This window comes from Anolis sagrei, chromosome X (genome assembly GCF_037176765.1).
Source record: "Anolis sagrei isolate rAnoSag1 chromosome X, rAnoSag1.mat, whole genome shotgun sequence".
Lineage (NCBI taxonomy): Eukaryota > Metazoa > Chordata > Lepidosauria > Squamata > Dactyloidae > Anolis > Anolis sagrei.
This window is the reverse complement of record NC_090034.1, coordinates 36,052,284-36,113,231: the sequence shown is the minus strand read 5'-3', so window position 1 is coordinate 36,113,231 and position 60,948 is coordinate 36,052,284. Positions and strand designations below refer to the sequence as shown.

At 41.6% G+C, this 60,948-nt stretch overlaps 2 protein-coding genes across 10 annotated transcripts in view; both read left to right on the top strand.

Moving 5' to 3' along the window:
• Window positions 1-1,883: 1,883 nt before the first annotated feature.
• On the top strand, window positions 1,884-51,585 carry GOLGA3 (golgin A3). Of its 9 annotated transcripts, none has more exons than XM_067473197.1 (25): window positions 1,884-2,014; window positions 6,950-7,291; window positions 9,680-9,961; window positions 11,791-11,903; window positions 12,149-12,834; window positions 14,570-14,681; window positions 16,075-16,381; window positions 17,523-17,725; window positions 19,306-19,443; window positions 20,310-20,471; window positions 22,901-23,269; window positions 25,417-25,494; window positions 26,327-26,590; window positions 28,687-28,781; window positions 32,220-32,436; window positions 32,910-33,053; window positions 33,428-33,625; window positions 37,547-37,663; window positions 38,824-38,963; window positions 42,120-42,252; window positions 43,431-43,553; window positions 43,784-43,948; window positions 44,209-44,369; window positions 46,516-46,756; window positions 47,187-51,585. In XM_067473197.1, the coding sequence occupies exons 2-24, from the start codon at window positions 7,171-7,173 to the stop codon at window positions 46,721-46,723; spliced, it is 4,536 nt and encodes a 1,511-aa protein (XP_067329298.1). In that variant the 5' UTR covers window positions 1,884-2,014; window positions 6,950-7,170; the 3' UTR covers window positions 46,724-46,756; window positions 47,187-51,585. The 9 variants fall into 9 exon arrangements, with proteins under 9 accessions (XP_067329298.1, XP_067329297.1, XP_067329300.1 ...); XM_067473196.1 differs by having other exon boundaries at window positions 46,516-46,769; XM_067473195.1 differs by lacking the exon at window positions 1,884-2,014 and adding exons at window positions 2,130-2,494; window positions 5,120-5,156 and having other exon boundaries at window positions 46,516-51,585.
• Window positions 51,586-56,256: 4,671 nt separating this feature from the next.
• The window catches only part of ANKLE2 (ankyrin repeat and LEM domain containing 2), a 46,660-nt gene continuing 41,968 nt past the window's right edge, over window positions 56,257-60,948 (top strand). Inside the window, exon 1 of the mRNA XM_060785699.2 lies at window positions 56,257-56,858. Within this exon, the coding sequence (XP_060641682.2) occupies window positions 56,618-56,858 (241 nt within the window). The 5' untranslated portion in view covers window positions 56,257-56,617. The remainder of the gene's footprint in view (window positions 56,859-60,948) is intronic.

The window sequence follows — 60,948 nt, the reverse complement described above, 5'->3', positions numbered from 1 at the left end:
CTCCAGTTAGTACGCCCAAGGCCCAGAGCTTCCCAGTTCTCAGTGTCTATGCCACAGTTTTTAAGGTTGGCTTTAAGCCCATCTTTAAATCTCTTTCCCTGTCCACTAACATTCTGTTTTCCATTCTTGAGTTGGGAGTAGACTAACTGCTTTGGGAGGCGGTGATTGGGCATTCAGACAACGTGACATTCAGTCCTGTGGAGTTGATGGTGTAGGAGCATCCCTTCAGTGCTGGTGGTCTTTGCTTCTTCCAGGATACTGGCATTTCTCTGCCTATTTTCCCAAGAGATTTGCAGAATAATAATTAATAATCTTTAGTTTTATCCTGACTCATCTCCCCGAAAGGACTCGGGGCAGCTCACAACATGAGTAAAACACAATAAACAATATATACAAAATAAATGACAAGTTAATAAAGGAAAACAAAAAGCAAATAAGCAATTGAAACAATAAACAGTAAAAAATTAGTTAAAAGCACATTTAAAACACAGTGGTTCCAACAGATTTAAAACATAGTGGATCCAATTGATTTTTTTGGAGGCAATGATGATGGAGTTGTTCCAGGAGTTGAGTGTGACATTGGTTGACAGTCCACATTTCCAGGCATTGACAGGGTTGGAAAGTCAATGGCTTTATAAACAAGCACCTCAGTATCCCTACAGAGGTTCAGATCCTCACACACTCTGTGCTTCATTTGGTGCACCTGGACTGTGGAGCAGCTGGCTGGGAGACAGCTGCATTAAGATCACTACTGACCGAAAGGTCATGACTTCGAAGCCAGCTCGGGTTGGACTGAGTTTCCGACCAATTTGTGTAGCTTGTTGTCGACCTTTGCAGCCCAAAAGACAGTTGCATCTGTCAAGTAGGAAATTAAGGTATCACTTATGTGGGGTGGCTAATTTAACTAATTTATGAGGCCATAAAAATCTTCAGCAAGCATGCAAAGAATGAGGAAGTACTTCATCAGTGTCACAAATGGACAGTGAAGCGACAGCTCTCCTAGTGGCAGAAAACCCTCATGAAAAAGCTGGATGGTTAAACAGTCTCTGAGTGTCTGTCTATATATGTTGTGTGTCTACGGCATTGAATGTTTGCTATGTATATGTACATTGTAATCCGCCCTGAGTCCCCTGCGGGGTGAGAAGGGCGGAATATAAATACTGTAAATAAAAATGCTGCACTCGCAGAGCTCAGGTGGTGTTGTATTTCAGTGTCAATGTTCACTTTTGTGGAGAAGTGGCTGCCAAGGTAGCAGAAATGGTCAACGTTTTCTAAAGTTACACCATTAAGCTGTATCTCTGGCATTGGAGAGGGGTTGGTTGGTGAGTGCTGGAAGAGCACGTTGGTTTTCTCAATGTTCAGTGAGAGGCCGCGCTTCTCCTATGCTAGGTGTTTAGCGTGGCTTGTAGGTCTTCTTCTCAATGAGCAGAGACTGTAACATAGTAAGACAAGAAGAAATGACGTCTATATCCCACTGTTCCAACCCTTCCCTGAGAGTCAGCCCCATTGAATGCAATGGGGAGGTACTACTTGAGCGGGTGTCTCCACGGGCTCTGTCAAAGCGCCGTATTTGAATGCGGAATGCTACTCTGCTCGCTCCCCTTTGACGTTCAACCATAGTCCGGCCCCATTCTGACGTGGAGGGAAGCCTCCTCGGGCCGCAGGGAGGAGCAACGCAGAAAAAGAGCCCCCAGAAGAGACGCTGGCGTCACCGAGGCTCCACAGAGGCCTCTCCACTCCCAGCAGTCCGGCGGCATAAACCGTCCGCCACGAAAGGAAACGTTCCGCCGCTCCGCCGCCTGCCAGCCAGCGCAGTCGGCCCCGCCCCTGTTTTGTTTTCCCCGGCGGCTGAGGTCCGAGGGGCGCATGCGCGAGAAGGCGGAACCCTCCGGCGCCGGGGAGGCGTTTAGGGCGGGGAAGGAGAAAGGTGGCACACCGCCCCCTCCCTCCCTCGGCCTGAAGCAGCCGCGGCAGCAGCAGCAGGAGCGCCACGTCTCCGAGGGAGCCGGCGTAGGCAAGTCCGGGGCCTGGGGGCGGCTTCTGTTCTGAGGCGGGGGAGCACGGCTGCCTGGGCTGGGAAGGCTCTCTGTGGGCAGGCCTTCGGAGGACGGAGCGCTTCCGAGGTACATTTGGGGCGGGGAATCAAGCCAGGGCTTCCCGAGCGTGAGGGGTTTCTTCGCCGCCGCCTTCTTGTCACTCCTAGCTGTCTGGGGGATTCTGGGAGCGGCAGCCCAGAAGGGAAAAACAAAATAAACAGGCCCTCAATCCAGAAGGACTGCCAAGGAATCTGCGGGGCTGGAGGCTCTTTTTCCAGGAAGGAACTGCACACAGGATCCCTCGCTTCAGCAAAGCCTGGGGGTCCTGTGAAATGCATGAGGGTTGCCCCACGTGAAGGCCCATAGGCACACATCATCATCATCATCATCGTCACCATCACTGACATTTCCATCCTCCTTGTTGAATCAGCTGAGCGCCTGGGAAGAGAGACTCCAAGGTCAGATCTTGTGTGAGCCCTCCAGGTTGTGTTTATATTTTATGTTGATCTGTTTTGGCTGTGTTCTACCCCACCCTAGCCATTAGGAGATGCGAGTAACTAATAATAATTATTATTATTACTTGGACTTAATATGCATGTATGCTGTGTTGTTATATGCATGTAAATTAATAATAATAATAATAATAATAATAATAATGTTGGCTGTCAACTTAGAGCAATTCCATGATCCCCCCCCTCCCCCCAGGGCTTTCGTAAGCAAGGAAGACTAATCAGAGGTGGTTTTCTGGGGGGTTTTTTTGGCCTGCACCTTACTCTGAAAGAGAGCCCTATGGCACCGAGGATTCCTTCGCATTCTCCCATCCGAGGACTGATAAAGGGAATGCTTTTAAATGCCTCATCATCCCCCCTGAAGATTCAGATGTGGTCCCTCCCAGCCTTTAGCCTTGCTAGTTTATGATTGAAGTGGAAAGGATAGGAACCCACTCTCAGTCTGATGCTCTGACCCCAAGCATAAGCAGATGTGGTGGGCCCAAGGGAGGCTTCCCCGCCTCTGGGGTCCTCAGGGTATGCTGCCAAAACAAATGGGCAAACTAGGAATGGCGATGGCCCACTTTTGGATTTGAAAGATTGCTTTCAAAAATTGTTTAATATTTAACAGAAGCTGGAAGGGGCTACATAGCCTTCCAGGAGTGGTTCAGAAAAGAGGTGGCTCATCTCCATTTCTAAGGCAAAGAGCTGGCGTTGTCAGTAGATGACATAGACGGTCACGTGGCCAGCATGACTGCATGGAGCGCTGTTACCTTCCCGCCGAAGCAGTACCTATTGATCTCCTCACATTTGCATCTTTTCAAACTGTTAGGTTGGTAGAAGCTGTGGCTAACAACGGTAGCTCACCCCATCCCACAGATTCGAACCGCCAAACTTCCGGTCAGCATATTCTGTGGTTTAACCCGCTGTGTCACCGTAGTCCCATGAGATATATATATATATATAGAGAGAGAGAGAGAGAGAGAGAGAGAGAGAGATACAGAGACACACACAAACACACAAATATATAAAGCTTTTTTCAGTTGGTGGTTCTGAAAGTAATGTGCATTTTGCAATCAATTGTGTCTTAGAACTGAAGAAATATAGTATATCTTTTTTTCCCCTGGGTGGCATGGAAAAAGGTGGAAAATCATCCCTTTTGCCTTTCCCTCTCTACTGTAGACTGAAGATTTAATTTGGATTGAGGCCTGGCCTACAATACAGATATGAAATCTACAGGACTTTATAGATGAAGGGTTATGAATATTGATTTTAAGCTGTATTTCAGCATTTGCATATAGTTCATAAGCATGGGGGTCCTGGACTTGTATCTTGTGCATGCATTTCTAAGGGTTATTGTGACTTGCTGAGCAGTATTACTGTACTATCCTCTTAACTGTTAATTATTGATTCAGTCAAAATGAATCAATGCATTCCTTCCATTTATATTTTTTCTCATATGGCAGCTGGGGAATGTGTGACCTTCCAAATATTTTTGGACTGCAACCTGCATCAGCCCTAGGCAGCATTGCTGATGGTGAAAGACCATAGGAGTTGCAATTCAACACAACCTGGAAAGATGTCACCTTCCCTTTCATATAAGGAGAGTCTATTGCAGTGTTTTTCAAATATTGTTCTGGGGATCTTGGGATTCCTTGAAAACTTCTCAAATGGTGTTCTCTGAAGCAGCAGATTAATAATTTTGACTGTTTCCTTGAAAAATTGATATTACCATGAAATTTTGCTGTTGCAAGATAATTGAGATGACTTCTAAGACAAACACTTGGAATTCATTGAAGATGAGGGTATGAGCAACAGGCCTGAATACCTTCTTACATACAATAATTGTGTGCTCTAAATAAAAAGGGGCTATTTCCAACCGGTATCCAGACAATTTTGCATACATTCACTCATGACGCTATAGTATTTCATTATGTATTTATTGAGTGCCACAATTAAGCAGTTTCGCTGCAAAAGATGAATATGGCTACCCTCTTTGAAGACACATCCAAATACATTTTAACATAAAATATTTTTACGCAGTTGGGTAATATTTTGACCTCATAGCTGCACCATACAACTCAAGAAAGAGTCAGATGTAATGGTTCTAGAGGTGAACATCAGATTGATTTGTTTCAAAACACTGACTTAATAACGCATTTGAGTATTCCTAACCCTAAAGCACATTCTTGAATAATCTGCAATATGCATGAGTAGAATGTTTTGAAAACTTCTCAAATGTAGGATGCATTTAAGAAGAAGAACAACAACAAAAAACCTATGTGGTTTCAAACTACAAGTTTTCTAGTCTAGCATTCTGTTCCCAGATACTATTGAGTCGCCTGCAATCAGGACATCCCTGCAATAGCACCCTCCTACTCATGTTCCTAACTAACTGGGAACTACCACTGAGGCTTTCTGCCTCTGATACTGAAGGTAATATATAACCAGCATGACTCATAGCCATTCATAGCTTTATTTACTTGTGAAACCTCTACATTGATTGGCATTGCTATTTCCTGTGAAATTTAACTCCATCGTTTAACTATGTTTTTCATATTTTCTTTTATCTTTCTCAAATCTCTTTCCATTCAGATTTGCTGGATGACCAAGGGTTTATATATAAGGAAAGGTAAACCTTTGCTTAACTGGACCTAAGAAAGTTCATCTGTAAAGTCAACCTCTTCCTTTTTTCACTTCTCTTTGAAGCAGGCCAGCATTGACTGGCTGCAGGTTCTCCTTCTCCCAGCCAACTCTGATCCTAATGAGTAATTCATTCATTCACAGTAGAATATATGGTGGTTTCTCAGCCAGATATGTGTCCGCTGTTGTTTTTTTTAAGTGCATAGTCCTATAAATGAAACTGTTGGGCGGATAATAGTTTGGCTCCTTTACAATTGGAATGGTGATAATAAAGGACAACTGGGACTGGTAATGAAGACAGTTCATGCCTTCTCTCAGTAGGAAGCCAGCACATTCAAAATGCTTCCTAATGCAGTATCCTTTCACCCGCTAATTGAGAACTCTTGCTTGGTCATTGGACAGTTTTCTGGGATTTAGGCTTGTACAGACTTGGCAAATAGGACTGTAGTGTGTAGTTCTCTATGCCTAGGACTTATTGTTTGTTTTCATTTGTTATTAATGTTTTTAAAAAGGAACAAGAGGTAGCATGTGCTAGAGCATGTTCTGCCCAAGATACTGGAGAGCAGCTACCAGTCAGATCAAACAGGACAGGGCTAGATGGACAAATGGTCCTCATGTGATGCAAGACATTTCCATATAAATGCTGAATTTTCATGACCTGATAAAAGAGAAGTTGAATTCCAAGAGGCAAAAATATTTGGAAAAAAATCAATTCTAACCATGGCTGTTCTGTGTGAATAAGAGGAAGGAGTATGTTGTGCAGGGTCTCGGGTCAGTTTGAGCCCATTCTGTGTGGAACATACAGTAGAAGGTACTTCTTTGCTCACCACTGTGTCTTATTTTCTCCATATGAATGAAAGACACGGAGCATTGATTGTGAAAGTAAAGCATTGAACACCTCTGCTCTCATGAGGTCACAAACCTGCTGCTGATATAGCAATTTTGTTTAAACTGCCTAGCTTTCAGTATATCTACTCTATAGAATTAATGCAGTTTGACACCACTTTAAGTGCCATGGCTCAATGCAAGAGAATTTTGGAATTTGTAGCTTACTGATACTCCAATACTCTTTGGCAGAGAAGGCTAAATACCTTGTAAAACTAGAACTCCTGTGATTCCAAAACATGGAGCGACATTACTGAAAGTGGCATTGAACTGTATTAATTCTGCAGTGTAGATGCACCCTCTCTGTGTTGGAGAAACAGTAGTGACCAATATCATAATTGATAGCCCTTGATACCTTCCTCTTTGAATAATTTGTTTTAAGATTAGTGGCCACTTTCCTGCTTTGTGGTGATGAATTCCATCTCTGCTTCTTCATTGGCAAATAGGTACAATATGGGTTTTATTAAGGAAGGGTTTCTGTATGTCAATAAGTGGCAATGGAAACATAATAATGAAATGTAGAATGCAGAGATCAAGCTTGTCCTGGCAATTTTAGGGGTAATCTATGCCTTATTTCTCCCTTAGTTTTCAGGTCCTCCTTCCCAGATGCAACAAATGTTCCATGACAACAAAACAGCCCTCATAGGCCTGTTTTGTATATTGACCATGTGTATTTTTGTTTTGCCTAAACTTTGAAATCCCCCAATCCTGCTGCTATCCCTCATGCATGATTGGTGCAGGTTTGATTACATGTAGATCATTGTTTTGGAAAATGATTTTGGCATATGTGATGCATGCATGTGATCTCTTGAACCAGGAGTATGTTTTGAAAAATAAGTAAATCTCTTTTTGTTTCCAGAGAGTAGTGAAATTTGGTAATTGCCTTTTCTTCCTCAGGCTACTTCAGTGATCTCCAATAACTCTGGAATTGCCTGCCGACTTGACTTGGACTGAACTGAGTTGCCTGCTGTAAATCAACAGATGAGAAAGACTTAGTCTTGTGCAATCTCCTTGCTAGGAGGCTTGCTTATGGATACACACAGGACTCCGTAGTTCACTTCGAAGAGGTGTTATCCCGCTAGGGAAAACATTGTCCCTGCATCTTGACTACGCCCGCCATGGACTCTTCAATGGTCCTGCTGGAAAAGCAAGCCAACAACAGTGGCCCATGCACTTCTGAGAGGCATGTGAACCTTGAGGTGAAATTGAATGAGCTAGCAGAAGGAGATAGTTTCAATAGTAAGCAATCCTTTTGATCAGCTTTTGGTTTTTGCTATTTTAAGAAAAAACATATTGTTTTTGGAGTTTGAAAAAATTACCTTTTAGGCCACAACTCCTAGTATCCCCCAGTTGGAATGGCCAGTAGGCATATACAGCTGGGCTTTAATCTAAAGAGCTAACTTTATCAAGCTGAGGCTTTGAGAGACCCACAAGCAAAGCTTTAACACAATACCCCCCCCCCTTGCTTTTACTTCATAGCTGATATTTAGTGGTATATTGCCTCTGCATGTGGAAGTGCTGTTTCATTAGTGCTAGTAGTCACTGATAGGCCTAGCCTTCTTCGTGTATTTATCTAGCCTCACCCCTTTCGAGCCATTTAAGTTAGAAGACACTTGCATTAAAAAAAAAAATACCTTCACAAGCCTATATGTGTATCGTGTAAGGAAGTACTTATTTTCCTGCTCTAAATCTAATGCAAATTAGGCCTTTCCAAAGATATTTAATGACCAAGTCGAAGGACAAAGTGGTACCCTCCCCATTTCACATACAGAAGCTGGTTTGACTGGGAGTCCATTATTGTTCAACACTAGTAAGGTTCATAGACTGGGCAGCTTATGCTGTGCCACTCTGCCCTCTTGCCACCTCACCTCTGTGCCCCACTCTCCAGCATAGTGGTAGGACCAGTGTTCCCATCCATCAATTGCATTGGATATTTATGAGTTCCAGTGTAGTAAAAGGCTGAAGAGGACTTCTTGGGGGTGCCTCTTTGCTCTGGTAGCTGCTTGTTTGGTCCTCCCCACCTTGATGTTCAGTAGTGTCCGGAGACCAGTGGCATCACTAGGATTGGTGTCACCCATTGAGATAACTCATGGTGTTTCACATTTGTCCTTTGTCCAACTTAGTATGCTTTCATTCCCTCCCAGCTCTGGGGTCCCTTCTTTTTTAAAGTTTACATTCTTCCCAAAATATCTTTGTATAGACTGTTTTTTCCAGAGATCAGTCTGTATGAAACTGGTAGGAAGTCTCTAGAAAGTTAATTAGGTCGTAGCTGGGAATGGAGTTAGGCCACACCTGGGGAAGCACACTTAAATGCCTTAGGGGTGGTCTCGAGTTATACATTCCTGGGCTAGGTAAACCTCCCATGTCCTGTGTTTCCCATGATCTGCTCCTAAGCAACAAGTGGTTGGGTTAGATTTGATGGCTCGCTGTCTGCTTTAGGAAATAATTTATTTTGCCTGGGATTCTTTAGGCCAGCGTTGGGCACATTTAGAGGGCCTGGAGGCCAATTTTCCATCCCCTAGAACAGAGGTTTCCAAACTTATTTGGCTTACCATCCCCTTTTCAGAAAAAAAGTACCCAGCACCCTGGAAATCTAAGTAAACACATAGAAAGATGCAGTGATTAATTTACATTATTTTATGTGTCTCTATTTCTACCCACACCTTACAGCATGGTAAAGAAAGATACTAGACGCTTGAAATTACAAAATTATTTATTAAAATCAACCATAATAACATTTGCATTGCACACAGAAAATGTGCAGTGCAACATTAGGAAGAACTTCCTGACTGTGAGAGCCGTTCAGCAGTGGAACTCTCTGCCCCAGAGTGTGGTGGAGGCTCCTTCTTTGGAAGCTTTTAAACAGAGGCTGGATGGCCATCTGTCGGGGGTGCTTTGAATGCAATTTTCCTGCTTCTTGGTAGGATGGCCCATGAGGTCTCTTCCAACTCTATGATTCTATAAAGTAATGGATAATAATATTAAAATAAAATGACAAATAAAATGACAAATAACAAAATAACAAATGACAAATCCTAAAAGAGAAGAATGAACCTGCTGCACTGCTATTAGTGTATTCATGTTCAGCTCTATTTTTGTCAGCAGCATGAATTAAAATTTTTAAATACTTACTGCACTTGCACTATTATTAACTACTTGTCTCACAATTCAGAAACAATCTAAATTAGCTTTCATATATGCTGTCTATTTATAATATCTTATTGTAAACAACTCATTATGCATACATATTCCTGCCAATGCATGCTGAACTTCCTGACAGTGCATAAGATGGTCTCCTGCCAACACTTGCAAGTTAAGATCTGTGGGCAGATTTGACCACTGATTGGTTATAACTTGCATGTTGTATGTTTGTTTGGGAAATAAAGTAATCACAATAGCTTTACCTTTGTGTCACACAACAGATGAAACATGTACAAAAGGTTTTTCAAACATGTCTTCTTTCTTTATGTTGCCACTGCCCCCTTTTCATGTGTGTCACCCCCTGCTTCAAACATAGGATATCTTGTGATAATAGTTAGAAAGTCAAATTGGTGACTTTGCCTTCCATCACAAAGTTTGTAATAAATGCTAATCCAACACAATCCAATATTCTATCCTGTTTTCCAGTTGCTAGTGAAAAGGAGAGCCAAGTTCCACTGAAAGAGGAAAGCCTGGTGCCAAACAGCAGCAAGAGCCCTTGTGCAAACGGACCAGAGTCTCACTATCCCAACCTCCCCTTGCCTTTTGATCCCAATGGCGGTCCACATGAGGAAGAACCAGCTCCAGGTGTGCCTGGTTTCCATGACAACCTAAAGTCGGTCCGGGGAGCTAGTGCTGAGGGCGTAGTTCTTAGGAAGGAAGCGTTGCAGTCCCTCAAACTAAGCCTTCCCATGCAAGAGACTCAATTGTGTAAGCATCTGTTTATGGCAGAGCCCCCCTGCCATTTTCTCTTCCTCTGCAAAAAAGCAGCTGTTTTCCCATTTTTCTCGGGGCTTCTGCAAAATTTCTCTCTTCAAAGATTCTTTAAAAGCTTGAACTGATGTCTTGTGTTCTGCAGCAATTGACGCTTGTGACTCTGTGCTTAACACACTTATTTACTTGACTTAATGTTGCAGGTTTGGATAATTGTGGCTGTTAGGATTGTTCAAAATCAATGGTCCCTTTAGAATTCTAATTATTGATATTTTATAAAAGTATACAACACTTAACATAACTATTGCTTATACTAGGCACAACGTAACTATTTTAGTTGATCAATAGTTAGACTTATATCCCATCTTTCCTCCAGTGATGCTGTCTGTTATTCCCATAATCACCCTGTGAGATATGTGAAACTAAGAGAGAGTGACTGTCTCCCAAATCATGGTCAAAATGAACTTGTAACTATTACACTCCCTCTCTTTATGGCGTTTTAGCAAAGAAACCAAAATACGTGAGGCTAAATTATTTATTTATAGTGTAATACTATGTCCTTCTACTCAGAAGTGTTTCTGCAGCATGTTACAACATATAGACAATGGTAATACTGGTTGGGTATCCCTTATCTAGAATGCTATGGAGCAGAAATGCTTTGGGGTTTTTTAGATATTAAAAGAGTTGTAGATTTTCATATATAAACATAATGAGATCTCTTGGAGATGGGACCCAAGTGTAAACACAGAAGTCATTCATGTTCCATGTACCCTTTATACACATAGTCTGAAAGTAATTTCATTTCCTTTGATTAAAAAAATAGGCAATTAAGGCACTGCCACAGACAACATCCTTAATAGAGAGTAATGCCATTTTGCTGGAAAGAGCTGTGGACCCATCCATTCTAAGTGAAGGAACTGTGCACTCTTAATAGCAATGCTTACACAATGTTGTTGGGACTTTTTGGGTGGGCTGGGCCACTTTTTTCACTGCATGCTTGCAAACAAAGCATGTTTTACTTATGCGCATAAATGTTGCACAGAGAAAGGAGGAGCGGGATCATGAAAATATTATAGGCACTGTCTGTCCCAATCCCTCCTGCACACATTGTACATAAGCGGAAGATCATAGAACTATAGAGCTGGAAGAGACCACAAGGGCCATCCAACCCCATAGGTCTTCTGTTTTGAACATTGTTATGAGAAATTTCTCTTAAGATATGATGCATCCCTTGGTTGAACTAATACCCGAGAAATCATGATTTTGACTTCCACTTGGTATATAGCAAAACAGACAGTCTTGTGTCTGTTCAGTTCTTCATCTGTAAGGTGGAGCTTTGTTTTGTTTGTTTTTTAAAGTATTGATCTGACTTGCACAAGTAGGCTAAAACAGAACATTTTAAATGGCAGTATAAAGTAAGCAGAGCCTTATTATTTAACAAAATTCTACGTAGAGATGGGATTCACTGGGTGATCCAACTAGTGAGCGGAAATTGGGGTTTTTTTGCTGCCTTGAATTGTATTATCTCTGTTACTCATTGCTGTTTACATTCTGTACCTGCTGGATCCCATCTTGAGCAGGGATCTGGTAAACCTATGGCATGAACTACACTCCTTGAACTTTCCCTAAAGCAGCATAGTTTAAGCAACAACAAGGAATGTAGCTTCTAATCCCTTCACTAAAACTGAGATGCTGTCTGTCTTCTCTTCTTATGGTATTTCTGTTTTTTATGGTTTTGATAAAAAATAGTATCTTCCTCTTCGAAGTGAAATATCCACGGGCACGGGACGCATCAAAATTCCTCATACCTTCCCTTCATTCTGTAGGCTCTACAGACTCTTCTCTTCCATTGGAGAAGGAAGAACAGATCAGGCTTCAGGCAAGACATCGCCTTGAAGAGCAGCTCAAGCAGTACCGTGTCAAAAGGCATCAGGAGAGAGTAAGAGCCTACAAGTGGATTCCATAATATTTGTTGTGAATGGATTCACTTCATAATTCACATAACTCTGCTTCTTCTGGGCTTCATGTCAAGGATTTCAGACCCTGCTGTGAGAGGGACTTGGCTTCTAGAGGAGCCAGAATTGCAGCATATGGTCTTTCAGCCTTTTGTTTCCCATGCTAATTTTAATGCTTAGGAGTGTCCATTCCATTTATAGTGTTTAAAATATATGTTTTCTTCCAAAGCAGTATACAGCTAAGAATCGTCCTTGCAGTACCCTGGATCCTGAACTGATGCTAAATCCTGAGATCTTGCCAAGAGCCAGCACTGTAGCAATGACAAAAGAATACTCCTTTCTGCGAACGAGTGTTCCACGGGGACCAAAACTGGGAAGCCTGGGCCTTCCAACACATTCAGGTGAAAGAAAAAGTTCTAAATCTTCCCGGTCGAGTAGAATTCGATCTCTGGCTGATTATAGGACTGAAGATGCAGAGGGAAGCCCCAGGGGAGCTGCTCCAGGGACCGATTCGCCCAGTGGATCACTAAAGCAAAACCGAAGCAGTCTGACATCTGTTATCTCTGAGATCAGGGTAACACCCGATCCCGATGAGCGGTTGGAGAATTCCTCCTTGGCTGGAGACAGCATGTCAGAAATTGATGGAAGTGAAGCCGGAATCAGGCTGGATGGCAATGAAAGTGATAGTTCCAGCTACAGCAGTGTATCAGGAAGGGGAATGTATGGTATGCTGCTCAATGCAGAGAGCAGGCAGAGTGTTTCTTTTCCAGTCAATGGCCAAGAGGTCCCTTTGGATGCAGTTGGACAGTTCCCTTCCATCAGAGAGGTGCTACAGGCAGCTGCAACAGAACATCATGCCCAGGATCCAGAAATCAACGGAGAAGCAAGGAGTCGGAGAGACAGCATTTCCAGCAGGTGAGACCTAAGGGGATCATTTCAAATTTTGATTTATCAGGAAGTCATGTTCTGCATTTGAGTAGCCTGTTTAGGAACTAGTCCATCTATTGTGGAATGTTCTGAAGTGTCTTCAACCCTAAATGAGGTCATATTTGCTTAATGTGGGGGTCCTGAATAATTTGGCAATAGTAAAGGTTTTCTGACCAGTAGCTGTTTTAGACGTTTACACAAAACTGTTGTGCAGGGTTTACAGTGGATTCTGCAGAAGATGCTTCAGATGTACTCCACAAAAAGCAAAACCAGCCTGTTTAGCCAACTTTGCAATGGCAGCTTGTTATCAGTAAATGTTCGGTTTTTATACCTCTTTAACATACCTATATGTCTGGGGTCTGGTAAAAACTTCTCAAGCGGAAAGGGGTCACAGATGGAAAAAGTCTGAGAAGCTATGTTCTAGAGTGTATGAGCCTTGTAAATAAGCCTGTTACGAGCCTGTAAAAAGGTTTCCTTTTAATTATTAGCCTGCCAAGAAATTAGTGAGAGTTTGTTGTTGCTTGTGTTCATTTGGCTTTGACATATGGCAGCCCTATGAATGAGAAACCCCCCTGAGCCCCTATCACTAACTGCGATATTTATATCTTGCAAACCCAGAGCTTTAGCTTCCTTTATGGAGTAAATACATCTGTAATGTGTTCTTTCTTTGCATTCCATTTTGTCAGGTATTACTATCTTTTCCAATGAGTCGTTTGGGGTTTTAGACAGGCAGCTTTACTATCCTTACCTGTGGATGTCAAGATCCTTGAACTTTCATCATTCAGGCTATGTTCTCAGTCACCAAGCTCCAGCAGCTTCATCTTTTATGTCAAAGAGCCTAAAGCAATATGCATGAAGAAAGAGATCTCCTTGGTAGAGTCTCAGTGAAATAAGGCTTTAGCCCAGACACACTTAGCTTAACAGAAGAACTGAATCCAGGACTATAGCCTGAAGGAATATGAGGTGGCTCTTCTGAAACTGAGCAGATCTAGGTCAAAATATGTTCTCAGAATTTGCATGCACTACCTTGAGTCCTACCATGGATATAAATTTGGTGTGCATCTGAATCATAGTTGGAATCATGGTTAGCTGAGTTGACCCTTTTCTGCACTGGGTGATCTGTTGGGTTTCATCCAGCATTTTTCTATGAAGGGTAACCTCACTATGTGTTCACCTCTCTATAAACCTTGTTATCATTCTCATGCGCCATTAAGTATGTAATCCACATGAAGTTGTTTCCAGCTTTGGGCACTTAACAAGATTCATGGGTTTATTCCTTTTAGATGCTCTTATCCACTTTAGTCCTTTAAGAATGGGATTATTTGTAGTTTCTCAGAAGCTTACTCCTCTGTGATACTGTAATGATGTCTTAATGCTGATCTCTTTCAAACCACAGTTAGAATTAGCCAATGGATAATTAGTAAATACCACAGCTCAGTTTTATCTCATTTCCACTTAATCACAAGTTATCTCCACATTTAAATAACTTGAACACTTGCCTTGGTTTGGGAGTCATTTGAATGAACTAACAAATAAACTCTGTTTAGTTTTGCTAGCAAAATGGGCCAAGTTGCTTTCAAGTTTCTGAACCAGTCTTGCCAAGCCTAAGGTATTAGAGTATGTTGGGACTATATCATGAGCTGTCTGTTATTGATTTAGCACAAATGAAAATAGCACTGTTGGCACAGCATTTGTCAAAAGCATCTACTTTTTCTCTCCCCAGTATATCAATGGAGAGTTCTGTCGCAGGCACGCATGATGAAATGTTGCAGGTCCTCAAAGAAAAGATGAGGCTTGAAGGACAGCTAGAAGCACTGTCATTAGAAGCCAATGAGGTATGAATGAAGCTGAACATTTTTGCTGAGTGTCATTGAAATTTCTCAAGGGATCTCCTTGTGTGGCACTTAAAAACAAAGAGACTGGGATTGAAAGAACAACACAGTTACATTTATATGTCTGCACAGGAAGGCATTTGACAGGGTCTTTTTGAACAGTAGGCTCTGAATAAAAAGAAAGCAAAGTGTTGCGCGCGCGCGCGCGCGTATGTCTGTGTGTATATGTAGGTATGTATATATATAATGGTAATGAAACTACAGTGGGTCCTTGGTAACTGCTGGAGTTTGGTTCCAGGAATCCCTGTGGTTAGCAAAATCAATGGATGCTCATTGTATACAGTGGTGTGAGAAAATAGACCCCTTATATAATATGGAAAAATCAAGGTTTCCTTTTGGAAGTTAAAAAAATTCAAGATACAGAATCTTGAAAATATTTTTTTTACAGAGGATCACCTGAACATTTTTTTTCTACAGTTGTGGAACTTCATAAACTGAGTGTGGGATGGTTGTATTCCCACCCCAGGATAGTAGGGCCTAATGAAGTCCAGCTAAGAAACTGCTTCTTAAATGGTGGTTTCCAGCCCCAAATGGAACTCAGTCTTGACATCATGAAGCATTTGGCAAGAGTGAAATGTTAAGGAATGCCACCCATTTACACAAATCTGTTACCAGCAACATGCAGTGGTTACAGTGGACTCTGTAGAAAATGCTTCAGCTGTACTCCACAAAAAGGAAAATTGGTCTGCTTAGCAAGCCTTGCAAATGCTGATTTGTTATCCGTAAATGTTTGATTTTGTATGCCTATTTTATATATCTAAATGCCTAGGGTCCCATAAGGGGCTGCGGTGGCGCAACGGGTTAAACCGCTAAGCTACAGAACTTGCTGATCAGACAGTTGGCAGTTCAAATCCACACAATGGGGTGAGCTCCCATTGTCAGCCCCAGCTTCTGCCAACCTAGCAGTTTGAAAAGATACAAATGTGAGGAGATCAATAGGTACTGTTTTTGTGGGAAGGTAACAGTGCTCCATGCAGTCATGTTGGCCAAATGACCTAGGAGGCGTTTATGGTCAACACCGGCTCTTTGGCTTAGAAATGGAGATGAGTACCACTCCCCTCAGAGGTGGACTCGGCTAAACTTAATGTCAAGGGGAAAACTTTACCTTTACTTTAGGGTCATATAAAAAAATTCGGGCAGAAAGGGCTGCGAGTGGAAAAGATGTAAGAAGCCATGATCTAAGACACTGTGGTCCTTGATGAGAAGGTTGATTGTTGATTGTGTGAAATGCAGATTTCAAGAGGAGCTTGAAAGACCATCATAATCTGTCCGCCTTCTGTGTCGCCTGAATCCCAATGACACATTTTAAAATATTATAAATGTTGGTTTTATTCAGGCTTTCAAAGAAAAGACAGAATTGCAAGCCCAGCTTGCTGCTTTGCACATGAAGCTCAAGACCCAGATGGAGCATAGTGAGAGCAGCCAGCAGAAGCAGGAGTCTCTGAATGTGGAGGTGGCCACCTTAAAACAGTCTTGCTGGGACCTGGAACGAGCCATGGCAGAGCTGCAGGCAGCGCTGGAGGCCAAGAATGCTGGCTTAGCCGCTTCCAGCAATGACCTGCAGGTGGCAGAAGAGCAATACCAAAGGCTGATGGGGAAAGTCGAAGACCTGCAGAAAAGCGTCCTAACGAAGGATAGCACAGGTAAGGCAATGGACCAGGGTGCCAAACCCATTTTCATGGAGGGCCACATCAGCCTGATGGTTGCCAGCTAAGGCCCATTGAATCCATGGACAGAGAATCTGTGGAGACAGAGAGAGGGCCAGCTATATTTTTTTTACAGAGTAGTCAGTGCACTTTCGTTTTTACCCAGTTTGGGTCCCCAGATGTTATTGAGCAACAGCTCCCATCCCTTTTGCTCATCCACCAGGTGGACTGGGAATAATGGAATTGTAACCCTACAGCACCTGTAGTACTCAGGTTGGGGAAAAGTGAAAGGACATTTTAAAGCAAGACATCACATCCACAGCCTTTGTATCCAGATCCAAACCCTAACATCCTGACTAAAAAGAACAAATGGCAGACTTCCAGATGTCAATGTATCCAAACCCCCATCAGCTCTAATCATGATGCTGTCTAATGGTGAGGAATACAAGAGTCGTGGCCCAGCACCTGGAGGGCTACATAAAATGACAGGGAGGGTCAAATTCAGTTGTGGGCCTTGAGTTAGACACTTGTGTAAGAGATGCACAAGCTTTTGATTTTTATCCATTCACAGTCGATTTTCTGTGAACAATGTATAATATTATTTTAGGAATTTTTCATACACATTGGGCAGTTTATCTTGAATTCCCAAATTGTCAACATGAGTGGCTGTAATAACCACTTTCCATTGGCTCAATGTATACAAACTTTGTTTCATTCACAAAATTATTACATTGTATTGTATAACATTATCCCCAGGTAATGGGTAGAAGATGCATGCGAACCAAATGAATTTTGGGTTTAAATCTGGGTTCCAGCTTCACAATAACAACTTATCATGGATGTATCTGCAAATGCAAGTGTTCCAAAATTAGGACCAAAAACATATCTGGGCCCAAGTCTTTTGAATAAGGAATATTCAGCATGTACCAACAGTTTAGTAATGTATGACTTTTAAATTGGGTTTAGTGGTTTGTTTTTCTTGTTAGCAGGGTTAGAGTTTTGAAACATTCCTGTGGTTGTCTATTTTTATGTTCACAGATGGGATATGAATCTCTGAAAAATGAAGATGTGATTTCCACGCTGTTGTTATTGGTAGAGTTGCTAAACCTTACTACTTTTATTTCTCTTTGGCTTTTAGTGCATGATCTCCGGCAGCAGCTTTCGTCCTTACAAAGCCAGCTCCAGCAGGTGCAGTTGGAACGCACAACATTGACCAATAAGCTGAAATCATCTCAAGCAGAGATTGCCTCATTGCAAAAAGTACGGCACTGGTACCAGCAGCAGTTGGCTGTGGCCCAGGAAGCAAGGGTTCGGCTGCAGAGCGAGATGGCAAACATCCAGGTGAATATGACTTTCCTCCTATTCCTGTAGTATTTTGGTCCTATAGTATTTTTGTTGTGGAATGTTACCATGGTACAGTTTCTCATTAAGACATTTGACCATGACTAACTGATGAGTTCATGGCTGAACCAGGATTTGCCCTAGGTCTCTCTGTCAATAATAGCACAGTTAGCAATAGTACAGTTGGCTCTCCACATTGGCAGGTTTAAATTTTGCAAATTTGACAATTCATGGATTTGATAATATGTTCTTTCTAGGCCATTTCTGTCAAACTCAAAGCCCACAGGATGAATGCGGCTCACCATGTCATTTTATATGGCCCTCCAGATGCTGGGCTACAACTGTATTTCCTCATCATTAGACATGATCATGACTAGAGATGATGGGAGTTGGGGTACAGGAACATCTGGGAGACTGCAGTATGTTCTGTTTAGGCAGGAGAGTGGAGTTTGGATGTAGAAACAAGGCTTGTGGATATGATGTCTGGCTTCAAAATGCCCTTTGACCTTTTCCCAACCTCAGAACTGCAAAGGCTGTTGGGTTGCTATTCCCATTATCCCCAGTCTGCATGGCAGAGAATAAAAAGTATGAGAGGAGTTCAATAACATTTGGGAACCCAAAATGGATAAAAATTAAAGAGCACCAACCACTATGTGAGATAGGTAGAGAGATAGATACACATACATACAAACACATAAAGTTTGGTGCTCTTTATATATGGTTGGCCCTCTGTATCCATGGCTTTTCTGTCCGTGGATTCAACAGCCCACTGAAGGCAACCATCAGGCAGATGTAGCCCTGCATGAAAATGAGTTTGACACCCTTGCCTTAGGTGTACCATAACTCAAAACTTGCTTGAGCGCACTTAACAGTTAATTATATAAATGTTATGTAGCAGAACGGACCCTGCAACAAAATATTGGAGTGTGAAGTACCCCTTTTGAGGGTATCCTATTTTCTTCCCACTTGCTCTTAATTCTTTTCAGTCCACTAGCTATGCTCACTCATGACTGGGCTCTTTTGGTACCTCCCTATCAACTATTCTTGCCATTTTTTGAAATGCTTTTACACTTTATTTTTGAAAACCTTGGTGTTCCATCTAGCCTGGTCGTACACTTGTGTACTCTTGGTGCCATGTTTGCTACATAGGCGACAAAACACAATGCTTAAGCATGAGAAAGAGAATGTGTGGTGATACTTGGGCTGAAGTAGGTCACAGAACTGTCAGGTCATTTGAGGATTACCAGACTATCAAGAAGTCTTAAATTTTAGTACATGCATGATCAGGATGAGGATGATTTATTTCTACCCTGCTCTTCTATTTATGAGTAGCTTACCAAAAAGGGGGGAGGGAAAGAAACAACAATTGGTATGGACTTCATGAAACACTGCACTGTAATAGAACAATGTAATTGTCTTGATGTCCAACATGGAGTACTGATAGTATTAAAAGCAGGCTAAAGTGGCATAAAGTGGCATAGTTGAAAACCACCGAGAAGCATCATGGCTTCAGGAAATGTGTCTTAGTTGAGAGTCCGAGCTCCGAATGATATCTCCTCTCATCCTCTTGTCTTCCCAAGGCTGGCCAGATGACACAGGTGGGCCTATTGGAGCATCTCAAGCTGGAGAATGTAACACTCTCTCATCAGTTAACAGAGACTCAGCACAGATCCATCAAAGAGAAGGAGCGAATAGCTACGCAGTTACAAAATATAGAGGTAAAGCTTCAAGTGTACTTTTCTGTGGATTTGCTGAGGTTTCCTAATGAAGGGTTTTCCCTTTGGAAGTGGATGAACAAAAACTAGTTGTATTCATCTGTATGTGTTTACTGTTGGGCTATAATCCCCAAACTTTGTGATTTGAAAAGAAGAAACTCAAATGCCCATTTTCTTTGTGCTGTGCATGTTTAGATATACATGTGACAGTTTGTATTCAGATCCATAGGTCACTACTCTAGTTTTTAAATTGGGTTGTTCCAAATCATAGGAAATGTATACACAATGTGTTCATTTGGCTGCAATAGTAATTCCCAGTAAAGTTTACCAAATGTATTAGTGTATATGTCTATCTCATGTAAAAGTAGAAGGCATGTTTTGGGACCAAATTTGTGGACTTGGATATGGCTTGTGGATAGGTTGGTGTTTCTACCAGAATAGTGTGCTTTCCGCCACTCTGCTCAGAGAGGGTCAATGTTCTGACTATAATTTCTAGAATTATATATGAGTATATACAGTAACTGGAGGTACTTTTCCTGATGGCCATGGTGAAAAGGAGAATGGGAAAATGCAAGCCCCACGCTTGGTATGGATGTATTGTGATCTCCATGATATTTGGGAAAGTGTGGATTAGCTTGCTTTGATAATATGAACCAAAGAACATTTCCTTCCCTAATGTGAATTGAGTTAAATGCTGTCCTAAAGAGGAATGTCTTCAGAACTGAACAATCTGGATAAAGGATGGGGAAAAGGGTATTAAGGTAGTGTACAGGGCTAAATTGTTTGCTTTTCAGTGTTCCTGTATGGTAACGCTGTTTTGGCTGCTTTTTCTCTTTAACTTGTCAACATTGTCTGTTACTTTCAAACAGGCTGACATGTTAGATCAAGAAGCAGCTTTTCTGCAGATCCAAGAAGCGAAGACAATGGTGGAAGACGATTTACAGAGAAAACTGACAGAGTTTGAGGATGAGAAGGAGCAACTCCAGAAAATGGCTGATTCTGCAACAATGTTGGAGCAGGAGCTAGAAAAGGTAAGTTGATAGTTAGAATTCAGGGCTTTTTATAGAAAGTCTAACATAACATTTGCTCCAGGAGTTTACATTTCATATGAGCAGAGGGCAAAAGCTAGTTGAGAAAAAATGAAACTCCCATAAAAACTGTTGTAAACTAGTAAGACATACAAGCTGGGTAGAGTGACAAGCTGGGTAGATGCAGGGAACGCTGTGGATGTAGTATATCTGGATTTCAGAAAGGTCTTCCTTCGACAAGGTCCCCCATGACTTTCTGGCAACAAACTAGTCAAATGTGGCCTAGGCAAAACTATGGTTAGCTGGATCTGCAATTGGTTAAGCAGAGGAACTCAACGAGTGATTCTCACCAATAATAATAATAATAATAATAATAATAATAATAACAACAACAACAACTTTATTCTTATATCCCGCCTCCATTTCCCCGAAGGGACTCGGGGCAGCTTACATGGGGACCAAGCCCAATATAAACAAAGGTTACAAATAACACAATTAAAAACATATAACAGTAAAAGATTTTAAAACAGTAAAACCAATGAAATGTAAAACACCATAAAACATAAACCAGACATCAAACAATCAGTAGCTGAAAGTGGGCATGTGCAGGTTTGAGACTAATAGGGCAGTGCAAGGGCTTTGCAAATACAAAACTGTAGGGCCAGGCTGGGAATAAAGTTCTGGTGATCCAACCAAAGGATTAGGGCTAGGCAGACTTAATCAGTAGCTAAACCATTATTCAAAGGCACATTGGAAGAGCCAAGTTTTCGGGAAGGCGGACAGGGTGGGGGCTAATTTAATCGCCGCGGGCCACTGCAGAGAAGGCCCTCTTCCTTGTTCCCACCAACCATGCTTGTGATGGAGGTGAGAGCAAAAGAAGGGCCTCCCTGGCAGATCTAAGCTTTTCATAGAGGGAGATACGGTCGCGAAGATAATCAGGAGTCAAACCATTTAGGGCAGGGGTCCTCAAACTATTTAAACAGAGGACCAGGTCACAGTCCCTCAACTTGTTGGAGGGCCGGATTATAATTTTAAAAAAGCAGGAATGATTTCCTATGCACACTGCACATATCTTATTTGTAGTGCAGAAAAAAACCCACCTAAAAACAATACAATAATTAAAATGAAGAACAATTTTAACAAATATAAACTTACTAGTATTTCAATGGAAACTGTGGGCCTGCTTTTGGCTGATGAGATAGGGTTGTTGTTATTGTTGTTGTTGTGTGCTTTAAAGTCATTTCAAACTTAGGTTGACCCTGAGCGAGGGCCAGATAAATGACCTTGGAGGGCCGTATCCGGCCCTCGGGCCTTAGTTTGAGGACCCCTGATTTAGGGCTTTGTAGGTAATAACCTGCACTTTGAATTGGGCCCAGAAACTTATTGGGCCCAGTGGAGCTGCTTCAGTAGAGCCGTCATCCACTCTCTGTAACTCGCTCCAGTTAACAACCTGGCTGCCAACCTTTGCACAAGTTGCAGTTTCTGAGCCATCTTCAAAGGCAGCCTCATGTAGAGTGCATTGCAATAATCCAATCTAGATGTAACTAAGGCGTGGACCACTGAGGCCATGTCAAGCTTCTCAAGATACGGTTGCAGTTGGCGCACAAATTTTAACTCTATTTTGCCTTGGTCAGACTACACCTGGAATCACACTGTGTCCAATTCTGGGCACCGCAATTCAAGGGAGAGATTGACAAGCTGGAATGTGTCCAGAAATGGGTAACTCAAATGAGGGTCTGGAGAACAAGCCCTATGAGGAGCGACTTAAAGAGCTGGTCATGTTTAGCCTGCAAAAGAGAAGGCTGAGAGGAGACATGATGGTCGTGCATAAAAATGTGAGTGAGGGAAGTCATAGGGAGGAGGAAGCAAGCTTGTTTTCTGCTGCCCTGGAGACTAGGAGGCAGAACAATGGCTTCAAACTACAAGAAAGGAGATTCTACCTGAACATTAGGAAGAACTTCCTAGCTGTGAGAGCTGTTCATCAGTGGAACTCTCTGCCCTGGAGTGTGGTGGAGGCTCCTCCTTTGGAGGCTTTTAAACAACGGCTGGATGGCCATCTGTCGGGGGTGCTTTGAATGTGATTTTCCTGCTTCTTGGCAAACGGTTAGACTGGATGGTCCATGGGGTCTCTTCCAACTCTATGATTCTATGACTACTAAAGACCCATTTCTGAGGATAAGTTGGCTTGAAATGGAATCTGTTCGCAAGAAGAAAAATTCACATTTTGATTCAAAATCAATTTCTGAGGACCACTATTGCCATTCTTATCCTTTGTACTCTCATTGTAAATGTCCCCAAACTGCAATTTGGGGGTAGCCGATATTGATGAGTGTACATTGCTTATAAATCATAATTGCGGCAAGGATAAAGATGCATATGTTCGCACAGGGAGAGCATCTGAGTGTGAATGTATTTCTTTGCTCTTTATTCAGGTTAAATTGACATTGCATCAACGAGATCTTCAGGTTGAGGCTTTACAGCAGGAACAACTAGATCTCATGAAGCAGTTGAGCTCCACCCAGGAGACATTGCAGACCCGCGAGGAGTCCCTGGCTGACCTGCAGAGACGTTACGATGAGTTGGAGGCCAGGCTGACGGAGCTGCAGGGGGAAGCCACCTCAAAGGATGACTCAATCCGATACTTGCAGAATGAGAAGATCGTCCTGGAAGTAGCACTACAGGTTGCAAAAGCAGGCAAAGAAGGGCTTGATGAAGGAGTTCAGCATTTAGGAGAGAGTACAGAGGCAGCCTCAGATGTTTTACAGCAATTGAGGCAAGAAATAGCCATCAAATCAAGTCAGGTAATCTGCACCTCTGTACCCCATAGACTATACTTTCATTTTTACATTTATCAGCAGTGTGTTATATTGACAAGATTCCCCTAAAGCAGGGATGTCAAACTCATTTTCATGGAGGGCCACGCCATCCTCATGGTTGCCTTCAAAGGGCCATTGAATCCGTAGTCAGAGAATCCTTGGAGAGAGCAAACTCATTCATATATATATATATATATATATACACACACACAAACACACACACACCAGCCGTCCCCTGCCATGCGTTGCTGTGGCCCAGTCTGTGTATATGTGTTTTGTGTGTGTATATATGTGTGCGTATATTTGTTTATATGTGTATTTGCTTATATATATATAGTTTTGCGCATGCGTTGTAATTTTTTTTTTTTTGACTTTTTTAGTCTCTTCTGCTGTGTTTTTCAATGTTTTTATGAGTGATGGTCATTCGTTGGCCTCATATGTGTATTGTGTCCAAATTTGGTTTCAATTTGTTCAGTGGTTTTTGAGTTAAGTTAATCCCACAAATGAACATTACATTTTTATTTATATAGACTAGCTGTCCCCTGCCACGCATTGAAGTGGCCCAGTCTGTGTATATGTGTTTTGTGTGTGTATATGTGTGTTTGCACAATATGGTTTTGCGCATGCGTTGTAATGTATTTTTTGGTTTTTGCCTTTTTAAGTCTCTTCTGCTGTGTTTTTCAGTGTTTTTATGAGTGATGGTCACTTGTTGGCCTGATATGTGTATTGTGTCCAAATTTGGTGTCAATTTGTCCTGTGGCTTTTGAGTTATGTTAATCCTACAAATGAACATTATATTTTTATTTATATAGATGGGTAATTTTTTACTTGGTGGATGGTGCTCTTTAGTTATTTCTCAGTTTGGGTCTCCAGATGTTATTGAAGACAACTCTCATCCCTTTTGATCATCTGCCATGTGGACTGAGCATGATGGGAATTGAAACCCAACAGTCCTTGTGGCTCAGAGGTTTGGGAAAGATTAGAGGACATTTTAAAGCCAGGCAGCCTATCTGCAAGCTTTGTATCTAAACAGAACAAACTGCAGCCTTCCAGATGTTATTGTATCCCAGCTCCCATCTGCCGTAGTCATGGTGTCTAATGATAAAGAATAGAAGAGTTGTAGTCCAGCATAAAATGACATGGTGGGCTGGATTTGGCATATGTGTCCTAAAGTGAAAATATTCCATGATGTTTTATGTTACCCCATCACCTTAGCTAGAGTTTTGACTTTGGAATCAACTATATCTGTAGCAAATCTAACATGTAACCTTTTGGGAAGTGAGCATATTTGGATTCTCTAGCTTCTGATAAGAAGCGGTAATAATCATTTGTTTGGCAAAACCTACCATAGCTGCATGTCTTGTGAATAATGCTACAGTCAAATCAAGATTGTATGCAGCATATTCAAATTCATTTGCTTGAAATGCGGAAAAGTCAGCTTGTACCTTGGAATTTGAGTACTGTTTGCTAGAATTTTGTTCAGAAGTTGTGTTGTCGAAGGCTTTCATGGCCAAAATCACTGGGTTGCTGTGAGTTTTCTGGGCTGTATAGCCATCTTCCAGAAGCATTCTCTATGGCAGGCATCCTCAGAGGTTGTGAGGTCTGTTGGAAACTAAACTCTAAAATCAGGACAGAAAATACAGAACAACATTCAGAAAACGGGAATTCTAGACAAGAAAAATCAGGGCTAGCTAACACCTCCCAACAAATGATTCCCCCAGTCAGGAAGCAGCCAGGCTTTGAAGCTGCAAGGCCATTTAATGCTAATCAAGGTCATCAATTGCCTCAAACAGACAATAGTTCTTTCTCCCACCCTGGACATTCCACAGATATATAAACTCCACTTGCCTAGTTTCCAACAGTTTCCAACAGGACTCATAGCCTCTAAGGATGCCTGACATACATGTGGGTGAAACATAATAGAATCATCAGGAGAGAATGCTTCTGAAACATGGGCATACAGCCCGGAAAACTCACAGCAACCCCCTTTTCAGAAGTTGTCATTAAACTCTGTTCATCACATTGTGGTAAACTTTATTTTATTGGAGATGTTGCATCATCATGAAGATGCTTGGACTGAAGGCTAAAGCTACCCAGTGCGCAAGTAATGCTGAGGTTGGTTTTTCTAATAGGTGGAGAATCTGCAACAAGAAAGCATGGCCTTCAAGAAACAGACACAAAAGATAAAGGAACAATTACTTCAACAAAAGGTGTGTGTGTGTGTGTGTCCTCTTCCAAATGTGTATATTTTAAAGTAAACTGCTAATCAGAATTGTGTTTTTCTCCTAATTGGTCCATGTTACATTTTGTAACATTTTACATTTTTTGTAATTTTTATTTCAAAATATATAAAACATAATACAATTGTATTGTTACATCATCTGTTCTCAAATCTATATCCCCCATTTTCTAATTGTTCATCCACGATCTTTCTTGGACATTTGGTGGTTTAAATTTGCATTTTTTAATACCTGAAGCTAATAAATTGTATTATCAGTAAGATCTTCTTTCAGTTCTCCTTTTGCTAATCTTAATTTATAGCTTAATATTTCTGATAGTGCTATAACCCACATCCTATTTAACCAATTCTTTATTGATACATTCTCTAGCTTTTTCCAGATTTTGACTATTTTGGATCTTGTGGCATATAACATGAACAATACAAGACAACAATTATCACATCTTACTTTTGAGTACAGAGATCTATAATAAAGCTCCCCTGAAACATGTTATTTCCCTCGCTATTTGTTTTATTTGTGATATAACTTCATCCCAGAATCTCTGTGAAAAGCGAACTGCGAAGTAGTGAGGAAACACTGTATATTTCTACTTACTGATTGTCGTGATTCTTCATCATCATCATCATAAGGAAAGAGAGAGAGATTTGATTCTGTTTAGGAGAGGCATTCTCAGTTCAAGCCTGTTTATCGCTTCCTTTGGTATATCAATAGAATATATACATGTTCAAACTGTAGTTCTTGTATGCTATAATAACTGTAAAAAACCCTCAGTTAGCATCAGTGTTTTTTTCTTGATATCTAGGTAATGGTGGAAGCTTACCGTAGAGATGCAAGTTCCAAGGACCAACTGATCAGTGAACTGAAGGCTACCAAAAAGAGGTTGGACTCCGAAATGAAGGAGTTAAGACGAGAACTTCTCCACCTTCAGGATGAGAAGAAATTGGTGGACATTGAAAATGCAAAGCTGGCAAAGGAAGTGTCTCGTGTCCAGCAGCAATTGGAAGAGCTGGAAAGTCAGCTGCAAGTGGCCCAGAGAGAGCGGGATGGCATGGAGGCAGAGTTGCAGGTACATAGGACACCGAGCCTGCCCTTTTTGACCTTTCATAATGCGGGTGGCCCATCATATCCACACATTCTGCATCCACAGCTTCAACTAACCATAGCTCAACTTTTTTAAAAAAACGTAAAAGCAAACCTTGATTTTGCTACACTCTGAGTGCTACGCTGATGCGTAGTTACACCTCATTGTAGCCTCCAGCACTCCTTTGAATTGTTTGGCATTTCCTATAAGAGATGCCATTTCACTACTATATTATGGAACTTGAGCATCCACAGATTTTGGTATCCATACATACCAAGAACTTGTAGTAGTAGTAGTAGTTATTGTTATAGTAATTGTAATGTTTGAGTACCGAGGGATCATTGTAATGCTCCAATGTCTGTTGGAAAGTTGCTTTCCACTTTGGTTGGGAACAAATGTCATGAGCTGCAAGGAGAGGTGGATAATAAATGTATTATTATTATTATTATTATTATTATTATTATCTTCCTTTCCTCCACATCCTTGCAGTTCTCATTATTATCCTCATCTCCTCTTTCAGATTGGTCAAATGGAACAGATTGGATGTTTTTGCTTGTATTTCCAACAACAACCTTTAACAAATAATAATAATAATAAACTTTATTGATACCCCTCCACTATCTCCCTGCAGGAACTCAGGGCAGCTCACAAAAGCACTCTCTCTGTCTGTTTGTATCCCGCCTTTCTCTATCCCAAAGGGGACTCAAGGCGGCTTTACATATGGCAGCTATTCAATGCCTTTGAACAACAAACAATAAAATACATTAAATTAATTTTTTTTAAAAAATTAAAATTAAATGCACATAAAAGCATATATAACATTGCAATCAATATTAAAATCACGCCAACCACTATCACAATCCGTAGCTGTTCCAAAGGTCATTGTACATAATTCTGTAGCTATTACTGCACTATAGTTAGTCTCCAAAAATTTGACCCCAGAGCCAGGTTTTCAACTTCCTTCTGAAGACCAGGAGGGAGGGAGCTGCTCTAATATCACTGGGGAGAAAGTTCCACAGCCGAGGGGCCACCACTGAGAAGGCCCTGTCTCGTTCCCACCAACTGCACCTGCGAAAGAGGTGGGACGGATAACAGGGCCTCCCTAGACAATATTAATCTCTGATATGTTGCACTCCAAAGTGCTGCATATAAAATATACAATACATAAGCATAATAACAATAACAGCATAAATTATAGCGACACCCACAATGAAACCCAAATAACTTCACATAGTAAAAAATTGTTAAAATTTATAAAATGCAGCAATACCTGTGGATAGAAGCGGCTGCCATCAATTAACAAACTAAAGTGCTAAAGTCCTCATATGCACCCATTTCAGTCTACTCCAACTAGAAGGCCTATTTAAAAAGCCATGTTTTTAGGCTAGATCAAAAGGTTTAGGGAGTGGGGGCTAACCTAATCTCTCTAGGGAGGGCATCCCAGAACTGGGGTGCCACCACCGAGAAGATTCTATCTTTTGTCCCCACCAATCGTACTTGAGACAGTGATGGGACTGAGAGAAGGGCCTTCCTAGCAAATCTCAAAGCCTGTGGCGGTTCATAGGAGATGTGGTCTCAAAGACAGAATCATAGAGTTGGAAGAGACCTCATGGGCCATCCAGTCCAACCCCCTGCCAAGAAGCAGGAAAATTACTGCGGGCCTGTGTCCTCAGGGGAAGTGTAACCCCGTTGAGCACAGGTCGCCACCCTACACCCTGAGCTTGTTGGCCCTCATCCAGTCCATCACAACTGCCAGGCACCGGTCCAGGATCAAGGGAGCTTCCTTGGAATGAGCCTTATGCAGTTTGATTTAAAACCATGATTTATTTATTTTTTTAAAAAAGCCATAATTAGCATTAAAGTTTGTTGGGGTAGACTTTGGAATATTCTGGGATGTCTCGTGAAGAATATGGTCGCTATCAAGTCCCGAGCCCATTAGGTAGGCTATAAACACATTTGAATTTATTCACTTTTGCATAGCCCTGTCATCAAATATATAAATTATGAGTCTTTTATTGAATATGTAGCTTATAGCCATCTTTTCCACTTTATTCTTTCTGTGCTTCCTCCATGCTTTTCAGTCCGTGCAGTTTGACAGAGAGCAGATGTCTGTTCTTGCTGAGACGAATGAAACATTAAAACGGCAAATTGATGAAATGCAACAAGAAACAAAATCGTGAGTATGAGTTTTCTGCTTTCCAGAATTCTGCTGTCTCTTTTTGTCCTTTTTTTCTCACTTTCCCAGCCTAGATTCCATAAAAGCAAATAATTCAAAGTTTCAAGTAAAACATTTAAAAAATCCTAAGATACCATTCATGCATGTATAAAGGTACTGGGATTCATCTCCCTCCAGTTTTCTCCCAAGATGGACCTCAAGGCAGTTGATAATAAAGTTGAATTTAATAACCCATACAATTAAAATAAAGAAGAACCGATTATACTCAAATTAAGTCAAGTGTAGGTTTTGGGCCCAAAATTACAAAATTTGCTATGGCTTGTGGATAAGCCAAGAGTAAATTTGAGGGGCATATAACAGAGATTCTCTTTTGAAAAAAGACATAGAGGAAACATACTTAGGAAATGCAAAGGAGAAAGAGAGGATCTGTTTATTTGAGGGGTTAAATGGCGGGGGATGGGGGGGCTGTAAATTGCCCTGCTCATTGAGTCAGTGTCTTCATTACCTGTTTACAGCATTGACTGAGGTTTTTAGACTATCTTTTAAGATCAACATTTCTTGACGTATCAAGTATATATAATAGGTCACATATTAAAATCATCATGGGCGATCCGTCGTGGCCGAGTATGATTGCCTTCCAAGGGTGGAGACCATAGATGACTGGAGACCTATTCACATCTTTCTGGTTCTAGAAAATTATACAAATGTATAAGGTCTTGGTTCTTCTCTGTCAAAGAATGCTGATGCCTCACCAAACTACCAATCACAGGAGTGCGTAGCATTCAGCCCTGGCAATTACATTTGAGGTGGCATCCCTCAATTAAGAGCTCCAGGCACTCCTGAAGCAGCTTCCCCTTTTGCTTTGGATCAGCATGAAGGTTACCATATTACCTGCATCTAATGCGCACTCTCATGTGAGCAAGATAATTTAGCCCAAAAAAAGGTGAGCATTAGATATTTTTTTATCCTGTCCAAAGTGGCACACTACATAAACCAGGAATGAAGAGCACAGTTTAGTGCTGGTTTGCACTGATCTTGCAAATCAGAGGTGTACCAATTTGGTGAGATGTGGGAGGGAGGGATGAAAGCACATTGGTACAAGAGTCTTTCAGACTTGTTGATGTAAAGTAGTACTGAGACATGGCTCGCATTATCTCTGAATCAGAGCTTGGAAATAATTTATTGCAGCAGTTTAGTGCCCCGATGTTTAAAGGATTTCCTTTTCTCCTAATTGTTCATAGGCTTTTTTGCTAATGTTATATAAATAAACTCATTGTTATTCCCATAGATTGCTTCTTTTCAGTCATCTCAGACGCAGATGAGCAGTTAATATAACCTTAATTAGTTTAGAATATACATCTGCTTACCTTGATTCACATTTGTCCGCTAGATTTTTTTAAAAAGCAGCAAGAGTTTCATTCTTACAATATGTCTTTGTCTAACTGCCTGATTTGATTAAATTGTGTCCCTGTGTAATATCATATCCATGTTGATTATCCCATTTTCTAAATGCCAATTAGTACTAAAATGGCATTTCATGGGATAGTTGCCAACTGTCTGCTTGTAATGCTCTTGATAGTGAGGCATATGTCGTGGATATCATATTGATATTGCGGGACAAATTAAATTTGAATTTGATTTTTAATGCTCCTGCTAGCTCAGTTCTAGCCAGGAGTGAAAGTATATTCGACTCTGGGGAATTGCTTATGTTGAAGCAGGATAGGTTTGTGTTTATTAAAGTGACGGACTAGAACACTCATAGATCTGATATAGTGAATGCCAATCCACTAAAAATGTCTCCTACGCAAATGCCACTTAACCTATGTTCTTATGTGTAAGTCTAGAAATTGTTGTCAAAAAATCAGCTCAAAAAACCTGGGTTGACTTATGCATGGGTCAGTTTAAACATAGAATTAATTTATGTTTCATGTATCCCCTTATCGTACATACAGCCTCAGTGTTGATTTTATATCCATTAAAAACATTATGTACATAAAGCAAAGTTTGTGTACACGGAACCATCAGAAAGCAAAGGTTTCACAACCTCAGCCACCCGTGTAGACAATTTTGGAACAGTTTGGATTTTGGAATGCTGAATAAAGGATGCCCATTCTGAAATTCTTTGTTTCAGTGATCTATTGATCATGTCAGGAATGATTCCAGTATAGTCGGACTCATACATGAAATTCTGCAGTTTCTTCAGCTTGAATAGCACTTTTCTTAGCTCTCTGAGAAACTCTGAAGCTACAGATAGACCCATCCAAATTTCTTTAATTTGGGCTTCCAAGACGGAAAACACTCTGAGATGGCGATGTATATTATTAGTTAATACAGAACATTCAGTCTACCCCACCAAACTTATTAGACTTCATAGTTTGTAAAAAGTCTTCTTTAAAAGTCCATCAGCACTGTGGGAGAGTTGTCACTGTTTGTAGCAGTTGCATTCCATTTCCAGATAATAAATCTAAGTTACTCACATTTTCCGACATAGAAATCACTGCCAATGGGCGTAATTTCACAACAGCCAAGGATGAGTCTCACAAGGTTGCTTTCTAAATAAAAGCTATCCTTGCCCAAGTTGCAGTGGGCTCTGGACCTTACTCAGCACAAGCCTGGGATCATACTGCTGAAACGAGTTTTGTGTAAGTCTCTTCTGAGAAGGAATGTACAGAGCTTAGAAGATTACAGTTCAGAGCTCAGAACCTTTATGTTTTACCTTTCAGAATGCTGCCAGTGTAGCCATCAACCAAATTAGAAGAATCAGGACAAAACAAAGGCTTTTCAAAGCAATTTTGACTTTTTGTCATCATGCATACAACACAAATAAGGGATACACCTGGACATTGCACTGCATTCACTAAATATTGTAACACAGGGCACTGTGGTAACCCTGTTTTTGTGTTTACAACATCAACATTGGAGCAGGTATTTCCATGGCAGTCTAAAATGAGCCCCAGATGGGTGTCTATCCTCTGGATATGGGTGACTCCCCAGCCTTTGTATGTTTTTTCCCATTTCAAAAGTTTGGAATCCCACTTTTAAGATATATAATATGCTGACATTTTGGTTCTGTTCAGCATTAGAGGGAATTCAATGAAAATTTGTGTGATGTTAGGCTGGAAACGGTCCAGAAACTACAAGGGTAGAATCTGCATGTTCAGGCAGCACTTGAACTTTGCAGAAGGGCAAAGGGGCTTTTTTTTAAAAAAAACATCCTCCAAATTGCCTAACGTGGACTAAGTATACTCATATGCCTGGTTGTCACTCTGCAGAAGAGTTACTGGAAGCAGCAAATGAAAAAAATGAAGATCATGGTGGTCTGCAATCCCAGAAAAAGAGAATTATAAGATGTGGTTGTACTTTAACGTTTCCTTTTGAGTCCTACTTGTTTATCTTAAGGCACAAAATTGCATTTTGCATTTTTGGTTTAATTTTTAGGGCCATTACAGAACAGAAGCAGAAAATGAAGCGACTGGGATCAGACCTGACCACAGCCCAGAAGGAGATGAAATCCAAGCACAAAGCCTATGAAAATGCTGTTGGGATCCTTAGTCGCCGACTGCAGGAAGCCCTCACTGCAAAGGAGTCCTCTGAAGCAGAGCTGAGCAAGTTAAAGGCGCAAATCTCTGATTGTGGAACTAGCCAGGCTGGTTTAGTAAGCAGAATCCTTAACCTTGGGGAGGGAGGGGATTGATTCCCTTAAACCAGTGGTTCCCAACCTTTATTTGACCAGGGACCACTTTGACCAGGGACCACTCTCCAACATTAGTACCAAAAGGGTTACGAATCAGTTTTTAGTCAACTTTAGATCCAGTTTGATTATTTGGGGTGCTGATTCAGAGAATTGCATTGGATAGACCACATCAGTTCTAATTTCTGATGCAGACATATGCCATCCAGTAGTCACCATCTGTTCACCCACAGAACACCATATTTAATAAGCCTCAGTACAATAAGAGGGTTTTGCGAGACCATTTGCTCTTGTTGCAATGGTGTAGTAACGGTGAGGCCGTGGACCATATTTTAGTTTTTGAGGTCCATGGGCCATAGGTTGGGAACCACTACCTTAAACTATGGCTCGTTTGCCCTTTCTGAGATGCTAACTAAACTAATATCATTTGCCTACAGGAAAAGATTCAAGCTCTAGAGACAGAGCTGCAGGCGCTCAGTCACAGTAAGATGGTATTAGAAAAAGAGCTGCAAGAAGTCATTTCGCTCACCAGCCAGGAGCTTGAGGAGTATAGAGAAAAGGTCCTGGAACTTGAAGATGAGGTACATAATGTGTAGTCTTGTAACATTCATTTGCTTGGCCCAGTATTGCTCTAGCATAGAGTTCAGGAATCTTTGGCCTTCCAGATATTTATATTCTCCTCCCTATTTATTTTATTATTTATTTATTTACTGTATTTGTATACCGCCTTTCTCAGCCAATTGCCGACTCAATACCTCCTCACTATACCTCCTCACTGACCAGTGCTGATGGAAACTGGCATTCAGTAACATGAGAGGTTGGCCCCATTTTTACCCAGTCCTGATGAAACTGGGCCCAGCTGAATTATATCTATTCTTTGGCATTCAATAGCTTTAAGCAATGCTGAATTGCAATAGCCCTCAGGTTATATAAATGTTGGTATTCTGTGGTTCAGCTTCAAGAAGCAAGGGGCTTCCGGAGGAAGATTAAGCGTTTGGAAGAAATGAATAAGAAGCTCACCTTGGAACTAGAACATGAACGGGGAAAACTCACTGGCTTGGGCCAGTCCAATGCTGCTCTCCGAGAACATAATCGGATCCTTGAAGCAGCACTGGCCAAGAGGGAGGCTGATCTGGTGCAACTGAATCTGCAGGTACTCTGAAACATTTTGTTTTTGTTTTGTTTGACAGGCTGGTTCCGATGCCTTTGATTCAACAGAAATCACAATTGTTGAAATAAAAACACACAGTCAGCTACCAAAAGCAGACTAGAATAGAACTCTTTGCAATCTTAAGTAGAATTAAGGAAGTCTGATCACATTTAAACTGTCATGGCTGAATGCTATGGGATCCTAGAGTTGTAGTTTTACAGAGTCTTCAGCCTTCTCTTTCAAAGAATACAGGAAACTGTATTGTCCACTTATATTTATCAGTGCAAGAATTTTACCAGAAATGTCTGATCTGGGCAGAGTGGTTTTGGAAGAGAAGGATGGAAGGAGAGAATATGCATGACTGTACAAGCCTCATCAAATACACTTAGTTAAGGCCATGTGCTTTCAGCCCAAGCTTATCAACTTGTCTGCTTTGTGGACAGGAAAGTGAGGGGAAATAATGCCCAACTGAGATTGAAATTTCCCCACAGGTAAATTTATTATTTACTAGCATAGGTACCCTGCAATGCCTAAGTAAGGTAATTTCTAATGTTTTATTAGTAAAAGTCATTGTTTGGTTTTGGATTTTATAAATGCTCCTATTCAAATCAAATCAAACATTTATTTCGGTCATTGACCAGCACAGGAAACAGTGTCACATTTCCATACAAACCTGGCATGTTTGCCACATTAAAAATATAAATATAAATATAACTACTAAAAACACAATATGGGTGAGGGAGAAGAAGGGGAAACAGGGTAAAAACATACAATGCCCAGATCCATCACCAAATTGTAGCTTCAGGGAAGAAGATTACTGGACACACAGTTGACTTTTGGAACTAGTCATTCCCTGGCGGATTTTGTATGCTGCTGCACAGAACTTTGCGACATTGTAGGTTGTAGCTGAATTAGTATCTGCAAGTAGCATGGAGGTATAAAACTGTCCTGAATGGCCTGGGTGCTTGTCTATCAGAGGTAAGATAAGCCTGGCACGGGTATCCCTGTAGAACGGGCACTGAAGGAGCACATGTTCTATTGTTTCTACATGACCCGAGTCACAGGGGCAGAGTCTCTCTGGGAAAGGGATCTTCCGGTAGCAGCCTTCGAGTACAGCTGATGGGAGAGCGTGGCATCGGGCCAGGGTGAAAGCCCTTCGATGAATAGGAACCTCTAAGTATGTTAAATATGCCATAGGGGAGGCAAGGTATCTGCTGTCTTCCTATTAGAAAATGCATAAGGATGTGGGTAAACTACATTTCCCATCATTCTCTGTCATTGCCCCCAAACCTCATCAGTATTTGGAGCTGGTCATGATGGGTCTGTGTGCCAAGTTTGCTCCAAATTCATCATCAGTGGGGTTTACAGTGCACTCTGAATGTGAGTGGAACTACAGCTCCCAACATTGTGGGTCATTTCCCACAAACCTCTACGTACTAAAGTTGGTCATGTTACGTCTGTGTGCAAAGTTTGATCAAGATCCATCCGTCGCAGGGCTTTCTGGATGTGGGAGCCATCTTGGAAAATACATACAAACATTGATAGATAGATAGATAGATAGATAGATAGACAGACAAACAGATAGATAGTTGAGAAACATATCAACATATTTTCTCTTTTATTATATAGAATTTATTTTTAATAAAATCTTTATTTAGTTTTAAAACAGACGGAGAGTAAATGATTTTGGTAAGATGTCAGATAGAGTATGGATCAATAGACAGATAAATAGATAAAGATAGAGATGTAGATAGAGATGTAAAGTAGAGGAATGTGACGGAAATAGGGGTTGTGATAGGAATAGGCAATTGATGGGGGGACGGGATGACTGTAAGAGATAGCCTGTAGTTTAGAAGATAGTGAGTAAAAAGATATATAAGTAGGATAGAGTTAAAATATGAATAAAACAAGGCGGGGGGAGGGAAGAGTGTAGAGTTCTTGACTTCCCAGTATCTTCTATGAGGTTCTTTCCTTTTCCTTTTTTTACCCTTGTATTTCTTTCTTTTTTTTCTTCTCCCTCTCTTCGTGTTATCCGTCACTATCTTTTCTTTAAATAAATATTTTCATTTTTTTCTTTTACCAAATATGTTGTCACTTGTTTCCAATCTGTCTCTTCTCTTGGCATGACCTTCCAAGGAGGAAGGTTTCCGGTGTCCTAGAGATGTCAGTTTCAAGTATCTTTTGTAGATTTTTTGAATCATCTTCCAATAATTTGTTGCTTTTTTACATGTCCACCATAGATGGTAATATGTTCTTTCAATCTCTCCATACTTCCATCATTTTGAGTTGACGTTTTTGAAGTATTTACCTAATTTGTGTGGGGTCATGTACCATCTATGGGCCGTCTTAAACCAATTTTCTTTTAGTCCCATTGCACAGGTGTATTTTAGTTTCTTATTCCATACCTCCTCCCATTCTTTTTTTTTATAGTTCTCCCTATTTTTCTTTCCATTTTTTCATGTATCCTTTATTGTCCTCTTTCCTTTGCCCATTCTTGAAGTTTTTTTTATAAATTTTAGATGTCAATTTTTTTCTCCGTTTGCACTATTTTATCCCAAAAGTTTTCCTGTTCCTCGAATCCTATTTTTTTTGTCTTTCTTGAAATGCTCTTTTGTCTGCCATGATATCATTTTGTTAATTTTGTTTGATTCTTGCTGTGTTTTCATCTTAATTTCTCATTCCTCTATTTTCAATATGTCTTTATAATTTGGCCATTTGTTCCAGCCTAGAATCCTCCTTTGAGAGGCCTCAAGTGGGGATATCCACGTAGGTGTTTTTTCATAGAGGTTTTTCTTATATTTTCCCCACACTTTCAGAAGAGACGATCGTATTAAATGGTTACCGATTTTTTTTTCCCTTTTGGCCTTCCCGTACCATAGATACAAGTGCCATCCATTTCTTAATTCTACCCCTTCTAAATTTAATATTTTTTCCTTCTCTAATTTTGCCCATTCTTTCACCTAGACTAATGCACAGGATTCGAAGTATATTTTGAGATCTGGTGTTGCAAGCCCTCATCTTTTTTCACCTTTGTCATGTTTTCATGGCTCATTCTTGGTTTCTTTTTCTGCCAGATAAATTTCATTATATCTCTATTCCAATCATTTAGCATTTTTTGATTTCTAATTATTGGGATATTTTGGAATAAAAAGATCATCTTTGGTAGGATGGTAATCTTTACACTAACTATTCTCCCTAATAAAGATAATTTCAAATTTTTCCAATTCTCTAAATCCCTTTTTATTTTTTTCCATTTTTCAATGTAATTGTTTTGTAGTATTTGTAGGTTTTTTGCCGTAAGTACGATCCCCAAGTACTTTATTTTGGATACTATTTGTATATTCCACCTGTCTCTTAAATTGTCTTGTTTTTTTGTTATGTTTTTTGTAATTGCTTTTCCTTTTGTCTATATTAATTTTGAAGCCCGAGACTTCCCCGTAATTTTTTATTGTTCTTAGCCATTTCTCCAGATATATATAGAATTTATTTATTTACAGTATTTATATTTCACCCTTCTCACCCCAAAGGGGACTCAGGGCAGATGACAGAATGCATATACAGCAAAAATTCAATGCTGATTGTACAATGACAAGATAGACAACAGATAGAGGTATATATAATCTCTTTCCATCTTTTGGCATCTTTGGAGGCTATTCTTGGTTCCGGCCACAGGGGGGTGCTGTTGCTCCATCACCTTGCTAAAGAGTTTTCTTTGTTCGTAAACGTCCTCCTTTTTCTGATCACAATGCCATGCCTAAATATCTCCCATGCACACTTGTATCCAGACAACTATATATCTGCATATGTGCCTACAGAAGCCCAAACGTACTCGATGGTGTGTCTGATAAAATAAATGATAATCTCCAAAAGTTCATCCCAAAACAAATCTCTAATGTTCATGCTTTGGGTTGTGTGATGCTCCAGGTCCAGGCTGTTCTGAAGCGTAAAGAAGAGGAAGATCAGCAGATGAGGCAGCTCATTCAGGCCTTGCAGACAGCCTTGGAAAGAGAGAAGACAAAAGTCAAAGACCTCAAAGAACAGGTACAAACCTAGTTGTGGCCTTTTGTTGTGGTGGAGTTTTCCACACATGCTCCCATTGCTGGATTTTTTTAAAAAAAAATGTGTATGCAGTATATATGGAACAAGCTGGCCCTGTGAAAGGCTAATGTATGACAGGGAGTGAGATCTCTGCTGAGTCCACTGCTGCAATCTCAGCAGATACCCTTCTGCTCTATTTCTGCTGCTAGCTCCATCCCTAGTTGGTGTGCAAGATGTTAGGGCCTGCGGCTTCCATCACTCCCACCTTGGATAATCAGTAATATACTGATTAGAGTCATAGCTCACAAATGTGGAAGACACCTAGGATACATCTGCGATAAATTGTAGTATCAAAGCAGTTTGACACCATTTTAACTGCCATGGATCAGTGCAATGGAATGATGAAAGTTCTAAAATTGACAATGTCTTTAGCCTTCTCTTCCAAAGGAGGCTAGTACCTCGCCAAACTACAACTCCCAGGATTCCATAACATTGAGCTGTGGCAGTTAAAGTGGTGTCAAAATGTAGTTGCACCCTTAGTTGTCTACCCTTGCACATGCTATAAATATGTGGTGTTCAACAGATGTAGTGCTATAAGCTGAAATAATCAAGACAATACAGAGAATAACATGGCAGCAATTAGGAACAATCTGATGCAAATGTACATTTGTGCCACATGCAGTATATTTTCCTTATATGTATGTAGTGCCTCTCCTGATTATTATTATTATTATTATTATTATTATTATTATTATTATTTCTTCCAATTCTAAGATGCATTTTTCCCTTGTAAAAATCCCCAAAAAAATCCCAAAAAATGAGGTGCGTCTAGATATATGTTTTTGTTGGTGGTACTGAAATAAGTTGTGTCTTACATTCGATGACATCTTACAATTGAAGAAATAAGGTATTGGATTGATTTAATACCCCGCCTTTCCCTCCATGGGGACTCAAGGCAGTAACAACCACACAATCTATTGACAATTTAAATCAAAGCAACTTCATTTAAAAAAAAATGAATAGTGTGTGGAATTTAAAGTTAATTATTTAAAATATAATAAATACAAAGAGAGGTGGCACACATGATGCAGGATAGAAAGGGTCAAGGAATAGAGAGAGGGGTATACGAGATTATTGCAATAACGATGGAAGTGCTGTTGCAGATTGTGACAGCCAAAGCTGAAGCAGCACATAATCGGCGCCACTACAAAGCTGCTGCGCTTGAACTCAGTGAGGTGAAGCGAGAACTCCAGGCCAAAGATGCGCTCATCCAAGCTCTCCAGGCTGAAGTCAACAAACTGCAGTAAGTATGACAATAATGCCAAAATGCGATATTTCTTAGGAAGAAGTACCAATTTTTAGTTGTCACATGAAACACAATCCTAATTCAAGCCATAGCCATGTGAGTATTCTAGAACAAAGTCACAGTCTGGCTTCCGTCCTGATCGTGGTTTCTTACCTGATTCCACCCCAAGACCACAAGCTGACCAATTGTCTCAGCTGCAGTTTAGAGGCTTTCTGTGATCAGAGTCTCCATAAATATACATGGCTCCGTTTCCAGAACCTTGTCTTATGTGTGGAGGTTGGGGGCAGCATAAAGTTGAGCAGGCATGCAACACTGAGGGCAACGTGAAGATGCATGGTTCTGTTCCTGCCCCACATGGGTAACTAAACAATAATAATATAGTAATAATACGATAACAATAATATGGCTATGAGTGAATAAAATTATAATTATTTGAAACACAACAGGATGAGTCCACAGCAAACAAGATAACTCTGCTGGCTGTTGTGATGTATTGTCGAATGATGCGTTCAGATCCCAGTAAGGTGGCCTTCTGCAGCTGGCAGATGGTCATTTTGTCAGCGCCGATTGTGTTTAAGTGCAGGTCAAGGTCTTTAGTCACTGCACCCAGTGTGCCGATCACCACAAGCCAGTCAAGGTGATCCCAGTGGTGATAACAGTCAAAATCCTTAAAACTGATTAAAATGTATTTAAAGATAATAATAATAATAATAATAATAATAATAATAATAGTAATTTATAAATAATTATATAATTTCTATGAAATAATTTATAAATAATTTATGAATAATAATAATAATAACAACACTAGATCATATCCTCAGCTGCTGCAAGAAGATCGCACAGACACAGTGTTAAAAATGAAGTATGGATCGTTGATGTTGCAATTTGATCTTTAAATCCTCGTATTGTGCCAGCTTTTCTAGTTGTTTCTCTTCAATCCTGCTGTCGCCTGAGATTGCAACATCAACGATCCATACTTCATTTGAATGATGCGTTCAGATCCCAGTAAGGTGGCCTTCTGCAACTTTTTTCAGGCTTGTGATCCCACCAGTTCTTTGTCACAGGCAGATGGTATTTGTGGCACAAGTTCCAATTAATCATCTGAGCAACAGTGTTATGCTCCTGCTTGTAGTCTGTCTGTGCGATCTTCTTGCAGCAGCTGAGGATATGATCTAGTGTTGTTGTTATTATTATTATTCATAAATTATTTATAAATTATTTCATAGAAATTATATTATTATTTATAAATTACTATTATTATTATTATTATTATTATTATTAGCTTTAAATACATTTTAATCAGTTTTAAGGATTTTGACTGTTATTTTTTAATTAATATCTTTGATGTTTAATTTTAGTTTAATGTTGGTATATTTTGGGATTTTAAATTGGGTTTTTTTAATTGTGTCAGAAGCAAATTGAGCATACAGTTATAATGTATTTAAAAACACAAACAAGGTTAAAAACTTGGTCTTCTACTAAATGTCCTTTAACCAGAAGCTGACCACCTGGAGTGCCCCTAGTATCGCTGTAAGAAGGTCCTTCATTGTGCATGTGGCAGGGCTCAGGTAGCATTGTAGTGTTATTTGCTCTTCTCTACATTTGCATGTCGTGGACTCCACTTTGTAGCCCTGTTTCTTAAGGTTAGCTCTGCATCTCACGGTGCCAGAGCACAGCCTGTTCAATGCCTTTCCAGGTCGTCCGGTCTTCTGTGTTCTCAGGAGGGAGTTTATTATTTATTTGTTTACTTCATTTCTACCTAGCCTTTCTTGAACCGAGAGGGGACTCAAAGCTTACACATCCGTCTAAAATTCAATGCCGCACAGGTAACAATAAAACACATCTCATAAAACTATAAACAGTCTAAGTATATAAACAATTAAAACTCATACCAATCTATCAAACAGATTAAAAACCAGATGTAAAACGCCGAGTCATGGTCTCATATCCAAATGGTTTTCCAAAATCCAGAGTCCATTATTCAAGCTGTTAAAGTCTCATTCCTTAGTTTCCTATTCACCAAACGCCTGCATAAAATGCCAGGTCTTAAGTTTCTTTCTAAAAAACCAGGAGAGACAGGGCGTGCCTGATGTCACTGGGGAGGGAGTTCCACAGCCGAGGTGCCACCACTGAGAAGGTCCTGTTTCTTATCCCAACCAATCGCGTTTGCGAAGGGGTTGGGACAGAGAGCAGGGCCTCCCCAGCCGATCTTAAAGCTCTTGTAAGCTCATAGAGTGAGATATCAGCCACTGATTGAGGTTCTGGATTTTAGCCTGCCACTTTTGGACTCTCGCTTGCTGATGTGTTCCTGTGAGTATCTCTGTAGATCTTAGGAAACTGTTTCTTGATTTAAGTCATTGGCTGATTTCTGAACAGAGGATAGGCCAGCGATGTCAATGCCTTGGTCCTTTTGTTACAGGCTGCTACTTCCCGAAGGATGTCAGGTGGTACAATACCAACTAAACAGTATAATTTCTCCAGCGGTGTAGAGTGTAGACATCTGTGATGATGTGGCATGTCTCATTAAGAGCTGCATCCACTGTTCTAATGTGGTAAGATGTATTCCACACTGGGCATGCGTATTCAGCAGCAGAGTAACAAAGCGCAAGAGCAGATGTCTTCACTGTATCTGGTTGTGATCCCCAGGTTGTGCCAGTCAGCTTTCGTATGGTATTATTTCTAGCACCCACGTTTTGCTTGATATTCTAACAGTGCTTCTTATGAGTCAGAGCATGGTCCAGAGTAACTCCCAGGTATTTTGGCAACTTGCAGCATTAAATTGTATTGAAATGTTTTTAGTGTAAGCCACTTTGAGTCTCCTTTGTGGAGAGAAAAAGCAGGGTATAAATAAACATCATCATCATCATCATCATCATCGTATTAGCATTTTATTCACTCATAGCCTGATTTTTCCCCTCAGAACTGGGACTCAGAGGTTCATTAAAGAAATAGTTTTCAAAAGGCAAAATCACTGGAACAGCACACTATTAAAACCTTTTAGCATAATTCTTGGTTGACAGCGTGATGGATTGACTAAGTGCATTCTCTCCACTTTGTGCTTTTGGGGCCTGCCACTTCAGAAAGAACTATATAGCATTCGGAGAAGTGCAATTATTATCCAAGTGGTTTAAGCCTTTCTTTTTGGTCTAGGGTCACAGAAGGGAAGCATTCGGAAGAAGTGTCCCAGTTCCAGCAAGAACTAGCAGAAGCCCGATCCCAGCTTCAGCTTCTGGAGCATCAGTTGAATGAGCAACTGAACAAGCAACCAGCAGAGAATCAAGAGGTGATAAAGCCATTTTGTTCATTCTCTGTTGCCTTATTGAATATGAGTTTGAATGCTTCTCTTCTTTTTTTTTAGTCCAGATACAGAAATCGCATAATAATTAATTGTACCTTTTGCATATAGTAGACCAGTGGTACTCAACCTGTGGGTCAGGTATTTTGGCCTACAGTTCCCAGAAATCCCAGCCAGTTTACCAGTTGTTAGGATTTCTGGGCGTTAAAGGCCAAAACTTCTGGGGACTCACAAGTTGAGGACCACTGTAGTAAACCCATGTTCAGTTCCTTCTGTCTCCATTTTATTAAAAAAAAGGATTAGATTGCCATGACTTTTTGTCTCCCTGGAGAGTTGCTGCTAATTGGAGTAGATGACACTGTCCCCAGGTATTAGCGAACAACAACTCCCATCATTTATCCTCCATGTGGATTGGGGATAATGGGAATTGCAACCCAACAGCCCTTGTGGCTCTGAGATTGGTGAAAGGTTAGAGGACATTTTTAAAGCCAGACATCCTATCAACAAGCCTTGTCTCTAAATCCCAGCCCCACTCTCCTGACTAAATAGGACAAACTGCAGCCCTTCAGGTGTTTCTGCATCCCAACTCCCATCAGTTCAAGTCATGATGATGTCTAATGGTGAGGAGTATAGGAGTTGTAGTCCAGTATCTTGGAGGGCCACATAAAATAACATGGAGCCCATGGGCCTTGAGTTTGACATGTGTGATCGAGACTGTCACCCTCCCTACTTTCTTTTCACAGACATGTAAATATGTTTCTGTTTAGACAGGTGTTTGATGCAGGACTCTATAACACCTGCCCCACCAAAATAATGTGCTGGGTCTTGCTAAGTGTTGTGCCAGTGTGTGTGTGTGTTTCATGATAAAGGTTTTAATCTCGTTTTAATGTTTTGGTGGTGTAGTCTTGTTTTATCTGTTGTGCTTGTGGATTTTTAGTGACATATTTTTAATTGATTGTAACCTGCTATGAATCTCGAACTGGGGGTGGGAGAAGGCAGGATAAAATAAATATTATCATCATCATCTAGAGAGATTTTAATGGAGAGTTATATTGAGAAAATTGTTCTACTAACTTATCTTTCTATTCTCCACTGTGCTACACCTACATTGAACTTGTTTCCCTGGTGTGATCTGATTTTGAAATAATCATCCTCCCTGCATATAGGTGGAAGACCTCAAGTGGGAAGTAGAACAGAAGGAGAGAGAGATCCAGGCCCTGAAGCAGCAGCTGGACTTGACTGAGCAGCGCAACCAGAAAGAGTTGGAGGGAGTGCAAGTAGTTCTGCAGGTACTTCATTTACTTCTTGGAAGAGTTCATCTGTTAGGGAAAGAGAGAGGGGGGTCATTTTAAACTCCTGCATTCGATTGGTGTGAAACTTTGGTTGGAATCCTGTGCCTGCTTACCTGGGAGTAAACCCCATTAATTGGTGTAGGATTGCACTCGAAAGAATGGGCCCCCTTTTTGTGACTGTTTGTTCAATGCTGAAATAGCTGCTTTGGCTTTTTCCATCTTTCTAGAATATCAAGACAGAGCTGGAGATAGCCCAGGACAATTTGTCCTTAACTCAGAAAGATAAGTTCATGCTTCAGGCAAAAGTGACTGAACTGAAGAACAGTATGAAGACCCTGTTACAGCAGAACCAGCAGCTGAAGTTGGACTTGAAGCACGGAAAGATGAAAAAGGTACTTGAGTGGAAGGGAAGAAAACCATGCGGTATAAGATCAGGACTGTTTGTGTTATTATAAACAGAGAACCGCTTTACAAATTAGATGATGAAGTTAGCAGTTAGCATCCCAAGATGTAAGTCTTCCTTTAAAAAACCAACACCCAGCCGTCATGGCTGAGCAGATAGCAGGACTTAAGAACAGTGACTTTCACCCTGGAATGTACAATCATGAGCATAAGTTGCTTATTATTTGTGGATTTTTTTTCGTTTAAAAAGAAAAAAGAGCTGAAGGGAGAGACAAATTCAAATCCCGTAACCCCAGTGAAGATTCCTGACTGTCCAGTCCCTGCAGCTTTGCTGGAAGAGCTGTTGAAACCACCTTCCGCTGTTAGTAAAGAGCCTTTGAAGAACCTCAACAGCTGCCTCCAGCAACTCAAGTGAGTAAAACCCTTTTCTGTTGAAACTACGTTTTCTGGCTACTTAACTTGTTTGCGAGCTGTGGTACTAACATATGGGTGTCCATTGTGCTATCTAAAATATTGTTCAATATGGATGAGAAAATATTGTCAGCTTGTGCACTTCTTTAAGTTCCCTTCCCTTTGTATACAGAATACTAAAATGAATGATTGTCCTAATAGGGCACTGATTATACAGCCCAACAAAAAGTTTCTTGGATTTTAGGCCAGTTCCTGGGGTTATTTGGAGCGCTGATTAGGAAAATTGCATTGAATAGACCACATCAGCTCTAATTTCTTAGATATGGTTATCATGGTTTTCTATGGGTGAGCAGGATAGTAACACATCTGGGCATCCCCTGAGCAATGTCTTCGTAGACGGCTGATTCTCTCACACCAGAATCGACTTATTCTCAATTTGCTTCTGACACGATAAATTAATAAGCAGGTGGCAACTGGTAGATGGCATATGTTCTGCATCTCAAAAACTAGAGCTGATGGGTGGTAACAAGCACCGTATTTCAAATAAGGCAGTCAAATATACCCAGAAACATGGCTCACATTTGAGGTACCAAAATGTGTGTTGTTGTTATCAATCCAAAACAGACATAAGAGTGTCAGTTTTATTTTTTAATATTTATGTCCCATTTTTTTCCAACAAAGAACTCAAGGTAACAAATGTATTCCTTCTTGTCCTCTAATTTTATCTGCATTGCAAATATGTGAGCTACATTGAGGCAACAACAACTAACCCAAGCTTACTCAATTGAATTGATTGTACTGCTTTTACTGTTAGCCACTTTGGGTCTCTTTAAGAGAGATAAAGCAGAATAGAAATAGCAACACATTCAATGTATACACTATGTTTTCTCCAGTGCCAGGTTTAGAGGTGACACAAATGATTAGAGTAACCATGTACAGCTAAAAAGACAATGTTTTAGTATTAATCAATCACAATAAAAGGGTAACAATACTATAATTATAATGTACTTTCAAAGCACATGCTAAAAGCTGCCTCCTCAGCAGCCTAAACATCCCTTGAATTCATGTCTTCATGGACTTAGATGGAGGGCGGCGAAGGGATCTCACTTCCCACTTCCTTTGTAGTAGATATATAGTACCTTTCCAGGCTCTGGCTGTTGGCATTTGGGTAATGATGACATCTAAACGGATTTGCACATTCAAAGGGGATGTATCATGAATACAGTGGGCCTTTGGTATCCATAGGAGATTGATTGCAGGACCCCCTCTTGCTACCAATATCCATGGATGCTCAAGTCTCATTATATACAATAAGGTTCAACAGCAGCAAAAACAACAACAATAATATATTGCTCAAGACAGGTTGAAAATTTGCACTCGTGTATAAGTCTAGAGTTGCAGTCATGTATAATGGTGCTCCATGCATTTATGCTGGCCACATGATCTTGGAGGTGTCTATGGACAACACCAGCTCTTGGCTTAGAAATGGAGATGAGCACTGCTCCCCAGAGTCAGACACGACTAGACTTAATGTCAGGGGAAACCTCAATTTTTACTTTTAATAAGTATCTAGAAAATATAGTCAAAAAACCAGTCCCTCATCTTATTTATGGGTCCATGTGAATACCTTACCTTAACTCTTAACCCATAATGATCCTCCTCTGAGTGCCAAAAGGTCAGAGCTTAATACATCCTGGAATAGCCTAAAACAAGTGCCACCCCCCTCTACCTTCTCTGACAAAGCACTGCTTTTGGCCTCGTTGAAATCTTGGGCAGGAAAATGGTGGCAGTCAGGGGCGATGGCCTCTTAGGAAGTAGTGACACTTTCTCCTTTCTGCAGAATGACCCTCAACTTATCCATAGGTCATTTGAAAATCCATAATTTTGGCCTCATAACCTACCCTGAGGTGGACTTACACTGAGTATATCCAGTAGTAAAACATTGTCCCTTGCATAAAATGGGAGTTGGTTATTTTCAAGCCATGGTTGAATCTGTGGGCAGAGAGTCCATGGATACAGAGGGTCAATGTTCCAATTTGAAAGAAGCAGTTGGAGAGTTCTGTTTCTGTCACACCATCCGGACATTTTTTTACCATAGGAAATAGGTGCCTGGCCTTAGTATGAGCCTATTGTTTGTTTCCCAAAGGCAGGAGATGGACAGCCTTCAGCGTCAGATGGAAGAGCACACAATAACAGTCCACGAATCAATGTCTTCTTGGACTCAGATAGAAGGGCAATTAGTGGACCTTTCTCCCACCTTTCCTGCCACTGCCTTGGACCCCCAGACTCTTCCTGCAGCAGAGCGAAAGGAACGCAATCAAAGTGCTGGCGAAAAAGAAGGGTTGGGGCAGTAATGTCACTGCCTCCATTTCTTCTCTTCATAACTGGTCAATATCAATGGTATTTATTTATATATATATATTGGATTTAAAAACCTTTCAGAGCTCTTGTCTATTTTTAACTTTGAGAACACACAATGATCAGAGGCAAAATATATGAAGGTAATGCTTTATTTGAAATTTCTTTAACTCTTATCAGTCTTTCTTGAGGGGAATGTGGGAGCGGAGCAGGAAAAAGATGCAACATTTGGTGCATCAGGATGTCCTTTTATTAGGAAATCTTTTTCCCTATTCACTGACGTCTAGAAAGAGAGAATTTAGTTGCATGCCTACCATGACCTCATTACATAGTTTCTGGCTTTTTACGTATGTATTTGGCAAAATGGGGTCTGATTCAGGCCTGAGTATATGAGAGAATTCCACATCTACTAGATTGGCAATGGCTAATGCTTCATCTCAGGATTTTTTTGGTTTGTAGACACACCAGAGCAGATGACCAGTGCAAGCCAGTAACCTCTCAGTGGTCTTGAACCTTGAAACAGAGGAAATGGATTCAGGATACCCAACCAAAGGCCAGCAGAGAGCTTTGATTCCCTTGGAAGATGCCTTTTGCACATTGCTGTTGTTGTTGTTATGTCGTCTTTGAGGACATTTTGAGCACAGGCTGTGTCTAAATAGTCCAGCTTGGTTCTGCCTTGAAGTACCTGTTTGTGTGTGTACATTTTTTAAAGAGGCTTATTTAACACAAAACACAAAGGTTTTGTTTTTAATGTTGGATGTTTGAAAAATACTGTATATATATATATATATATATTATATACATGGGGTCTAGGAAAGCTAGCCCTAAAATCAGAGCTTTTAAGAAATGTAATTTACTTATTTTATCTCTCAAATGAATGTTATATACTGCCTATAAATCCCCATTTGTTAGCTTTAATTCCCCTTAAATTTTCCCTTCTAATGCAGGGATGGGGAATGTGTGACTCTTCAGATGTTGGGCTACATCTTCCATCAGCCCTAGCTAAGGCTGATGAGAGTTGCAGCTCAGTATCTGAAATACTTCATGTTCCCCAATCCTGCTGTTTGTTATGCCCATCTTGCCCAGTGTTCATGTAGTCTTCTTTAAGAAATACGCCCTGCTGTTCTGCAGTTAGCAGGCTGAAACAACAACCACCCCAAGTCCTTTCAGGGAGAGGGGACAGACTGACTGACTGACTATAAATAAAGATTATTATTATTATTAGGTTTTCCTTTTTAAAAATCTGTCTCTCTTAGTTGGCAGTGCAAACCATCCTCCTTTTTTCCATAGGTTCCAGGTGTTGGTTTTGTTTATTTTCACAGCTTCAGAGTGCAATCTAGGATGCGTTAGGGCAGTGGTTCTCAAACTGTGGGTCCCCAGGTGTTTTGGCTTACAACTCCCACAAATCTCAGCCAGTTTACTAGCTGTTAGGGTTTCTGGGAGTTGTCAGCCAAAACATCTGTGGACCCACAGGTTGAGAACCACTGTGTTAGGGGAAAATGAGCGGGCGGATGTGCATGTAGGATGCCATGTATCTTGGATGGAAGTTGTGGAAGTCTGAGATGTAAGTGATTTCAGAGCTTAGGGCTAGATGTTAGGAGGCACACAGATTGGTTGTGCAAAGGTTGTGTCTATTCCTCCTTCTTCTGATGGTTGTGTCTATTCCCCTTCTTTACAACATCATATTATGGTATATATTTGACTACCACAAAAAATGTCAGTCATCAGTGCAATTTTCCTGCCTACCCCTTTGCTGTAATGTTTAGGATAGAATATGCAGCATATTTTTCTAGCCTGATTCAGTGGATTATTCGTATCCAACTCAAAGGTCCTCAATGCCCAATCTGAAGACTGGTGCACCAGTTACATACAATGGTGGTTGTCTTAAAAAAAGAGAGAGTAACAGAGAGGGATAGTAGCATGTGGGTCCCATGTTTCAATCTGGGGTTGAAGATGGGACCCAGGTCCGAAGATGATGATGACTACAACATTAGACTTTATAGAGAGGGAAGAAAGTGAGAAAATGCATATTTGTTATTTTCATAATGTCCAGTTCTGGCCTGGTAGTTGGACTGAGCGATAGAAAATAAGAAAACTTGTAAAGTGGGTTGAGAATCCCAGCCTGTGAGAATGATGCTATCTGTATATTAGGGTTTTTTTAACGAGTAAGCTTATCATAGAAAGGATGCTGTCTTTTGTGTGTGTAAGGAGTGTTTTAGTACAGAAGGTTTTTTCCTCCCAGTTAACATGACAAAGTGGTACTCTGTGGAATTCAAAACCACCTTTGCTCCGGGGCAATGTTACATAATGTATTCCCCATGCTGCTTTCAAAATGCTGACTTCTTCTGAAGGCTTGATTTGCTATATTCTGTTCTTCACTGTGAGTTTTTCATGTTTTTAATACTTCTAGTTTTGAAACTCTGGCAAGATGTTTTCATTTTTGCATATAATATGAAGGCAAGGTACTTTAAAAAAATGTAAAGGGTTTTAACATTGTAGGGGAAGGACTGTCAGCAAATATCACATTGCTTATTTCATATGACTGATCAACTGTTATCAAAATGACACACTGAAAGCTTTATTGACTAATCTAGCTATGCTGGTGGCTTTTATTACTATGTCTGTTTTACGGATTAATTTGTAAGAAGTAATGGTTTTTGCTGCTGTTTATATTCTAGCCTCTATAGTTCCTAATTTAAAATTGGAAGAAATACTGTAGTATTTACACACCAAAGTTAATGTTGTGTATTAATTAATATATATCTTCAGGTCCAAAATATGCACAGATGGAATGTTCATGTTACCATTCTACTTAGAACACTATTATTTATGAGAAAAGACCCGGGATTTGTGAATTTTGAGTATGACAACTTCTGTGTACCATTCACAGTCCTGTTAAGCGTCAAAAAAGCAGATTATTCACAGCTTAAATGAAAGGTTGTATATTCATACAGCCATGTAAGGCTTGGAGTGATTGAGCGTCAAGTGCATATTATCTAAAGAATATTGGGTTTCTTCTTTTAATCAGCCAATGGAAGACATTTCTCTTCCTGAGACATTTAAACTCTTATATCCATCGGTAGTTGTCATTTTGACCAGAAAAGAAGTGGGACTTCTCAGCAAAGTGAATCCCAAAGCTTGCTCCCTGGGAGGCGTTCTTTTTAAAAGGTGCTGTCTTGTATTTCAGGGAACAGTTCTGTCAAGCTCAATCAAGCCAAGTAGATTTAAGTAATTTGGACAGGAGTGCCATGTTGACATGGCCATGCTTTTTGTAATTGTTTCAAGGAAATTGGAAATTGAGAGGTGCTTTCTATATCCCTTTCTTCATCCCTGGAGGTCTAATATATCTGTTTTGCTATGTTCTAAAAAGTCTGAGGGGGAGAAACCCAACACTTCTGTCTTTGTACTGAGAAGACATACTGTATTTCATCGCATAATAGTCACACTTTTGTCCCTTTTTTAATTGAAAAAGGGGGAGGTGCAACTATTACACCATGAAGAAAAATCTGCCTTTGATTCTCTGGTTTTTGTTTTTAAAAAAAATTAACTGCCTTATTTCCAAGACAGAAGGAGGAGGGAAGATTCTCCCTCCTTCCCTCCCTTCCTTCCTTCCTGCCCCAAGGCAAGGCAGTTTACAAAAGGCAAGGCAGCTTACAAAATCTGAAATGGAGTTCTTTAGAGGAAGGGGGGAAGATCCAAATTCCAGACTCCTCCATTTCAGGTTTTTATATCTGTGTTAAGGCCTTGGAGGAAGGAGGGAAGCTGGAATCAGCCCCAAATAGCTTTGCAACTGTTATGCAAGGAACACAAAAATACTGATTTTGCCACCCTAAAAATGAGGGCGCAACTATTACATGGTGGTGCCTATTATGCAATGAAATACAGTACTACAATAGACTTCAATGTTCATTTTTAAGTTTAGCAGAGGGTTTTTGAAGGCTTTCTTCCAATCTTTCAGTGTTATTTTTTTTAAGTACATCATCAAAAATCACAGAGCCCACATTTCTCAAGTTAAGTGTCTGCAGGACATTGCGCGTTAGTTCCACTGTCTTATCAAATCATTTGGAGAGCCTTCACTATGTTATCTTCATTCTTCCTTTTGCTTCTGCACAGGCAGCTTCATCTTGCAAAGTTAATTTTATTTCTGTCAGGAAAGCATCTTGTGTTTTCAGAACATTCGAAAGATTTCTGGAAGGAAACATACTTGTTTGGAAGCATTGTATGCTGCTGCTCTTTCCATGTATAAAACAAAATATCATGGAAAGTTTTCCTAAGTAGCTCTGTTAATCAACAATGGAGTGTTCACAATAGATACATTCTAATGATTATAAACCAAAATGTGTCAGTGTGACAAATGCACAATGAAAACAAAATAATCGCCTTAATTTAGATGTTAAGCACCAGCCATGCCATTCTATTTGTAATTAAAATCCATTTTTATGATTGCATTTCCCCCTGTTGAAAATCAGAGTTAATATTAACATAAAATTTGCTGGAATTGGAAAATTTAACTCTTGTGTTGAATCAACTGTGGTTACCTCTTTACCATGAAATGTTTGAGTTGATCTGTACAGAGGTTTTTTTATTAAAATAAATAGCTTCTAAATGTTCTTATGCAATCTTTTGCACATTTGCTTTTCCAACCAACTGCCATTAGATTCTATTAACAAGGAAGAACATCACCTCCGTAACAGTTTTGGATTGTGAGTTTCAAACAAAAGACGAGTGAGTTATGTTGTGCGTGACTAAGGATTTAATGATTGTGACCTTTTAAAAAAGCATGTTCAATTAAAAAAGAATTAAGCTTGTGCATAAAAATTCTTGAAAGGTTTTGTGCAATAAACTATTTTTCATAGAAGTGTTTCCATTTTGTGTGTGCATGAAACAAAGTTATTGTCCATTAGACCATCAGAAAGCAAAGCTGTCACTCTCTCACCCACTCAGGTGGAGAATTTTAGATTTGGATTTGGTCAAAAGGTAGCAAAAGTATTTATTACCTGGGGCAATTTTAATTCATTTTTATTGTTGCTGTTCTACCTGATAACTGAAGGGAACCTACAATCCTTGGTCTTAGATGCAAGCACATTTCCAAGGCCATGGGGTCATCAACAGTGTTATTATTTCATTTAGATTGAAAAACTGCAATTCATTTCCAGTGTCACTTCGGGTGTATCTACACTGTAGAATGAATACAGTTTGGCACCACTTGCCATGGCTCAGTGCTAATGAATCACTGGAGCTTGGTTTGATGTGGTCTTTGGCCTTCTCGGCCAAAGGGGGCTGGTGCCTCGCCAAACTACGCCTCCCAGGATTCCATAGCATTGAGCCAGAAAAGTTCAAGTGCGGTCAAACTACATCAGTTTCCCAGTTTAGATCAGTGGTTCTCAACCTGTGGTCCCCAGTTGTTTTGGCCTTCACCTCTCAGAAATCCTAACAGGTGATAAACTGGCTGGGATTTCTGGGAGTTGTAGGCCCAAATAGTGGTCTAGATGCACCCATAGATGTGCTTGTAGATGACTGCAAGCCATGTGGTGTGTCCAAGTGATAAAAGGGAAATTCTGTGCCATTTTCCAAATAAGCACATTTTCACAGGAAGCAAGGTCATCTCTTTCTTCCTTCCCTCAGCCCAAATCTCAACAGCCTCTTAGCCTATTTTGTGGCACAATTTCCCTCTCTCTATCCTATTCCTTTCCAGAGATGTCGGTTTTCTTGTGCAGCTCAGGATTTCATGGCCGCCATGACGACCATGGGGCTATCACAAATTATATCTGGCCCTACCCATCAGGCTGGACACACACTCGACCTAGTTTTTGTGGCAGACAGTGGGATGATCAGAGTGGAAGAACAAAACATCCTTCCTGTGTCATGGTCTGATCACTATCTGGTCAGTTTTAGACTATCTGCAACCCTTAACCTCCGCAGGGGTGGAGGACAAATTAAGATGGTCCGCCCCAGGAGACTGATGGATCCGGAGGGATTCCTGAGGAATCTTGGGGTTCTTCCTGCCATGGAGCCTGGCGATTCTGTCGACGTCTTGGTCGATCTCTATAACAGGGAAATGACCAGGGCGATAGATACGATCGCTCCCGAACGCCCCATCACGTTGCATCATGACATGCCGTCTCCCTGGTTCACCGAGGAGCTGGCTGTGATGAAGCACACGAGAAGGGGGCTAGAGCGCATTCTCGGGACGTGTCTGACCGAGCACGGGCTACAACCTCTCTTAGGGCGTATACCGTGGCTATACAGGTAGCCAAGGAGTCTTTCACGACTACCCGTATAGCGTCTGCAGCAAATAGCTCATCGGAGTTGTTTCGGGTCGTCGGGGAACTCCTTCAGCCACCTGTGGTGGAGGAGACCTTTGACGACCCAGCAACTCGGTGTTGCGAGTTCGCACACCATTTTGCAGGCAAAGTCACTCAGATACGCCTTGAACTCGACTCCAATTTCATCACAGTGCCAGGGGAGGTGATTGAGGCATCTGCTTGTCCGATTTTGTGGGATTCTTTCAGGGTTGTTCTTCCTGAGACCGTGGAAGAGGTCCTTGGGGCTGTGAGGGCAACCACATCAGCCCTAGATCCTTGCCCATCTTGGCTAATTAAATCGGCCAGGGAGGGGTTGGTTGACTGGTTTGTGGTGATCATGAATGCATCGTTGGAGCAAAGGGTTTTTCCATCTCATTTGAAACAAGCGGTGGTGCATCCACTCCTTAAAAAGGCTTCCCTTGACTCCACGGAGCTGAACAATTTCAGACCAATCTCCAACCTCCCTTTTTTGGGTAAGGTGCTGGAGCGGGTGGTTGCCTCCCAGCTCCAGGGCTTTCTTGATGACATCAACTACCTAGATCAGTCACAGTCTGGTTTCAGGCCTAGTCACGGTACCGAGACAGCCTTGGTCGCCTTGGTGGATGACCTCTGTAGAGAGCTAGACAGGGGGAGTGTGACCTTGTTGGTTCTCTTGGACATCTCAGCGGCTTTCGATACCATCGATCATGGTATCCTTCTGGGCCGACTCTCTGGGATGGGTCTTGGGGGCACGGTTTTGTCGTGGCTCCGATCCTTCCTGGAGGGTCGATCCCAGATGGTGAAGCTGGGAGACGCCTGCTCGGACCCCTGGCCTTTGACCTGTGGGGTCCCGCAAGGCTCTATTTTGTCTCTCATGCTCTTTAACATCTACATGAAACCGCTGGGAGAGATCATCCGTAGTTTTGGAGTTAGGTGCCACCTCTATGCAGATGACACACAACTCTATTACTCATTTCCACTCATTTAGGGAACTGACCCACCTGCGTTGAAGTTGTGGTTCACCCTGTACCCAGAGCATTCCAAAACCCACCAGTGGTGGATATGGATCACACTTGGGACACAGAACCCTGGTGAACAACAGAACATACTGGAGATATTGGGGAGGGGGGAACTGACCCACCCTCATGGGAGTAGTAGTTAATCCTGCACCCAGTGATCTCTGAACCCCACCAATGATGGAGCAGAAACAAAAATTATGCACAGAACCCTGGTGACCAACAGAACATACTGGAGGGGTTTGGGGAACTGACCCACCCGTGTGGGAGTTGTAGTTCACCCTGCACCCAGAGCACTCTGAACCCCACCAGTGACGGATCTGGACCAAACCTGGCACACAAAATCGCCGTGACCAGCATAATATACTGTAAGAGTTTGGTGGTTGACTAACCCACCCACGTGAGAGTTGTAGTTCACCCTGAATCCCCCAATGGTGGATCTGGAACACACGTGGGACACAGAACCCTGATGACCAACAGAACATACTGGAGGGGTTGGGGAAAGAATGACCTACCCACGTGGAAGTTATAGGTTACCCTGCACCCTGCATCCAGAACCCCATCAGTAACAGATCTGGACCAAACTTCGGACACAGATCCAGCATGCCCAACTGTGAATGCAGGTGGGCTTTGGGGGTGATTGCCCTTGGAATATGGGAGTTGTACATACTGTAGGGGTTTGTGGGAATTGACCTTGATTTTGGGAGTTCACCTGCATCCCAAGAGCACTGAACCCAGCCAATGATGGATTTGGACCACACTTGGCACACAGACCTGACATGGCCAGCTGTGCATACAGGCCTGGTTTGGGGAGGATTGACCCATGATTCTGGGAATTGTACTTCATCCATATCGTTATGTATTTGCTAATGGGAGCATTCATAAGCAATGAAATCAGATGGGCTTTTTTTCTATGAAATAGTGTTACTAATTAACTAAATGATATTACCTAATACCCCAAAACAAACAATGCCTTTTCAAATAACCCAGGCTCTGCCGGGTACCCCAAGCTAGGAGGACGACGACGACGACGATGATGTTCCAACCCTGGGGGACTGAAAGGGTCAAATTGGAGTCCCTCTGGTTTGCCTTCAAAGATTTGTTCAAATAAAAATCTTTCTCCCTCTGCGTCATGCCTTGGACTTTAAGATCGTCTGAGGAAGCCCTGCTCTCGGTTCCGCCTTCTTTGCAAACGTGTTTGGTGGAGACAAGAGACAGGACCTTCTCAGTGGTGGCCCCTTGCCTGTGGAACACCCTCCCCAGCAAGATTAGGTAAGCTCCATCCCTCCTATCCTTCAGGAAGAAGCTTAAATCATGGTTCTGGGACCAGGCATTTGTGGAGCAGGCTTGATAGATTGCAACGTTTAAGTGAACTGACAATGGACAGACTGACAAAGTCTTTGGACACTGAATTGGATTGGACTTGGCTACATGGTTGCTAATTATGCTTTTAAATGGATTTTAACTTAATGGTTTTTATTTAATGTGAAATGTTGTGATATAATGTGTATGTACTGTGTGTGTTGGCATCAAATTGTTGCCAATGTAAGCTGCCCTGAGTCTCCCTTCTGGGGTTGAGAAGGACGGGGTACAAATGTACAAAGACATAAAATATTATACATCTAATGATGAGAGTGGGGAGCAGTGAAGAGTTGGAAAGGAGGGGGGATGGCTGCTTTCATAGAGGTGGAAAGTTATGGAGTTGGTTCATTGATTTCTGGCAGATCCACGTCCGTGTGCCAAGGAAGAAATGAGAGACAGACAGGGGATGTGGCTGCTAAAAGGAAATAGGAGCCATAATTTGGGGGGGGGGGGGGGATACGTTGTATCTCTTGACTGCTTCAATTTTTTTTTGGTCGTGTCAGGAGCAAGTCGCTTCTGGAGTGAGAGAATTGGCCGTCTGCAAGGACGTTACCCAGGGGACGCCTGGGTGATTTGATGTTTTTATCCCTAGTTGGACTCCAGCCGTGCCATCAGGAATGGCTTCCAGTGTAGGGTCGCTGCCTCCCGGGCGTTTTTCGACAACAGTCCCACTCGTTCAGCTTCCGAGGAAGGCCAGAGCAATAGCAGCCCCGAAGAACCAAGGCCAACGCCAGGGCCGCCGCACGTCGGAAACGGCTGGAATTCACACCACAACAAACGCTGACGTGGATGGCTCTGATTGGACAGCGCTCCTGTCAATGCTCGGCTCTGAGCTTCAAGGCTTCTTGTCAGAAAAGCCCAAAGGCGGGGGCGGGGGGCGGGATAGGCTTCCGTTTCACGCCTTCCGAAGGAGGGATTGGCTCAGCCGCTGGTAATGGGCACCTGAATAGTCCCCCAAGGCCTTCTGCGGCGAGAGAAAGGCCCGGCGGAACGGGAGGCGCCTTCTCTCGAAGCGCACCATGGGCCCCTTTTTGGAAATTTCCGTCAGGCATGCCGTTAGACAGCCCTGGAGTTGGAGGGGCGGGGCTTGGAGACAAGGCGAGGGGGAGGAGTGAGAGGAGGACGCGAAGGACGGAAGCCGGGAGGGGTTTGGTCCTGCCCCCCCCCCCCCGAAAGGGCGTTGGGTTTGCTGCGCGTTCGCGCGTGGCGTGAGGCGAAGGGCGAGAGGATGGAGCGCTGGGCCTTCGTGTGGGGCGCCTCCTCGTGGGCCCGCTGGCCGAGCTGGGAGCTGCTGGCTGCCTTCGCGGTGATAGGCGTCGTGGGCTGGCTGGCGCGCCTGTGGGAAAGGAGGCCGGTTGGACGCCGAGGCCGCCAGGCTGGGAAGGCCGGAGGGGGCGCGCTCTCCCCGCCTCCCTCCTCCTCGCCTCCGCCTGAGGAGAAGCCGCGCCGGGCCGAGGGTTTCTGCCAAGGTGAGCGGAGCGAGGGGCTCTGAACCGGGACTAGCTGTGGGGAGCAGGAGGTAAAGGGGGAGGCCGGGAAATGCATCCCAAAAGAGGTTCAAAAGTCGTCCAGGAATGCCTGGCTACTCCAAAGGCATTCAGCTCTAAAGGAATTCAAGTGGACTAGCACAGGCATGGGCAGAACTGCATGGGCACAACGTCGGCCTTTCAGGTGTTTTGGACTTCAGCTCCCACAATTCCTAATAGCCGGTAGGCTGTTAAGAATTGTGGGAGTTGAAGTCCAAACACCTGAAGGGCCGAAGTTTGCCCATGCCTGGACTAGCAGAAGTCATTTCAGAACCACTGGCAGTCATCTTGGAGAATAGAAGTCCCATAAGAAGACTTTGGGGGGGGGGGGATGGGATGCTGTCCCTATCTTCAAGAAGGGGGTGGGGGGAGGAGGACTCAGTTACCATGTAATCACCAACACCAGGAAAAATTCTGGAGGAAATCATTACAGAAGCAGTCTCTACTCCACCTCAGACATCAGAAGAGCTGCAAGACCAAGAACAAGCCACGAGAGTAAAGATGAAGATCCAGCCAGAGGAAAAGTGTTCTTGCCATACATCAAGGGAACCACTGACCACATAGGGAAGCTGATGAGGAAACACAGCATACAAACTACAGACCCACCAAGAAAATCCAACAAATGCTACGTTCAGCAAAGGACAAGAGGGATCCTCTCACCTCTGCAGGAGTCTACCGTATACCATGCAGCTGTGGACAAGTCTACACAGGGACCACCAAACGCAGAATTGCCTAAAGATGAATCAAGGAACATGAAAGGCTCTGCAGACTACTTCAACCAGAGAAATCAGCCATAGCAGAGCACTTGATGAACCAACCTGGACACAGCATTTTATTTGAGAACACAGAAATGCTGGACCACTCTCACAACCACCATGTCAGACTACACAGAGAAGCCATTGAAATCCACAAGCATGTGGACAATTTCAACAGAAAGGAGGAAACCATGAAAATGAACAAAATCTGGCTACCAGTATTAAAAAAACTCAAAAATTACAACAGCACAACAACAGAGAGGAAACAAACAAGGACATCTAATCACCTCTCAACAAAAGTTTGCTCCAGGCACGGCCAGGCCATTATATGCTGTGGTCAGTTAAAACATTCACAACTAGCTCCAGCAGACAAGCGTTCTTTGTCCCACCCTGGTCATTCCACAGATATATAAACCCTTTTTCCTAGTTCCAACAGACCTCACTACCTCTGAGGATGCTTGCCATAGATGCAGGCGAAACTACAACAACCCAGTCTCTAATAACTTAAGGCCTTTCCACACAGTCCCTGTGCCCCAGGATCTGATCCCAGAATATCTGCTTATCCCAGATATCAGTGTGGACTGCTATAATTCATTTCAAATCAGATAACCTGGGATCACATCTCGGAATATAAGGACTGTGTTGAAGGGGCCTTAGAAAAGAATGCTGTTATCACTCAAGTCAATATGGGTTTCTCAAAAACAGGTCATGCCAGGCTAATCTTAGCTCTTTTTTCGATAGAGGTACAAGCTGCAGGGAATGCTGTGGATGTAGCATATGCCTCTTTTAAATTTCCAAAGCCCATTTCCCAAATGAGGTTAAAAGGCAAGGAGATGAAATACACAGATTTTAATTTGCAGAATAAAAAGACCTGTGGGCAGCATGAAAAGGAAGTGCCACCACAAGATGCAGCCCGTTAGGGCTTCATAGAATGTCCAACATCCTTTTTCCCATGCTCTCTTTCCTTTCCATTCTCCTTTCATCCTCCCATGGTACCTTTGATTAGATGCTTATCAAAACAGTACAGGAAAGCAAATCTCCAATTATTCAATATATCAGTGTACCATCTGGTCCTTCCTTTGAGGCATCATTGTTGGTCCAGTTCATCAAACACTATTTTGTGTGAACTATCTACATCTAAGACTTGCTTTTGAGGTTTATTGTCTTGCCCACCTGTGTGAGTTCCTTGGCTAGACCTTCAATTGATTCCTCTTCTACATATCTAAGGAAGTGGTGGGCTGTTTATTTTCTGCTTCTCTCCTTTCAGCTGTCATTTGTTGCATGTTTTCTTTGTTCTGTGTGTGTTTCTCTTGGCTAAAGTCTTCTAACACTAAGACTAAGGCTATTTATTAATCAAACTCACTGTTCATACTATTGCTATTTATGAATCAGATTAAATCAGGTGTCCATTGTCCCCATCATCTTGATTTCAGTAAGGCCTTCAACAAAGTCCCCCATTGCCTTCTTGCAAACAAACTAGTCAAATGTGGACTAGGCAATGCGACTGTTATTGAATTGAATTGTTGCCAACACTGTGAACTGCCCTGAGTCCCCTTCGGGGTTGAGATGGATGGTATACAAATACTGCAAATAAATAAATACTATTAGGTGGATCTGTAATTGGTTAAGGAACCGAACCCAAAAGGTGCTCACAAATGGTTCCACTTCATCCTGGAAAGAACTGACTATTGGGCTCAGTGCTCTTCAACATCTTTATAATGACTTAGATCAGTGGTACTCAACTTATGGGCCCCCAGGTGTTTTGGTCTCCAACTCCCAGAAATCCCAGCCAGTTTCTTAGGATTTCTGGGATTTGAAGGCCAAAACATCTGGGGACCTACAGGTTGAGAACCACTGACTTAGATGAAGGTTTAGGGTGCATGCTTATCAAGTTTGCAGATGACACCAAATTAGGAGGTAGAGCAAATACTCCAGAGAACAGGATCAAAATCCAAATGACTTTTAACAGGTTAGAGAGCTGGGTCAAAACTAACAAAATGAATTTCAGCAAGGTAAAATGTAGGATATTACACTTAGGCAGAAAAAAATGAAGTGCACAGATACAGGGGCGGCATCTGACTTGAAAGCAGTAAATATGAAAGAGATCTAGGAGTTGTAGTAGACCACAGGCTGAACGTGAGCCAGCAGTGTGATGAAGCAGCTAGCACAGCCTATGTGATTCTACATGAGGGGTCCTCAAACTAAGGCCAGATACTGCCCTCCAAGGTCATTTACCCGGCCCTCGCTCAGGGTCAACCTAAGTCTGAAGCGACTTGAAACCACACAACAACAACAATAATCCTATCTTATCAGCCAAAAGCTGGTCCACCCTTCCCATTGAAATACTAATAAGCTTATATTTGTTAAAATTGTTCTTCATTTTCATTATTGTATTGTTTTAAGTGGGGTTTTTTTGCACTACAAATAAGATATGTGCAGTGGAATTCACTCATGTTTTTTTCAAATTACAATCCGGCCCTCCAACAGTTTGAGGGACTGTGACCTGGCCTTCTGTTTAAAAAGTTTGAAGACCTCTGTTCTAGATCATAGAGTTGGAAGAGACCACAAGGGCCATCCAGTCCAACTCTGCAGGAACACACAGCCTACCTACGTTATCGCATCTCTGTATACGTACCCACACGATCCCTTCGATCTTCCGGAGAGGCCCTGCTCTCGATTCCACCAGCATCGCAGGCGCGTTTGGTGAGGATGAGGGAGAGGGCCTTTTCGGTGGTGGCCCCTCGACTCTGGAACTCACTCCCTAAAGACATCAGACAGGCCCCAACCCTAGCATTCTTCAGGAGGACCTTGAAGACGTGGCTGTTCCAGTGTGCCTTCCCAGAACAATGAATCCCATAGCACTTTGTCCTCCAAAGCACTTTACATTTCCCTGAGCCTGCTTGTATGCCCTCCACAAACACTAGTATCACCTTTCGTTTATGACCCAGCATTATTTCCAATTTTAACTCTACATTGGGCCTTCCCACTGTTTTAATTATGTGTTGCTTTTTTGATAATGTTATGTATTTTATTGTCTATGTTTTTTAATTGCTTGTATTGATGTTTTATTGCTTTTGTTGTTGTGTTTGGGCTCGGCCTCATGTAAGCCGCACTAAGTCCCTTGGGGAGATGGTAGCGGGGTACAAATAAAGTTAATAATAATAATAATCACAGTCAAAGCACCCCTGTCAAATGTCCATCCAGCCTCTGCTTGAAAATAGGCTGCATCTATAAGAGTATAGTGTTGAGATTGAGGAAAGTCATAGTCCCACTCTCTT

Bases quoted from the DNA above. Each gene is read 5' to 3' on its own strand.
- GOLGA3 (XM_067473197.1), top strand. From the start codon at position 7,171: ATGGACTCTTCAATGGTCCTGCTGGAAAAGCAAGCCAACAACAGTGGC. The intron at 17,726-19,305 runs GTGAATATGACT...TGTCTTCCCAAG, and splicing joins GCGAGATGGCAAACATCCAG to GCTGGCCAGATGACACAGGT. The intron at 26,591-28,686 runs GTACATAGGACA...CATGCTTTTCAG, and splicing joins GCATGGAGGCAGAGTTGCAG to TCCGTGCAGTTTGACAGAGA.